The 72,089-nt window shown below is 37.7% G+C and overlaps 1 protein-coding gene across 3 annotated transcripts; it reads right to left on the bottom strand.

Annotated features, from left to right (window-relative positions):
* Positions 1-22,044: 22,044 nt before the first annotated feature.
* On the bottom strand, positions 22,045-57,822 carry VRK1 (VRK serine/threonine kinase 1). Of its 3 annotated transcripts, none has more exons than XM_027673934.1 (13): positions 57,712-57,822; positions 50,322-50,483; positions 48,775-48,830; positions 44,424-44,493; positions 43,944-44,031; positions 42,428-42,536; positions 42,196-42,288; positions 41,090-41,222; positions 39,707-39,827; positions 38,755-38,813; positions 37,759-37,937; positions 33,400-33,493; positions 22,045-23,366 (listed from the first exon to the last, which is right to left on the bottom strand). In XM_027673934.1, the coding sequence occupies exons 2-13, from the start codon at positions 50,476-50,478 to the stop codon at positions 23,284-23,286; spliced, it is 1,242 nt and encodes a 413-aa protein (XP_027529735.1). In that variant the 5' UTR covers positions 50,479-50,483; positions 57,712-57,822; the 3' UTR covers positions 22,045-23,283. The 3 variants fall into 3 exon arrangements, with proteins under 3 accessions (XP_027529735.1, XP_027529736.1, XP_027529737.1); XM_027673935.1 differs by having other exon boundaries at positions 57,708-57,813; XM_027673936.1 differs by lacking the exon at positions 22,045-23,366 and adding an exon at positions 32,158-32,271.
* Between the last annotated feature and the right edge of the window lie 14,267 nt (positions 57,823-72,089).

The following is a 72,089-nucleotide window of genomic DNA, read 5'->3' as shown; positions in this document are numbered from 1 at the left end:
GGCTGTGTGTCCCTGCTGGAATGCCTTACACTAGAGCACAAGCTTCTTAAAACAAACCTTTGTGCCAAATCATTTTATTAGTTGCAGTAATATCTGGTATTTCTATATCACCTGCCATTTAAGAGCTTCACAGACCCATCACAGAAAAAACTCTTTCCATTTTGCCACCAGATATACATCTTCATAAGCTCCAGGGAAGTTACAGACTCAGCTCAATCCATGACAGAACAGCAATACGGAAAACAGATCTCCCAGATGTAAGGAATTTTTCCAGTATGATACTCTTCTGGATATCCTGAACTTGCTTCCCAAACCTCAATCGAAATGATGCATAAAACCAGAACTGACCTTGAAAGCCTTTATGTTTGGATTTGAAATAGAAAAGAATCAGTGGATGCTACTACACTGCTAGGAACGAGACAAATCAGAGACTCCATTCTAGAAAACAGAGCCTATCAGATTGGCCTGAGGCCTCAGATTCAAACCCTTACCCACTTAAATCACTCCCGCTGAGGTATTTTTCTTCATGCCAAGGCAAGCAGTCTGTGTCCTTACCTCTCATCCAGCATGTCCCCAGCCGTACATCCCAGCCTCTAAATAGCAGTGCCAATCACCAGCCTCAACTCTCCCATTCAAGCAATAAAGTCACAGGCCTCTTGGATCAGGGAACAACCCCTATGGCTGGAGCTGACAACCTTGAATTCGTCGCTTTCACGGCAATAAACGAGTTATGCAAGTACATAAATTTCAATTACTCACTGCTTTTGGAAGAGATTTCTGGATTGTATTATCTGCGGTTGTATCCTTGGCAGTGGGGCCACCCAGGCATTTTTCAAACAAGAGCGACACCTGGGTTGTGGCATTCACTCGAATGGGCTGGTTTATACTTGCAACCCTTAACTGTCCCACAGAAATATGTTTCACAGATGGGATGGTCATTGAAACAAACTGGGAACTGAACACGATGATAGCAGTTTTATGCATTGGCAACTTGTCTGTTTTAATTTTAGACTTTCTTGATGGCTGTGTTGGCCCTTGACAGCCATGGCCCCTGGATATCGCAGAACAGGATTTTTTTGGTTTTTTAGAAAGCACCATTTATATTTATTATATCAAAGCCTTTTACAATGCAGTTGCTGCTGCTATTTATGGAGAAAAATTATGACAACAAGCCTAATTGTCAGTCTGCACCCATGAACTCTAATCTGCTTTAGTATATAGTCATTGTTTGCATTAGGCCTGTCCCAGAGCAAACATACAAGGGGCAATCCATGTTGAGTGGAACAGAGTATGGGGACATGCCCCAAAGGGACACAGAGACTCACAAGTTTCAGGGTGTTACACCCTTCTGACATGAGCACCTCTCACCCTAAGGAGACAATATCTTCCTCTGGGTCACAGGAAGCACATCAGGTTCTGGGAATTGTCCAGGTCTCTTGAGAAGTCACATTAATGGCCAAGAGAAATGTTGTAGGGAGAAGTAGATATAGGAAGCATGCCCAAACAGGTTTGTATGCAGATCTGAGGGCAGCTTCAAGAGTATAGGACCTGGTGGACCCCCAAAGAGAAACATTAATACTAGATGCGGGAGGCCAAGTTCTTGTGGGGATTCAGTCTGCTCATCGTGTACTAAAAAAACCAATACTAATCAAAGCCTCAGTGACCTAATTGGACTCAAATAAATGAAGCTACAGAAGCCAGAGAATTTTGAAACCAAGGAGGCTGTGGATCCCTTCTCAAAGGAATGAGCAGAGAGGAAAGCGTGAGAAATGACAGCAGGAGTGTGCATGGAGGACCTCAAAGTGTGTATAGATTAACATATTTTGAATACATTTGGATACCAAAATATACTGAGCAAATGCAGTTTGGTTTTGATTATTGAACATTCCTTTATGTTGCGGAGTATAATGGAAGCTTTCTTCCTGTTCGAGTAGGGAATACAGACATGGGTTAAGGTAAGCACTATAAACAGCTAATGAAAAAGAAGGTGGAAAAGACCAACATTCTGAAATGAAAATGTTTTGCTTTTGCTGAGCGATTTTAAAACATGTCTGGAAAGTAGATCCTAGCCTCTTTCCACCTGATATTTTAGTTTTTCCATTTTTGCAGTCAATGGTAATTGTGTAAAGCTTACACTGAGGTGAGAAAAGGCTCAAGAAATGCTCAACAGGTTCCTAATGGATATGTCTCCTAGTGATACTGCTGCATTCGCTCCATCTCCATTCTTTAACATGGATGCAGCTTCCTGGAAGATGTGGGTAAGGAAAAGTCCAGTCTGCATAGCTGACTTTTCCAGGAGATTTGCCAGTCTTGAAGTTGAAATTGAAGTTAAAAAATTTATGTTGTACAAGGGAGGAGAACAGTCAACTATAGTGCAGGGTATTGTGGATCTCTAAAGAAGGAGCAGGCCTGTGGGGCGATGCTCTGCCTTGTCCATCGCCTGTACCGTACCTGTCTGCCACTGGATCTCACACACACTCTGCCCAGTGTCAGCGCAGCACTGCACAACAGGCAGCAAGGGGAGAGAGGAGCATAGCAAAGGACTCCACAAACTAGACAGTGCCACATTTGAGCCCCAAAGTTCAGCAATACTCAGGGAGCTACAGCATTCCTTATTACAGCAAGAAGCCTTGTTACAACAGTAGTCTCATACAGACCAAGTCCAGGGAACAGGAAAAATGGTATGAAGTGATTTTCCCACCACCTCCAGCCAAGCTTAAAATTCTGTTTAAATGGGAATTGAGTCCTGAGCCTTTAGATAGAAACCTCTTTGAGCTGAAAGTGAACCAGAAGCAGTTCTAGGGTTGTCTCTTTTTTTAGTTTGGATGTGTTACTAACACAGTATAACGCTACAGTCAGCTACACATCATCCCAACTGTAAAAATTAAGAAGAGCTGTTGAATGTCAAGTGATGAAGCACAAAGTGTCAAAACTTCAAAAGTCCTGTTTTTCTGGCAATATTTACTTATTCACATGACACATTAACATATGTAATAAGTACATAAAAGAACAAATGTCATATGGAGAAGTTAATGTGTACCCATAATGTAGTGAACAGTATTAGAAAAACCTTAGATTGTTTTACTTTCTTGATTTATATACCTGAAAGATAATGCCTATGCTACAATAGCACTTTTCTCTCCTGTGACTGTAGAACACTTTGCACTATCAGGGTTCATGACTGTTTTTCCTCTTTTCTGCCTCAACACACCTTACGAAGGAGAGTTTCCTTTTTACTGAATTTCTAAAGGAGTTATGGGGAAGACGAAAAAAAATTGATGTAGAACTATAAAGAGCTGTTCGGTAGGAAGTTATTTTGATCATTTTTAGCTCTAACTTTGCCAGAAAAGGCTCATCCCATCAGTCCTTAACTTATATAAGCCCTGCATATTATTAAACTATGAGGCTGACACAGGATTATTGTGTAAGATTATGACCAGATCTTGAAAGTTCATTTTGACTCAGCTCCTCAACTGGCATATGCTTAACTACTTTACTTGCTTCCAAATTGTGTCTAATGTCCATTGAATGTGTCATATGGCAAACATCAGCCAGTTCTGCGAAAGCTGTTTCTAAACATGTTTTGGTTAGACTGTTTTTAAGGCAAGTTCATTTCCTCTGCCAAATTTAAAGTATAGACAGCCTGACATGTATGCTGCATTTCAGCTTCACAGTCAACGGTCTTCATTCATTATTTGGGTGTGAAAATAAAGTGTAACAAATGAAACACTGCTAAAGCCTTCCCTACATCTGAAACTAGTAATCAATGTCTCTGATGAGAATATTGTGGGTTTAGTGCATATGCAAAGAAAATAGAAACACAAAGGCAAATGATGGAAATGTATGAGCCAGGTAAAAATAAAAAAAAAAAATTCAAAATTGCAGTACATTTTAAGCTGGTACATCCTAGACCTAAACTCTCCTCTTCTCCAAAAGAATAAAGATTTTATATATATTCAGCTATTAAGTTACAACAGATACATTTACTATTTTAGACATTTAAAGAGTGCGGAGAGCCATGGATAAATAAATCTCCTAATTTTTAAACTAGCAGAACAGTAGCAAATATGCTGACTATGTGCTATTCATTAAATAAACTAATACATTTGACAGCTGAACTGAGGCTCTCACTGTTACCTCCAAACTTGAACTTCGACTTGACCTAATCCCATATCAAATGATAACAGTTTACCATCTGTCCTTGGTCAGCCCAATGGAAGTCTTCAAAGGATAGATTTAATAGCATATAGTTTGGCCTTGACATACAGACTGTATCTGTTCTTACTTAAAGAACAATAAAACCTTGTATTTCTTTTTTTTTCCTCTTTCTTCTTTTTTTTTAACAGATGGAGGGCTGGTGTCTTATTCCATTCTGTCACCCCATCTGGACGCCTTAAATGTGATACTAAGGGAAGCATGGGGTGAGCCCACCAAAAGCTCGGTTCAAGTTGAGATACAGTGAGAAAGGAAAGAAAGTAGACTGATATCTATATTGCATCATGGCAAAATAAAGGCATTTAAGGCTGCCATAGGGGAATGTGGAGAAGGAATCAGCTATCAATGGCAGAACAAAACATTGCAGCATTGGAGTGCACTGTAAGCTCTCAGAGAAGTACAGATGCTTCATCAGCTGAAAATAAACTTTTTTGTCAGCCAATTTATGTGTCACGTTGTAAAGCAGTAAACCACAAGCCTAAACATCACAGGAATCACTTTCTGCTTACTGTTCCTCCTGAGACTTCACCACAGGAAAAGCTTCTTTGGGGAGTTCAGAGAGTGTGTTTTACTCTCACTGCAAAATTAACTGTTTGTCTCTTTTCTGTATGATCTCTTCGTTATAATCAAGAGTTAAAAAGGTTTTTTTGTGAAACACTCTAACACTTTAATACAGCAACAGCAATTTTTTAGCTCAGAGTAGTAGATTTAGCTGACATTCTTAAAGGGCTGAAGGCCCACTAAATCTGAGCAACTATCTGTTTAACACAGGGCAAAGGATTGAACACAGTAATTCCTAAAGGAGAATATATTTTCCTTACTATGAAAATGTAGCAGAGTACAGCCTGATTACAAATACCCAGCAGTGCCTGCTGACTCCTTCGTCTGCAAATGTTTTGCAGAGGCAACCAAGGATGAGGTCTCCTCTTTTCACAATTCTGAAGTAACTAACATATTCAGCAGTGCTATAAAATAATAAATAGCAAATGGATTTATTTTTCGTGGTTATTCAGAGTTTACGCTGGTCATTTACATATGTGGACTTCAAAGTTCCATTGAATTGCAGAACAGTGAAGCAAAACCTCATCAGTGGTGGGACACTTCCATGTCAAAGTGATGTCCCTGTTTGTAGAAGCAAGAGCTTCAGTCCCCAGTTACCTCTAACCTAATACTTTCAACCTAGTGTGTCCTGACATTAGGAAATCTGGGGGAAGAAATTAAGGATGGCAAGATAACACAAAGGCAAATTTATCAACAGATATTGTGAATTTATCTCTATCCCTTCCTGGTGCCTGTATCCCTCTATAGATATGAAAAAACAATATAAATCCCTTTCCTCCTAGCAAAGGATGTTGGGTTGCTCACCATAGACAAAACTTTGTCATAACGTTGTCATGTTAATCAAAGCTTTGACAGACCATGTCAAGCCCAGTGACCAAAGCATTGTAAAAGTATGGACAGGTTTCTGTTCAATGAATCTTTGCATAGACCCCTATAAGCCTATTTAAGAATATTATTTACCAAAATAAAAGAAGAAAATAAAATTGATCCAGTCCAAATATATTTTTATGTTTTCTGTGACAATAATAAACCCCTTCTATTTTGTTTGGATTGAAAAGAATTATTGGGATAGCTTTTTTTTTTTCAAATGAAAGGAAAAAAACCCAGAGAAAATGAAAATTTAAATCCTTACAAAACTGCTGATACTAACTTTCCCTTTCACCTCTGACTTTTATTCACAAATTGCAATGCTTAGGTAGATCACTTGGAACAGAACAGCCCTATTTTCAGTCTCCCAGAACAGCACCCCAGCCCTGAAGCAATAAAGTTATTTGAGGTACGAATATCTCCTATTGACACTGTTCCACTTTGGGAAATAAGCATTTCTTAGATCAAAGACAGAATCTTGAATGGATATCTTAAACACAAAACTGTGCAATTACTTTGTATAAAATATATCTATCTTGAAAGCTTCAGTTTCAAAATGCACTCTGGCTGGGGAGAGTACTCTTTGGACATACAGGAAGGGCTTGTTTTAAATCCCTGTTGTCAGTTCCTCTGTTAGGGACTACAGGATAGTGCTTCCATGAAGAACAGCTCCAAGGAGGCAATTTTTTAGGAAATAATAAATGAGCATGCATCTGAGTATATGCTGCAACTTCTGTGCAGTCAAGAACTGGGAAAGGAGGAACTGAGTGAGAAAATGTCTGTCCTCTACCAGCACCTTGCACACTCAGCATGAGGTAGATCAGCCAGCACCTAAACACCCAAATCTCCAATCCCTGCCTGAACCATGTGGGAGTGGTACCTGCCAGCATTATTACAAAGTGGAAAACTTCAGAAATTGTTTTGTTCATTGGTACAGGGTGTTCATACCTCGTTTCTTCCAATGGATGTTCCTCCCATTCACAAGTGAGACTGTCCGCTTTGAGATAAAACTTGCAATGATGCTTGGAGCAGCACCGACCTGGAGGCGGAAAGGAAGCATTTTAAAGCCCTTTACCAAAGACCTCGGTAGGTTTCAGAGGCTCAGTCTGCATCTCTTCCAAAGGAGTCAGGCTGGGGGATGTGTTTGAAGGCTCCAATAAGGTAGAGATTCTGTTTCCTTAATGATCTGTCCTTTCTCATCTGCAGAGGAAAAGCAAGTCAAGTGTGTCCTTATACACTACTTTAGTAAAATGGATGTACAGCACACACTTCATTACAACCACCATGGGAATTAAAAGTAACTTGAGCAAACGGCCCCAGCTCCATGTAATTATCTTTTGAAGACACTCGAAGATAAAAGGGAAAGAACCACCAAACTATCTCAAGAACAGCAGAGTTTGCAGAGGGGTGGGTGAGCAGCTAAAGATGACCACGGGCTCAGCAGTTCCCCCGTGAGCCTGGGTCCCTGCAGTGTCCTGGGCCGATGACTCGGACAGTGGGTCCTATGAGACAAGGAGTGTGCAGGGCTCCACAGTGAAGGAAAAGCCCTTCCATTGATGTGTGCAGGACAAGGCTGGAAGGCGTCGGGCAGTGTGTCTGAGCAATGCTGCCCTCCCATGGCACGTTGCTGAGCCCACTCACTTCTGAATCGACACCCCTCAAGTACTTCAAGAGGCTCCTTCCTAACCCTGCCTAAAGGGCAAAAGCAGGGGGTGTGATGAGCCATCCATTACTCTTCCAGGGCCAATGCCTCGAAACTGTATTCCCAGATGATTAATCCAGCTGGCAGTGCCCATACTCAGCCCAGCCCCTCATCAGAGCCCACAGCCCTTCCCAGCCTTCATGTCCCTTTTCTTCATCAGTCTCCTGGCTCTGTAGCTCATTCCTCTATTAACTATTTCAGAGGTAATGCAGCAAAGAAGCAAGAAGTTGAGAAGTGTGAGAGCATAAATATTCTTTTAAAAACAAACCTCCAAAAATGACAAGTGAGCTGTGAGAGGCTCCTGGCAACATCCAGGGGGACTGCAGCCTGACCCCAGGCCTTGGGCCAACCCAACACTGAGCTATCTTCTTTCTTCTGGAACAGTGAGAACTCCCTTACTTAAAGGTTGGCTTTGTTTTGAAAACAGTTTTTAGCTCCTTTCTTACCCACTTAGTAGCAAAGTTCCTCTTCTTTGTTGTCACAAAGTGGCTGAAAATGGCTGTGGTTGTAAGTGGCTGTAAATCCTGGCTGTAAGCCCTGAATATGTGTGAAGATTTTTTAAATAAACAGACCACTTGTCCGAAATGGGGCACAGAGGGCTCAAAGGCCGGCAAGTAGTTCAGCTACAACAGAGGCACCCACGGCTGAAATGTCTTTTATGTGGACAAAAGCCCACAGCTACATTTTTGTGAATGTTCTTTGTGGAGTAGGAGGCTTGAACTGGGTACAGCTCGTAGGTTTACAAGAAGCTGCAGAACATGAAAGTATAAGGAAAAAGAAATTATAAATTGAAGAGATTTAGCATGGCAGGAGAAAACGGCAATCTTTTGACTCTGCTCAGATTCAGTTGCGCCCTGGATGAAAACTGCATATTTTGTGCACTTAGTGTAGTTGGCTCCATAAGGCAATCAGAGACATAGAGACACATTTAGCTAAAGGGGAATACTACTTTACCTTCAAATCCCTCAAATCCCTGTGAAATCACTTCTCCAGCACAGAAATAGGTCTGCCTTAAGCCACGCCAGCCAGCTTTCCAAATCCACTGTGGTCAGATCTCTGCAGCTCTGAGGCAAACCAGTAGCTTTTATGTTATATAAAAGTTACCGACTTTGTGTTTACCACATGCCTTCTCAGATGCTTCTCGAATCTGGATTGTTTCCAGTGTACGTACATAGTTTATATATGTTTATAACTTTATAAAGTTTTAAAAGCTTTGGCAGTTTCTCAGCCAGAGCTGTGGTGTAGGTCTAGTGGGTGTTTATGGGGCCTAAGCTGGAAAGTTTCAAGTCCCTTAATGGACATGTAGGTGGAGCTGAGTGGAAGCTGTATCACACATGAAGAGGATTTTTTCTGTGTATTAAAAAAAATTTTCCCTTGAACAACAAATTCCTGACTGTTTCACTGTAATCATTCAGATCACTCCTCCTCCTGGGACCTGCAGAACCCCATAGCTGTCTGAATGAGCATAGTCTGTCATCTCCCAGTGGCACCCCAGGCCTCACAACCCCCTGGCCTTCCCGCAGCCTACACTGCTTTGCACATGATGTGCCCTGGCAGCCAGGAGGGACAATCGTGTCCTGGCACAGCATCACCAGCTGATCAAGGGAAGTGATTGTCCCTCTCTGCTCTGCACTGGTGTGGCCTCACCTTGAATATTGCATGTAGTTTTGGAAAGAAAAGATATTAAAATATTAGACAACATCCAAAGAAGGGCAACAAAGATTGTGAAGGGCCCTGTGGAGAAGCCATAAGAGATGTGGCTGAGGTCACTTCAACCTGGAGGAGACTGAGGTGAGACCTCATTGCAGTCTGCAACTTCCTTGTGAGGGGAAGAGGAGGGGCCCGCACTGATATCTTCTGTGTGGTGACCCGTGACAGGACCAGAGGTAATGGCCTGAGATTGTGTCAGGGGAGCTTTAGGTTGGATATTAGAAACAGGTTCTTCACCCAGAGGGTGGTTGGGCACTGGAACAGGCTCCCCAGGGAAGTGGTCACAGCACCAAACCTGACAGACTTCAAGAAGCCTTTGGATGATACTCTCAGGCACATGGTGTGATACTTGAGGATTCTCCTGTGCATGGTCAGGACTTGGACTCGATGATACTTGTAGGTCCCTTCCATCTCAGCATTGTGATTCTGTGATTCTGTGATTCTGACAGGCCTGAGCTGCAGGCCTGGCCCACCCTCCAGCATGCCTTGTGTGCCATGCCATAGTCTTCCTTCTGCCAGGCAGGAGGGCCCTTTGCATGACTTAACCTTGGCCTTGCTGTGCACAAATCGTGGCAGAGCCCACTGGGGAGTGGGAGAATAGAGTATCAGCAAGTCAGCAACTACTCTTAGATGAAGAATTCATCCTTACTTTAGTCTTTTGTCCCGCATTTCATGCCCAAACTTCCCCGGGATTCTCCTCATGGGTCTTCCTGCTCCCACCTTTGCTCTGTTCTCAAACAAAACTGTAGGCAGTGATACAGTACATTCTGTGAGTACCTGGCACTTGAATCTTGGGAGTCTATTTCTGTAAAAACTCACCTTACATGATTGCACAGTAGACCTTATACAGGCTACCACATACAGTAATATTGTGGTCCTACTGGTTTTACCCCCCTACTTCGACATGATCTTGAAACCTGATAAATAACTTTTGATGTTAGGCTACAGCTGGCTTCCAGCAAGCACTGGAGATTTTGCATATAAAGCTGTTAAAACACAAGGTAACATGAAGGGTCAACTTCTTTCCACACTGCTGTAGCAAGCAGTGAGAAAATAAAGACAGAACACATTTCTGTAATGAGCTAATTACACTTAATACAAAAGAGCATGGAATGTCTACTTGGAGAGGCTGTATTCAACACTGATGGATCTAGGAATGCTGGACACTATAGTTTGCATTCCTTACACTACCTGAGTGCCTGTTTCAAACCATTTCCTAACAATCTAATTTCCCCCTTGAAATTTCAGAAGATGGAGGCTTCAGTTTTGGCTCCTCTCACTACCCTCAGAAAGTGAAGCACAGCTATTTTTACTAGCATTACAAAACACCTTACATTTAAACCAAACTTGTAAAAACAACAGAAGACTTTTACTGCTTTTATACACCATGTTGTGCATTGTTATTTCCCTTTTTGAGGAAATACTCTTTATAAATATATATTTAGAATTCTTCTCACAAACTGATGAACTAATTGCAATCATGGCACTAGTAGAAAACTGTCAAATTGCAAATAATTACTTCAAAAGGTAAATATACCTGGTCTTTTACTAATTATGTACTAGAAGCTTCCTATAAAATAGTATTTACCATTTTGAAAAGACCAGATCCTCAAAATGCAAAGAAAAGTTATACCTGATCCTGTACCTACTTATACAAAGTAGAAGGTTTAGGAATGTAAAGAGAGAGATCGCACAAGATGTTGCAAATAACTGGGCAATCAGAATTTGCTTTTGCATAGGATTCTTTGTTTATAAAGTGCACAGAACTTCTCAGAAGCAATCTATAAGTTTTGCCCACTTTTTTAAAGAGAGGTGAATCAGGCTAGAAAATGAATCCAGTCTCGGCAACAGAAACAGGCACTGAACCCAGCAGCATGCTGACTCCCAGCACCCTGCTGTAAGCATTAGGAAGTTTCCCTCAGATAAAAAGGCAGAAATGTGCAAAATTCTGGCCTCTATAACACCTACAGAGTACTAGCATTATAATTAAGTTGATGACATAACCTATTCAGTCAGACATCTCGTGTCCACACAGGTAATTATATTTTAACTGTTAAAGGGCTTTGGGAAATTGGCAGCCATGCGAACGCTTGGTTGGTGCAGCACACACATTTGCCATCTTAAGGTGATTAATGTAATTCCCAGCCCAGGAGAGGCCAGATGATTAGTTCAGTGCAACCCCTCATATTTAAAAGCAACTAACCAAAAGAAATAACCCAGAACATACTCACACTACTCTTCATCTGTGGCATATAAGGGAGTTTAGAGAAGAACCTGTATAGTTTCTGCTGCAGATAGATAGCTCCTTAGATTTGACTGAACGGACTGAGGCTGCTGTACTTCATGAGGCCTTAACATTGTACCTAAATAATTTAGCAGGGAAATGAATCAAGAACAAACACTTTTCAGGACTTGTATGAAGGACTAGGAGATGAAATGACATGAGCTGGCTGGTGATTTTATATGCAGCTTAGTACCTGATTTAGCATATCATGCTGAGCTAGCTGAACAGTGTTTCTGGTCACCTGTTTCTCTTTCTTTAAAGAGAAAAGGGTACCTAGTTCCTAGATATGAGCTCCTCCTACTGATGCTCAGTGCTTGTAGAATAGCTTGGGATCTTCAGAAGAAAGATGTACAAAAACATTATTGATCTCAAATGTTTTGTATACTCTGTTGCTGCACTGAATGAAACAATCAAATATAGAACATGTTTCTGCAAAGCCAGTATGTAGAAAATTCTCTATTGTCTCTTTCTACTTTATCAAGCATCCCATGGAATTCTTTAGAGGCCCTAGTCAATACTGTTTAAAACATCAAGACTCATTTTACACTCTACACTCTTTGTAATTTCTCTTTCTCTCAAACAAGTAATATACTACTGGGAAGAATACCTTCCCTTCATAATTACAACACACAAATCTTTTGACATGCACATTTCAGGTGAGTACTTAAAATTTTGAAGGCTCTCATTATCCTTCCAACACAAAGAGACTTGCCTGGGGACCACTGGTTTTACATGGAAGGATGTGTATTTTGTTTAATGTTACAGTGAAAGATAATGTCATAACCACTTCATAGACTTACTGGTAACCCATTTCATGAAAAATCAAATCCACCTATTGTATATGCATAGCTTTATGATAATACAGGGTTGCCTAGGAGAAAACTGGTTCCAGCTTGTGTCTTCCAAACATTCAGCTTCCACTGCATATCTCCTGGAGTCACAGGGCTAGCATGTGCACCTTGATAGCCCTGAAAATTGTTCTAAATCAGTTCATCATATTCCAACCCAACACTTCTTCTGACTACAAAGTCAATAGCTTGAAATGGACATTCTAGAGTTAACCCTGCAGCCTGCTAAATTGGTGACAAGAGCAGCAGAATGTGGCACAGGACCCAGCCTGAGGGACAACGCCTGGTGATGCCTGAGGCTCTACTACCAGAAGCAATGTGGGAGGCAATTGTAGGCTTTTTTTCCTTCTTTTGGCCTGTAAAAGTTTGTTTTCCATAACTGACTTTCACATTCCACTTAATATGAGTATTTCTCAAGTGGAAAATATCAGTGATGAGGCACAATGATGCCGCTTGATCAGATATTTGGCTAATTCTCCACTGTTTAAAGGCAGATGGGAATTTCTGAGAAAAGTGGGTGGAACTCTTGGAACAGGGCAGGTATTTAGATCTGCCCAACAGCTACTTTTGGCCAGTATCTGAATCATTTACACCCAGCCCAGTAAGAGATGATATTAAAGTATTAAATTATAGAGTTACTTCTTAGTTAAAAAAGGGCTTTAAAGTTTACTTCAGGAAACAAATGAAGAAAAATCCCAAGTGCTGTTTTAACAAAGGGTTGGACGCTCAGCTGGTTTAACCAGCTCACTGCAGGCTGGCACAGCAAAGGGGGCAGGAACACATAACCAGGGAGCAGCAAAAGAAAATGGGACTGTGCTATTGACCTCATGTGCCCATTGGATTGGCTTAGTTTTAATGGGAATCTACTCTCTGACTGATATCATGCCTATCTGCAGAAACATGTGAGACAGGAATCAACCGAATGAGTCTCATTCTTCAAGTATAAGACTTGACAGGTCTGAATGTGGGTTTTAAATGCCTGAGCAAGGAAGGAAAGATATTCTGGTGATGAAAACTTTTTGCAGAACAAAAATATTCCAACCTGAATCCACACATTGTAAAGCATTAAGGACATCTTTTTATCTTTGGAAATTATTTTACAGTTAACTGACTAACAACTCTGAAAATAAAGCCTCTTTTAATTCTCTCTCCTTGGATTTGCAATGGGAAGGATTTAAAGAACTATATTTGATCCATTAGGTTGAGGTACTCACAGTACTGCACATTGTTTTAGTGTACTAAATTTAGTTGACTTCTGTCTCTTTCAATTACCCTTCTAAAAAGGATAGGTGAAAAATAATGTCTCTCTTTATATAATTTGGTTTGCTGTTGATTAATTCTCTTCTAATGCTTGCTTTTGTTTTATAGGACAAACAGCTTAAGGGGAGGAAGCTCTTTTTTTGAGTTTGAGCTTGTAGAGTCTTCCCTTTCATATTTATATCTCGTCAATATAATGTCAGGATTGTTGATAAGGACAAAACAGTCAGAGAATGGACTGAGTCTTAACTTCGGTAAAATAGGCCAAACTGGAAGAAATCCTGAAGGTAAAAATAAATGTCTCCACATGCTATCCTCATCATTAATACGAAGCAAAACTCAATACAAGTTTTACATAATTAATCCACTGACTTGTCCTTTTTTGCCACAGCAAAGAACTGTAGAGGAATAGCATGCCCTAATTCTTAAAAGAACTCTGCTCTGTATCAGAGGTACTCAGACATTTCAGAAATAGTTCAATTCCATTTGGTATCACTTATGTGTATGCCCTCTGTCAGCTATGTACAACTCTTAACACCACTCAGCCTCTCAAAAGGAGGTAGAAACTAGGCATGAATTCTGGGGCAGGTCTTGAACTCAGCTGCTGCTTTGCAAAGGATGCAGCAGTGAGAGGCAAAGGGTTTCTCACTGTGATGTCCTACAACCATCAAATGGTAATCAAAACTTTGATGAGGAGGAAGCAAAAAAAGATTAATGTATTTTAGTGATCCGTTTTAATTTCCAAAATAGTAATTGCTGAACTTGACTGCTCTCAAAAACCTTGTTCTGAAAACAGAACTAAGCAGCAATGACTTGTCCTGAATTTCTACAGAGTCTGAATGATCAAAGATCTGTTGAAGTTTTATTCACCCACTTTGTTTCAGTGTTTAGACTGGGCTGATACTCCACAAAGACAAAAAAAATCCCAGGCCTCCAGAAAGGAGGGAATTGCTTCATTCAGAGAGACACTAATTCTTTCCAACCTTCTTTTCTAACCTTTCTTGTTGGAAAAGTTATAAAAGTCTCACTACTTTGGATAGTGCTTCATTAATTACCAGGATTAATCTACCACTAAAATTTAATGCAGAAAATCAGCAGTCATCATGTAATTTCATTGATTCCTTCAGAGAAACGTGAAGAAAGAAATACAGATCCCGTAGTAAGACCTGGAAGAACTTATGACAGGATTAAAAAACTTTCTAGTGCATCCTATGACAGTGCTGGTGACAGTAAATTGGGTAGTAAACGAGTATCAAAGGCAGAGGTGATGATTAGGAATTGGGCCTTTCTGGAGACAAGTGTCTGTGGAGCAGATATTCTAAAATCCCTCTTTCCCATCCACCCACCAAATGTTCCCTACCCTTTCTCCTGACAAATGCCTCCTCTAGACATTGGGATGTCACCAGGAACAGGGGAAGAAAGATCACATCTGCACCGCAGCTGGTACAAACATAGTTAATTGGCAATGCTCACAAAATCTATTCTAAGGTATGTAGTTATGCAGGTCTGATAGTCTTTTGTGGGCTGATATCTTAACTAACTCGCCAGCAGATCATATACTAGAAACATGTCCCTGCTTGTGATACAACAGCAGGCATGTTCTTGCCCATTACTGGAATGCACCTACTAGGGCAGAGTATGAAATTTAGCAGTTCGGACAAAGATATCATCTTCAGGTTGTAACAGAAGAGACAAAAGAATCAAAATCTCTTAGTAGACGTTCATTGTCTTTATTTATGAACAATCTATTCAGTGAATGTTGTTCTGCAGTGAAAGCTCCTCTTTTTGAATGGGCAGCCATTCCTAAGACAGAAAATGGTGCCATTCCCTTTGCCACCACAGGTTCAGATCCATGTTTGACTGGTGTTCTACCAAAATGATCAGCTGTTGGGCACTTCTATAAAGAAATCTTGCAGGTAGAAATAAAACATGCAATTTTAAGCTGGATATCCAGCATTTGCTGCTGACCTATATGGGCTATCCATGCGTTCAGGAAGGTTTCCTTAGAATAAAAAAGCTCCCAGTGGAATGTGATATGATATACAAAATGCTTTGTCCGTCTTTCAATCTAGATACTTAAGAATTCAAGAGGTAATTAGGGGCTTATAATCAATGCTGTGTCTCCCTTGGGGAATATTAATACATTAAGAAACTCAAGCACTCCTGAGAAACCATACCAAGATTATACATATACACAGAAAACTATCACGCCTATGAAGTAAAAGAATACTCTGGTGGCTAAACATCATAGAACTGGATAAAACTTTTTTCCAGAAGAAATTGCTTCCTCAGTACATTTCATTCCCAGTTTGATGGTCTTTCAGAAAAATTAATGGGATTATTGAAGGCAACATGATAATGTGGAAACACAGTGAGCTGTAGGCTTCTCTGATGAGTTGTCAGATGTTTCTGTAGAAGTACAGGGAAAATTAATAGAAGAGGAAGAACAATGTCTGTAGAAGCTATAAATATCTGAGGAGATGGTACAGTGGAAAAAAAGGAATCAAAGGTGAGAGTTTAGGGGAGAGCGGAAAGGAAATCCTTGTCTACTATTTGTGTCCCCTTGAAAGCTGCATGTAATATAACAGCCCCTGCCAAGCTGTGAAACCCAGTTGACCTACAGTGATTTAGTGGGTCCCCCAGTACCTGTGCAGGTACTCAGACTTCTGGTTCCAGGGCTTTGAACATTGCAAGTGTGACTCTTATTAGAAGAGTGCAGCAAATAACATTGTCTGCGCTGGAAGGGGGAAGACATCAGAAGAACAGGACTGAAAGAGACAGATGAAGGAAAGACCCAAGGCAGATGGCTCTGTCTTGCTTTTGCCAAGCATATATGATGAAGAGGAAGCAGCAAGGCAATGACTGCTGTAGGAAAGGACCACACCTTGAATCATCAGCCTTGGGCAAGAAGCAGAGAGCCAGTCCAGAACAGCAATCTCTTTTCCTCAGCTATAAGCACAAGGGTCTGTTGTGCCCTGGCCTACTCCAGTGTCTGCCAGAGCCCCAGGTCTGCTATGGTTCCCCTCATTTTCAGTGCTTTTCAGAGCAACAGGAATTTCAAGGCTAACAATTAGTCTAATGAGGCTAAACAATTAGTCTAATAACTACTTGTTGAATAATAAAAAAATCCCCTGAAATGCAGAAGGAAGATGCATTTTGCCGTGAAGTAAGCAAAATAACTAATAAAAGGAAATTCATTTTACCACAGGTACTCAACTTTCCACATTCTAGTACACCAGGTATTACACAGAGGGGTAAGAAGACAACCACCTCTTGAAAGAGCTTATAACAAAGACAGTATGCAAAAAACTGTGAAGAATACATCAAAAAACACAAATGCATTTCAATATATTTATTTCTCACTCCTGCGGTGCCTCATTCACTTGGTCACTGTACCCTTAGTTAATCAAGGAATGTCAAGTTCAAGCCCAAGTTCCATGGTTTAGCTTAACAGTTACTGTGTTATAGTGTGCAATTAATTTCACTTATAAATTTCTCATTCCTTGTTAGGGCCTCTCTTGCAATTTTACTTCTAATTCAAATCTTTAAGGATAATTCAGCAGCGTGCTTAACAGCCAAAAATATCGTTATCCTCCTTGCAGGCAAAGGGTACACTTTTAGAAAACATAAATTTGATTTTCAGAGATACTGGTTACCCACAGTTCTTACTGGCTTCCAACAATATTTTGGGAACTACTACCTCTGAAAGGTCAGGCTTTCCATACAAACGAGTGGAATCCATCCCCAAAACAGAATAGTTTCCATGCAGAGAAACCAAGTATTCTGGAAAGGTTTAGAGAAAACCTTTGGCTGTGCTTTTACCAGAAATGGATGACAAATCTTGAAACTGTTTTTAGGAGGACTTTGATATGAGGAAGGGAAACAAGCAATCTGTGAGACAACTCACTGCTACACATGAACCAGCTCATATATAAAAATAATAAAGGCAAAAATTGTTGCCAGTCTCCAAAGAGGTTTATCAGGTGATACCTGGTCTGGATAAGAGATGAATTTCAAATTCTGTCTCCTTCCACATTTGACCACACTGATTAAAAAACTGCAAAGACTAGAAATTACTGATGATCAGCTGTCAGTGATAGAAGGAATCAGTAAGATCTTTTCAGCATCACCTTGTCTTCTAAATATGGTGCTGTTTACTATCTACTTTCTGCTATGGTTATCGCCAAGCATTATTAGAAGTGAGTTAAGGATTGCACATTTGCACATTCCAAAGGAAACAGCTCCACAATGAGAGATTAGTGAGAATGTAAGAATAAAGGCATTATTATTTTTTTTATAGATATATCTGTTTTCAGATAGGAATTCCTTGTCAAAGGAATTCAGTTTATTACTTACACTATTTTTTGTTCAGGTTTAGAAGCAGATAGACAAAATTAGCTGGAGGATTACTTACATTCAAGTAGATCCAGTGTTCCACTCCTCTCCCGTCAGAAAGAGAAAGGAAAGTACCTTCAGGTTTTCAAGACACAGATCGTGTATTTCTTGTGGTATGAAGCAATTTCTTTTAACATTAAGCTGCGCTATTCACCAATTCCCAGAACTGCATGTTAGAGTTTGCATTCTGAACAAAGCTAAGTACCTTCCCTTCCAGGGCTCTTTTGTCTTTTAAATGCATCCTCCTTGGTTGTATTTCATGTTATTGTGTTCTCACTGCCTCTGTATAAATGAACATATTAATCCTTAATTTTCTGTGTTTCTTGCTTCATTTGCCAAGGAAGTATTTTTCTTCGCTCAGAAGCTTCAGATGCAGATTACCACTGTGCCAGCTTCTTCCTGTCTGGAGTGGTCTGGCAAAAGGAATTAGTTCAGGAAAGTTCATAAAAATTTATATTTTCTTGTCACTTCTACTGTACTTCACAGCTGTCTCATTGTGTTCTCATCAGTTTCTTTTGAGTATACTTATGAAAGCCCATCACAGCAGCTAAGGTCTGCAGGGTTGGAAAGCTGACCTTCCAAGACAAGGGGTAAAAATACAGGAGGGAATCTTTCTCCCATCAAATGACAGTTCCTCCACAACTCTTTTACCCTTTCGGGTACCCCTGAGAGAACGCAAAACCTCAATATTGACTTGTTGCAGCAATCACAGTGGTAAAGAAAAAGCTGTCAGGATTCACTTGTCAGCAGCTTAGGCAGCTGTGGAATTTGAGTTCCATTTGACAACACTTCAGGTATTTGTACGCAGTAGAACTAATGCAAGGACATTAAAATCTGGCATGGAAGACTACATGAGCAGAGTATGCTCCAGTCTGGAAGAAGATAGGTTTTGGTTGGGATAAGAGACACAGACAACGAGAAAGTACAAGTGAAATACACTTGTGACTTCATATTTAAAAACATGGTACATCCACACAGAGAAAACTAGTCCATTTGTAGCACCCAGTTAGAGCTGTCGCATTTTTCTAAACTCCAGAATGGTGCTATAGAGGTATCATCCACAGAGGTTTAGGCCTAAAATGAAGCAGAGAATTCATGGAATCACATTTCTAAATCTTCAGCTGCTGAATCTTGAAAGCACCAGTGAAGAAAACTGAAATGGATGTGAGTTAGCATACAGTTGCATAAAGCTGTCCATGAGATTCCCAAATAGAACTCCAGGACTTTCCAAAGAAGTTGATAACACTACATCTTGCTTTCTCTCTGCCTATGAGATAGGACATCAGGAAAATCAGTCCTGAGGCAGACAGAACAGATTCCTTTTCCCTCTGAGCACCACATCATTGCAAAGAGCCCAGCACCCCCAAAACATCATGGGACACAAAGGAATTGGCACTTATTGCCACAGAGATTTTACAGTTTGATGTTACAGTGCAGCTATAAGGAACTCATGTTCAATGAGCACCAGCTGTGTGTCTCGTTTTACAATGGAACTGTTACATTCTGTAAACTCTAATTTAGATGTCCCACTATATATTCTAGTAAAAGAATAAATATACTGGTTATTCAGACACTATCTGGGGTTTGCCTCACACCTCCGACAATGAAGCTACTGATACTCACCTATCATCACCTATACAGGGCACTGCAAACTACACTTGAAACATCTCATCAGCAACTGGTAGACTGTCCATTAAAGCTGTAGCAGTATTAATATCTGATGTCTTCACAACAGTAAAGATTTTTTTTAAAGCAGGAAAGTCAGAAAAAGACATTATTAGTCACACTATGAACCAAAGGCTGTTAATCTCCTGTCTACACCTTAAGAAAGAAAAGAGGAGAAAAATCTAATTTAAACAAATGCTACTAGTGATAAAAAATTCAGACTGATGCTACATTAAATTACTTGGGAGGCTGAGGTATCCAGCCACGGTCTTCAGTAAAAAAAGAAAATTATAGGGTCTATCAATTAGAGAAGCAGTGCTCTGAGCCTATGTGCTGGCATGCTTACAGTTTTTTTAATGTCTGGCAGGATGTTTTACAAACTAAACTCAGCAAGATGACAATTCCACCAGAAGGTGCTTCAGATGGTTTTGCTAATAATTTTGATCAGCTGAAATGGAGAAAAACATCACTTTGTTTATTTGGCTTTTCCAGAACCTGTCAAATCTGAGCAGAACCATTAATTGCCCCCTTCTGCATCTCCCCCTGCCATCTCTCCCACCTTCTTCCAGAAAAGACACATTTCGATTTATTAATTTTTTCTACAAGTATTCTGCATAATCAGCCTTTGTTCCCAAAACAAATCTTGGTCATTCTTCGTGACTTCTTTTGGTAGAAGGAAGTGCCATTTCTCGAGAATATTCATTGGAGGCTGGTACTGCTACTGCTGCAAAGATGTAAGTGCTAACCACCATATATTGGCTTTTGTTTTAATAGGCTTTTAACCAACTTTGTTAATGGACTGAATGCAATTTAGATATGGAACTTGGCTAAAATGTAGCTTCAATTGGCTATTAAAATTTAAGAGCCAACTAAGATAGCTAATTACAAAAAAGCTCCAGTGATAATGCTAAGCAGAATTAGTAATAGCAAATGACAGTCTGTCTAGTCTTATTCCCAAAGGGAAAGAAACTCTTAACTGAGAAGTCAACCAGACAACGTGCAGAAAACCTAATTGCATTACTGGTATTATGGGATCCCAAATCTGGCAGCTCACTGGGACAAAACAGTGAGAAAAGTCTGTCAAACTATTCAGGAAAGCAACTGACCCCCTTCTTAATGCTAACTGCAAAAAATACTGGGAATTATGCTATTATTTTATATTAACTTATTGGGAAATAATCCTGTAAAAATTATCAAATCAGCACCACCTAGAAAATATCTTATACCCATCCTGAATTTGATTCTCTCACCAGATATTTTAAATTAGGGGAAAAATATAAACAATCTGTCTGCAAAATGTTCAAGCACTAAAAGAAGAATTCTGAGCTTCATTATCAATATCCTCATTACACCATCAGCTGAAGTGCCGACTAGTTCTCCTGTGAAGATTTATCATGTATGGTGGCCACTTTGAAACGTAGGTAGCGGAGTCTTTAACATTCCCTACTCAAGTGTCTCCCTGCTGTGCCTGTAAATGTCAGTCCAGTTTTTTCACGGCTGCGCGCACAGATTAGAAACAGCAGGAGAGCTTGGGAGTATGACTACAATACTAGTAAGGACACTTGTCTTCATGGCACTGCTCAAGTGATTCTTGGAATGCAGGACCCTGCTGTTTTCTAATATTTACACACAACTGGAGTCATCAAGAGCAGTAAATGCAGTCTAAAGGCAGCTTTGCCTCTTTTGTGTTAGGGGCTTTACTTTCAAACAGGGATGTCAACAAAATCCTACTACATCCTCCACCTCTCATAAAGTGGTGTATTTCCCCATCAGTGCTCTGCAAAGCAGCAAAAACATGTGTGTGCAAGCACACACTGTATGCCATACATACGGCAGCACTGCGGGTGTTATCACAGCCTTCCCCGGCTCCTCCTGACCGTCCCACGCTTCAACCACCACAGCAGTTACAGCAGTCACTTGCCTGTGAACACTGTAGTTTTGCAGTGTCTTGTGAGCAGAGACAAGCCCTAAAACAACATTCACCTAGAATGGAAAGGACCTTTTTTCTTCACAGAACACTTGCCAGGACATCTTTTTCCAGGACATTTTTGGGGTGGAAGGAGGTAGTGGTGGCTCATGAAATTTGCACCTCAAAACATTCTTTTCAGATATCCTGAAACGTCTGTGTTTGTTGCATTTGGCTGTGGTAGTGTCAAAATAAAACATGCTCCTTGAAAACGTGGAAAGTAAAGAAAGGAAGTTTACTGGTAAATAGGTTACTAAAAAAATAAAATGTCAAACAACTGAAGTACAAAAGAAGACATTAACTTTGAGTATGTGACAAGCAAGAGAATATAATATGCCTTCCTGACAATAGCTATTCAGAATAGTGTAACATACTTTCTGAACAAAATGATTAAACAAAGTCATTAAAATGATAGTTTGATTCGACGAGTTTTAAATATGCGAGAGGCTTTAGCAGCCCTACGTCTACATCTGAAACAAAGAGAATGCTTAAAAGTTGTCAGCTACACTTTGCTAATACCCCAGGAAAATGAGTTTGTGTAGCAGTCAACAGAAATGAGAAAGGACCTTTTAAATATGGTATTCCAGTTTTATTTCAAAAAAATTGTTTCCCTTGTTTCAAAACATATTCATTCAACATTTCATGCTAAAACATACTTACTCTAGTGAGTAGCTACCCAGACATTATACAATCAAGCAAGCTGGACATCCACACAAATACAATGTTCATTGGCTCATACGGATTCCTTTTGGTTTATCAAACTTTCACAAAGTAGTCTCCCTGATAAGAATGATGCTCATGCCTTAATTATGTGCATTTTGCAGTATCTAAATGAAAAGTAGTGGTATTTCACACTGAAATTCAACACTATTTTTTGACTTACAACTCTGAAGACTCAAAGCTAAGCAAGGAAGTACTTTCACAAAAGATTTGGAAGATTATACGCTCCTCAACTATTAAAAAAGGTAAACCATTATGTTGTTATGAGAAGCAGATGTGAGTCAATATTTCATTGGAACTAGACACTGTGTAAAGTTCTTCACAGTTACAACTTTTCTAGCCTTTTCACTAATATAAAAAGAAAACCTGAGGGGGCTGTTGAGAATAGGCATTGGTGTTTGGTTGGTTCTTTTCTTTGCCCTGGGCCCTGTGTCTGGTCTATTTCTTTCCAGAGAAACTCTGAATAATTAGAAAAGTGATACAAACACAAATAGTATGCAAAAAAATAGCTAAAATTCACTACCTGTCTTCCAAAGAATTGTTCAAATGCTTTTTATACAAACTAGAATGGAAGGATGTGATGTCTGTTTTATGTTCTGTTTTTTATTCAAACACTTGAGAAACATTTAAAAGATATTTCTGCCATTTCACACTTCATCTCAGTGTACATCTAAGTGACCTCCAGTAAGACTTTACTCAAAACTAGGAGAAATCAGATGCAACACTGCTGTTCCCTATATAGTACCCGTAATGAAACTATTAAATAAGGCTTTATCTCTACATTATAAAGCAGAAAAAAAGCACTTTCTTTTAGTTTGCCTTTAAGACAACAATTCATTATATGAAGAATAAAAATGCATCCCCACTTCAAAAGTTGGCAAAATTTTGCATTAGTATTTAAGTATACATAAATTATGCAAATATTTTAATAAAACATTTATTCTTCAAAACCAGGTACAAACAGCAGTCCATGTTTTTACAGGATTCATCATTTAAAAAGGAAAGAAAAAGATTCCAGTGCTACAAAAAAAAAAAAAAAAAACAAAACAGAAATGAGCCACAGAGCAACTTAATTTGTCGCTCCATCTATTATTTACTTCTGGACTCTCTTTCTGGTTGCTGTGCTTTTCTTGGATTTTGGTGAGGTCATCTTCCGGGTTCTGGTAGCTACTGCATCTACAATTCAAACAAAACAAAAATACAGACCTTTTGTTAAATAAAATGGCAAAAACAGATCACAAGAAAATACTTTTAGCCTTTAAGAGGATAGATCAACTCATATCATTCATTGAACTTTGAGCGGGGGGATGGGGAACAAAACATGGACATAGAAGAATCTACAGCTATTATCTTCTCCTAAAAAACATGTTGCACACTTCAACTTCTCCAAGAGTAGCATTACGTGGAGTTGAGCCACTTTTTTTAGCTCACCTTCACCAAAAGAATCAGATCCTTCTCAAAATCTAAACCCCTTCTTGCTCGTCATGTGCCAACTTTTAGTTCTATAATGCCTTCCAGTACGAAGTCATTTTTGGTGCTCTTTGGACCTTGTGCTAAGGTGATCCAGCTCATAACCTGGTATGGTTTAACCCCAGACAGCAACTACCTACCATGCAGAGTTCATTCACTCACTCCCCCTCCCCTCCCTCCCAGTGGGATGGGGAGGAGAATCGGAAAAAGGAAAAAAACTCATGGATTGAAATAGGAAGGGTTTAATAATTCAAATAAAGTAAAATGCAATAATAATAAAAGTAAAAAGAGAGGCATTACCACACACACAAAAACCCCCCAATCTATGAATGATACACAATACAGTTGCTCACTACCCACTGATCGATGCCCAGCTCAGCCCCCAGCAGCTATCGGACCTCACAGCCAACTCCCCCAGTTTATATACTGGGCATGACGTTCTGTGGTGTGGAATATCCCTTTGGCCAGTTCAGATCAGCTGTCCTGGCTGTGCTCCCTCCCAGCTTCTTGTGCAGCTCCTCACTGGCAGAGCATGGGAAACTGAGAAGTCCTTGACTTAAGGTAAGCACTGCTCAGCAACAACTAAAACATCTGTGTTATCAACATTATTCTCATACTAAATCCAAAACACAGCTCTGTAACAGCTATAAGGAAGAAAATTATCTCAGTTGTAACCAGGGCACTTAGAAAGAAATTTGTTTGGTTTGGTAGTTTAGTGAGGTGTGGCATCTTCAAGCATTCTGAATGGAGCTTATACAAGGGGAGGTGGAAGGCACACAGGCGAAAAAAAGGAAGATTTTTGTTTGGCAATGTCAAGCTGTTAAATCTGCTCAGCTATCAGTGTAACTTTACCTACAGATTCAAGCTACTACTTGACAATATTTTTTTAGCAAAGGTAATGAATAATGACATCTAAGTAAGACTCCTAGTAAACCTGGCAAGCAGGTTGTTCAAAGAGACCATACCTAAAAGCAATAACAAAAACGTGCCTGCTCTTTGATTCTTTCCTGCCCACTAGCAGGGAAAAGGAAGAAAACAAAACACCACAGCTCATTTCTGTGAATCACGTTTAACTGTAGTCACTTTGACAAAAAATATTACACACAATAAAAATTCCTACCTTTTTACAAATACAGTAACAATGAAATGTTTTTCATCTCCTAGTCATGTTTTGGGGTTTTTTTAACACTTTTTTTAAATCCTAAATTCTTTCTTGAAGATAGCATGCCTAACTACTTCAGTTCTTGCTTGTAAAACTACCTGTAATTTCACCATTCCTTTCAACTGTACAGGCAAAAGAGAAAGGTAGAATTGAGCTTCATAGAAGTCCTTAAGACAGAAGCTGTTTGCTTAAGACAACAGCCTTTGAACAGTATGAGTCACTGATCATTCAACCTCAATGAGTAAACTTGGGGAAAGCAAGGAGGCAGAGAACAATGCAAACCAAACCAATTTCTATGAAACCCAGCAGTACCGTGTATAGTTTTGGGCTCTACCCTTCAAGAAAGCTCTGAGAAAAATGGAGAACAAAATGGTTTCCAGCTTTTTAACAAAAACAAACAAACAAAAAATTTAACTAGTTTATCTGAAGAAGGTAAAAAAAAGTGGAAGAGAGATGTGATGTGCAAAGGACTGCTGCACAAAATTAGAGCTATTTAACTATTTTCATGTCCATAGTGTCTAGGACAACTACTAAGCTTAAGGCAAATTCGTATTAGGTACTATAAACATCTAGAGAAAATAATCTGCCTTATCAAATCCTTTGTAGTAGTAAGGAGAGTTAAGTATTACAAGTAGTATTGACCAGGGATGTTTTAGAATTTTAATCATAGAGGTTTTAAGATAAAATTTTGGTATGTGTCAAGATTAACACCAATATAAATTGATTAGACTGGTGCACAGATGTCTCATCTCATCTTCTAATGCTCCATACACCATTTTAGAAACATGCATAAGTCTTACGACTAAGAGAAATACAACTGTGTTCGAGTGAAAAAAATGAAAGCTTCTATAAAATGACAGAGGTTCCTCTGGTAAAACCAGAGTCCTAAATTTCCCACTTAACTGCCTTCTTTAATAGAAAGGAAGACAGTGGGAGATTCTGAACATGAAAACACGGATACCAAGCAGATGAAATAGGTATGATTTAGGTGTTAATGGTGACTTTTTAGGTACATTATAGGTCAGAATATCTGAAAACAGAACCACGCAGACTTTAGGCAAACATCAGGTAAGTGAAAAATATCTAGTAGCAGGTATGCTGGAGGTTAGCAACTGCATCACTTGCATATGCTGAATTTACACCTGACAAAGGGTGAGTACATGCTGGTCTCTGGCTAATGCCTGAAGAGTTCCAGCAATTGTCTGTGCGAGCTCTTAAATTAGACTTATAATAATCATCATTAAACAACAGAGCTAACATCTTTGGCCCTGAAAAAAGCCCAAGTGGTTGAGTACACTGCTCAGACACTGCAAGGTTTCCTTTCTCAAAAAAACCTCTAAACCTAATGTCTGTGCACACGTGCATAACCTTACACACACATTTTGCTATATGTTTAACTCTTTAAGAAACAAAGGTCGGTAAATCTGGAGTGGTGGGAGATGTGGTGGAGAATTCTCAAGTGATTTCTGGAAGAGATGTTCTCAGACTAGACTCCACACACTTGAAGCTTAATCATCATTTCTGTATCGACACCCAGTGTGCCACAGCGGGACAGTCTTATGACAGGACTGACATTTCTTTAATACTGGCAACTTCATGCCAAATACGATGAATTGCCACAGTTAACCTAAAAAGAGAAGAAGTAGGAATGAGAGGGCCACTGACCTAACACAGCTGTCCCTAGTCTACTAGATGTGACCTTGCATATGCTACTATATCAGATCTCAGTGCAATAAATCAATCCCAAGAATAATTTTGTTACTAATTTAAGGAATTAAATATGGACTCATGATTTCCAAAGCAGATAAATTTAGGACTGCCAGTTACTCAAAATTCTTCCACTGACCACAAGATCCCTTTTCTCTTGCAAAATGTGCTTCAGTTATATATTTCAGCTGTCTTTGTTCATATCAAATAACCAAGTCATCTTGCTAGATGGCTCTCTAGGAGATCTTTTCCTTCAACTACCCCTTAGAAGGCTTCTACAATCATGAAACTGAAAAGGGAAACAAGAGAATGGAATTGCTATTTACATATGGAAGGACTAAGGAAAAAAATATTTCCAGTATTGGAAGCTGAAAGACTACACTCAGTAACCAGCTGCAAACATCAAATGGGAATTTGAGCCAGGCTGCAGCATTTAAGGAGAGTTAAACACCACCATTCTCAAAGCAGTTTGAGCAGTTTGAATATGGTGCCAATGAAGAGCTACTTTTCCTTCAAGAAGATGAGATAAGGAAGAGAATGAAGTCTTCTGACAAGCTCTTTCCCAACTCAGCCAGGGAATCCCTGCATAACTGAGAAAAACTTGTAACATTTCTCAAACAACACTTTTTCAGGACTCTGAAGGCTGCTGAAGAAATTGCAAGGGTGACAAATAGTAGTTTTGGTTACCCAGTGTGTTCTTTTTTCTCAGCAGTTCTTTTTCTACAAAAAATTCAGAAATATGACTCAGGAAAAAAGAACAAAGGGACTGGAAGAAAGCAAACATGGATTTGAATTCCAAGGAATACATGATTGTAGGGTGGGAATGAGAGAGAAGAAAGTCTGTAAATTTATGGGATGGGTCTTGGCTTTAGGTACTCTGTTCTTACAAGTCCTCTCTTTCCTGCAACAAATGAAGCAAATACATTTCATATTCTCATACGGAAAAACATCAGAAGACAACTGTGTATTATTTGATGACTTTATGCCTGTGTATTTCTTACAGATAACATCAAATCTATGAGTGTTCTTTTAAAAATTTGAATATAAAATTGTTCCAGATGAAATTGAAACTGGTTTACTTCTATTTGAAAAAATTGCTTTACTGAAGACATTCCAAAACACAATTGTACACACATAATATAAATAAGTAGTTCCATGCAGAATGTGTCTAAAACTAGTCCTCCTCTTTTTGCAGGAGGAAAAAAGTTTAATTCAAATATATTACTTGCAATCTTGAAAAAGGTTAGTTCCCTGTAAAGTTCTGAGTCACTGCAGTACAATTTTTCTTTCCTGGAGAAAAATTTGACTTGCAAATTATATATCTGAGTTTGAATTGCAATACTTGTTCAGCACACTGCAATACATCTTCAGGTCACAGGAAAACGACACAAAAAGTAGACATCACTTTTTTTCTTAAATGACTTAGTTCTACATGTAAAGTCATTATACAAAACCTTAGTCATGGAAAATATTCTTCAGAAGGTGTTTTGTTTTAATTTAATACTTTTTACAGCAGCAAACACAACAAAGTCCCATGAAATGTAACAAGGAACTTCAATTATTTACATTTTAAATGTGTTTATGTGCTCGAAATGGTCTGAAGATATTAAACAGAAATAAGTTTAAAATATAATGGTAGACTAAGTACAAAACTGTGTTCCAAGCAGACACAGGAGCACACAGGAACACTCCCATATTTTACATCTTGGACATTAATTTTGTCTCTTTATTAAGATAAGTGGAACATGTTCAAGATGCTTCTCACTGAATTTGTCACTTGCAAATTGCCAAGAAAAACTATTATTCAGGAAGAACCACAACGATAAGTTAAATCTAAACCAAATATATTTTCTTTCCTAACCGTAATATTTAAGAATCTTTATACTTAAAAGCACCCCCTACCTTACCTTTTCTAATTTAAATAGCTTTTAAAGATTCTCAAACAATCTTGGGGCAGGCCATAAAAAGACAGATCAAATATTGTGTTTGAATATACTTAATGAAAAATACAGAAGTGAGTTTGTCAATATTTCAGGCAACCAAAAGCAGTATTTCTCTGCTTTAAAACCCAAATGTTCCTGTTAATTTCTAGGTACAACATCACAGCACGTGTTTTTAACCAGATCATGTAACTCTTCTACTAGAACATTTAACTTGCAACATTTCTGACACAGGTAAGGGAAGGCTAAGAACGGGACAGATCTTTCAGTGACTAGACACAGAGATGGATACCCAGTCTTAAGACTAATACCTACTTACTCCTGGAGTCTGTTACAGATACTAGTTAATACCAAATCCTTCACAAGAAGGAACAGATGAATAACACAATTAGAACTATGGTGCAGTACAGATTTTGCAGAAAAAAAGGTTTTTTAGGGTATAAGATTATGAAGTTAAAAAAAATCTACCTAGAATGTGGGCACTGGTATGGTAGAAAGACAAGTATCAACTGGCACTATAAACAAGCTCAAAAAACAACATGATTTGCTTTGTCCTAAAGCTTGACAACAAGGTCAGTAATTGCCTAAGTATAAAAATTCGCCAAAGTGAAGATTTAGTCCAACATTAAGTGATAAATCTTGCTTTAATAAAGAAAAAAAGATTTAAGACAATAACCCAGATACTGATTTATGCAAAGCCATGCAATGTAAGTAAACATAAAGCTAAGTACCTATTAATTGAGAAATACTATTAAATCTTCATTGGGAATGCCTTCTAACCAATCCATCAGTATGACTGTTTTCATATTGGAACTGTTCACTTAGTTCTTTATTTATACTGCAGGAGTAACCAAAAATCCCAGTTAAGGCCTTAAAGTGGTAGATACTATCCAGCAATACAGACATGCAGAATTCCTAGCCCTAGTAGTATTGACTATTCAAAAGTACATTTAAAAAAACAGTACTTTTATTGCCATATCTACTTCAGCATTTCTCTTTTTACTGTCCTAATTAATAAACCCCAAAACTGTCCTAAAAACTCACAACAGAAAATGAAAAAGGCTATTCTAAAAAAATTCTGTATTGCTATAATCCAATCTACATTTACCCCAAGATCAAAAAAAAAATCTGCCAGAGGTAGATGTTTTATTTCTTTTGTAGCTTTGAACCTAGGATTATTCAAAAATTTTCATAAAACTCTTGTTTTTCCAGCATTTATGTGATTTTTCACTGAATATGCCTATACTATCTGCCTATTCCAAGAAACTAATCAAAAATAAGCATATTAGTCCTATTAATATTATGCACGACACCCCTGCATGAGCATTGGTGGATACACACAGTGTATGACAAAATTTGGTGTTTTGCTTTAACAGTACCATCACTTATAAGCCTGTGTATTTTCTGTGTATTTTACTACCGTACATGAAGGCAGCTAATACTGAAAATGGAGCTGTAACAGAGTGGTAAAAAAACTTCTTGTCTTCTGACAGAATTTTTCCTAGTGAAGACACATCGGCTAATATAATACTTCAACATCATCCATATTACTTACTAAAGGATACCCTGTAAAACTTCACCTTTCAGGAAAGCCCATGGGTTGCAGTTATCACAGGAAAAAAAAAATAGAAAAAGCTGATAACATATTAATATAAATAAAAAACAATTTAAGAATTCCACCAAATTTTGTGCAACTTATTTTGAAGTACAGCAGAACTTGTTTCTCAAGGGCTTTCTGAATTTGTGTTTCTTTTAAAAAGAAGAGTGACTTGACAGCTGTAGAAACACTGGTGGCTGACACGACTGGAAGAGAAGGACTTTAATGACCTCCTCTGATGTGGCCACTCTTATGCTGAGAACAACAAGGGAGAGCTGATGGCAGAAGCAAGAATTTCTACATGTCTGTCCTTTCTCACTGCCATTCTTTCTTCCTCCTCCACCAAGTCTGGTGGCTCCCCAGCCCCAGTAGTAGCAGATTTAATCACTGACAGAGTCCCTGTAGCCACTGAGCATCCTGGAGTACTCCAAGTCCTGCACAACTGAACAGGATCTTTTGGGGACAACTAATCTTTTGGACTGGATTAGAAAAACTGCATAGTCAGATATAGTTAATGCTGATGAGATGAACAGCAAGAGGCTGCACAGCTCCTCTTGCCACTCCTTGAGATGTTTTTTGAATATCTGAAGAGTAATCCCTATCCCACCATATTTATCCCCCTTAGAAACCAATAAAATAGAATTTCAAGAACTTCTAAAATGTTCCTGTATGATTAAACTTTAAATTCTACAACTAAGAAGTACCAAGTAAATACCTGTTTTACTGAAATTCAAGATTTTTTTTAGTCACAGGACTAATCACATAATGGAGAAACAAGTCCATGGTAACAAAAAACTAGTCAGTTGTAAGTATTTCTATAATGATCAGCTGTTTTCAAATTATCAGTAGCATCAAAATCAGAAGATTATGAAACAGTTGCCCTTTCCTTTAACACAAGTTTATGAATCATGTAATAGGTGGTAAAGTTTTTAATTCCAAATTTGGAGAGAACCGAATGGATAAATATATGTATCACATTTCACCTGAAATCATTTGATATACTCCCCCCACTTGGTATTCATTAAATTGAGTAATACAAAAAGGTGAAATTAGAACCATTTCACCTCTAACTCTATTGAATTGGCAAGAAGAGGCTTTTTTAATTGAAGCTTATGTTGAAAATATATACAGCCTCCCCAGTACCTTTACTTACTCTGGAAAAAACTCAGCATTTACAAAAAGCTGATGCTACCACTTGGATTGAGATTCCTCAAGTTCTTTTTCATCTCTGAGAATTGCAATCTACAATCTCAGGAAAAAAGTATGTAATATATTATATAGAATGAAAGAATGTTCTGCACACGTGTATTAAATCACAAACAGAAAACAGTCAGCTGCATTAAATATTTTGTTAAAAGGTCTTGAATAACATCTAAAATGTTATTCAAAAAAACCTATAAATGTCAGCATAATATAATTGTATTGCCTTGAAAGAAAATATAATCCAATTAATACTTTTTCAGCCACTGACAGACTAGAAAATTCATAATAAATTGAAGTCAACAATTCAAAAGACAAGTAATAGTCACTGGTTTTAATGATTAGAATTCTATAATATGAACAGCTGAAAATAAACAAAGCAGTGTCACCTCGTGAAATAACATGAGCTTCATTCCTTATATTTTGTACCATACAGTTGGAGTAAATATACTATGGTAAATCCATACCTTACCAATATTACTACTGTGCTTGAAAGGTTACAGCTTCCCATCCTGCCATATTCCTTCACCATACCCTTTTTAAACTAGCAGACTTGTTTCAGGGTAGATTTCAGCTACTGCTTTATTATTTTTAGACTACTTGACCACAGACAACATCTAGTATTTTACTTGAAAGTATGAATCAAAAATTCTTTAGGAAAAATATCTTTGCAATTACTTGAAACCAGTTCACATCTACATGAAGGCATTAGAAAGTTAGATCCAGAAACCTGTTTGACTGGACACTCACCACCACCTTACCCTACACAGATCTATTGAAGATTTCTGATCTTGGATTTTCAATAATCCTACTTTGACTTTTTCCAGACAACACTGAAACTATGCCAAATTATGTTGAAATAATAGCTTCAACATTTTCTATCCTTATAGCTGATCCTTTCCTCGACTTCAAACACGCTTGCTTTTGGAAGCTGCTGCTGCTAGCCCTTGGCTTTAACACGCTGTGATGAGGAATCCTGAAGAGTCAGCATTTTCTAACAGTGAACTGGACAAGATGAAATGACAGAAATGAGAATGGAGCAGAGAATGAACAATGGCAAAAGAACACGGTTCAGTGACCAATTTTTATCACCAAGCAATTCTACCAGCTTTAGGCAGCATGTAACTGGAGCATAATCCTTTCTCACACAGAAAGTTTAAATATTTCAACATTATTAGAGTTAATCTAGAAAGAAATTATGAAAGATCAAAAGCACTTGAACTGTTACAGGTAAATGGTTCTACCGGGTATTTTGTGGCCATGTGACTGGGTATTGGTAAGCTAAGGTTGGCTACAGAGGTAGTCTCTGTGGGAAGACACCAGCTGCTGTCCTGTGTTCGACACAGCCCTTTCCAGCTGGCTCCAAAACAAACACACTGTAGGCCAAAGCTGAGCCAAATTTGTTTGTGGTACCTCTGTGAAAACATTTAAGAAAGGGAAAAAACCCACTTGACAGGCAGACAGGGAGTAGCTGTTCAGGGAGGAGAGTGAGAAACAGCAGAGGGAACACCAAAGTCAGAAGAGGAGGTGGTACTCCACTGCACCAGAAGAGATATTGCCTGCAGCTCATGAATGATCCAGGATGGAGCCCCTGCAACTCATGGGAGAGCCCACACTGGAGAAAATGGGTATTTCCTGAAGAAACAGGGCCACTTTCTTTTTTTTCCCCTGAAGGACTGCAGCCCAAAAGAGAGACCTCACACTGTAGCAGGGAGAAAATATAAGGAGGAAGGAGCAGCAGAGAGAAAACGCTCTGCAGCAACCACAGCACACTTCCCCTCTATGTCCCCTGCACTGAACAGGGAGAGTGGTAGATGAGTTTAGAGTAAAGTAGTTAAGTTAAGCCTGGGGGAAGGAAAGGTGTTTTCCTAATGTTTGGCTTTGTTATTACCCAAATTTATTTTAATTTGTGATATATTAAATTTATTTTCCCCAAGTTGAGTCTGTTTTGCCCACAACAGTAAACAGTTATAAATTTTCCCATCTTTGTTTCAACTCATGAGTTTTCTCATTCTATTTTCTCCTTTTGTCCCACTGAGGAGGGGAGTGAGTGGCTATGTGGGAATCTGGCCCTTAGCCAAGGTATCCTGCCACACCAGTACATGTGACTGTCAGAACGATCTCTTGACTTACTAGAAGAAGTAGCTTTCTTTTTTTCTGGACTTCCTGTATCTTCCATATCTACCTCAGTGCTCTCACTGGCTGCAGCTGCTGCCTTTCTTCTTTTCTGAAGAAAAAAAAATAAGAAAAAAAGTAATTGAACTCAAGAGCAGGAAAGACCATACCAAGTAGAAAATATCTTATCTTCACAAGATATTCCCTAATTTTAAGCATTATTTCTTCATATATTATAAAATGTCTCCAGTCATAGAGAAAATTTTTCTGTATATTAACACAAGAATTCTAGTACTAAGCAACACACAATTTAAAAGGACAGTTCCCCTATCTGCAGATCACTTTAGGCGTTGAAATTTTAATGTATGAAAACATGAGTCTTTATGATCAAAACCTGGTTTTTTTAATTTACATTGAATCACTGTTACAAAGGAGCAAACTGAAAAATCTTAAAGAACACATGAAAACATTTTACATCAAGTTCATAATGCCTGCTTTTTTAAAAGCAATTACATCTCATTAAATTCAAGTTTATCTGGATTTGGCTTCTTAAGGCTTTCTTTGCACAGCTTAAAAGTAGCTCATACCCACTGACAGTACATTTTTTTTTTCCTAATAGCAACTGTGCAGTCTGTTCCAAAGAGAGGTACTTGGGAATCTGAACTCTATTCAAGATACATTATCTTAAAACCTCTAAATGGACAGAACTCTTATTATCTGTGTATTACAATTAATCTTGCTGTTGCAAAGTATTTTTAAAGTGGTTATTGAAAATTATTGTTTTAAAGCCATGATTTTTGCAAAGGATGAGTTGACCTGTATCAGACACAGATGAAAAGTGATGAACACAGAAGAGTTTACCTTTTCTTTTTTTTTTAGTTTTTTTTCTTAATTGTGTAAGACTAGAGCTTTACTAATACAGCTTTAAAAGTGGCTACAACTTCACACAGCTCACGAGAGAAGGGGAGAGTGCATTACATCTTTCCTTTCCAAAGTGTTGCTTCATGATTACCATCTAAACCCTGCTGGGCTGAACAGATTGGTTCGATAATTACATACAATAACTGCAGTGGGCAGGTAACCCTCAGCTGGCACAGGGCAGCTCCCCTGTGAGAACTTCCATATGCAAACTGCACTGATGGAGTGCATTAGGTACATCTTTCCTGCCGGTGCACAGGCCTGATTACCGCCAGCCAAGACTCCAAGGTTAGCATGTCAGCAGATTTGTGATGCATTAGGCAGGAATAAACACAGACACTTTTGTTCATTCTGACCAAAATTAAGGAGGACTATTTCAGCACTGCACTGCTTTTATACGAGAGATAATGCATTCCTCCCAATTGTACTAGGAAACATTTTAAACGCTCATCAGAAAAACAGATATTCAATACATGCTACACAAAAGCAAAATACATTTATCTTGTTTCCAAGCTTATTTAATAAAAAGTGGTTTCTTAATCTTGATGCAGGTGAATTACATAGCAGTAGAAATCAGGCAGCACTCATCTGACAAAAGCAGCACCTGCACATCGGAACCATTAGAAGGAACCAAAAATCAGTAAGACCTATATTTTTCCAGGTTACTTTACTCTCAATATTTCCCAGCAACTCTTCAGCACTGAACAACGGCAAGATGTGCTCCTTGCACTAAATAATTTAGTCAAGAGCTCAAAATACTTCCTTCAACTCCCAGTACTGCTAGCTTCTTGTTTTGCTAGAACTATTATAGAATACCACACACAAACCAACATGCATTTACAGAAGAAAACAAAACAAAACAAAACAAACAAACAAACAAACAAAAAAACAAAACAAAAAAAAAACCCTTGAGCAGAACAGAACGGTGGACTGTTTTTCATTTACTTTCACATCTGGGAAAACTTGAGTCATGATATAGAAAATAAAATGCTAACTTTTAATAAAGCAGACATCTGTGTATTTTACCCAGATAACATACTGAGATTGCAGAACAACCATCCTTATATGCAACATATAATGCCCACCATGGTTCAATTATCTATACAAGCTGAAAGCACAGGAGACTCCTAAATTCTAAGAATGTATTTACACAGAAGCTAGAAATATTGTCTCCTAGCTATGAAACAGCACAACTTCAGAACACCAAATATAACTGATTTAAGAAAATATGGTAGATTGCACCAAAGAAGTGAAGAGTGGGCGTGTTAAGATCTGTCGTGACTAAAAGGTCAGTAGAACCAAAATGTCACAGATATTCTGTATTAGAGGTCACAATCTTCTCAAAGATAGATGCCAGACTCCATTTTTCTTTTCCAAAGCAGACATTAAGCAAATCAAAAGAAATCCAGCATGTGCTAGAAGATTACTGGCTCTCAGAAGCAAGACACTACTGATCAATGGTAAATTATCTTTATGGAAAGCAGATTTTAACAAAGTTTGGAATCTGGAGCTTATTTTAAAACTCTAAGTCATCAGGTTGAGCTCCCCATCACAGCTGAAAATATACATAATTTTAATTAACATTTTACGTTCTTTCTTTCTTCCTCCGTGTTTTTAAGTGTCCAGCTGTTCTCAACTTGCACAAACTGTCTTCCTGTTCTATTAGACTCTCCTTAATGTCTGATAGCCTCTGGAAGAAAATCGAGTAGCATGAGTTCCCAAAGATATATTCTGGAAGGGAAGACCCTCTTTTCATTCATTCTTGAAGAAAAGTGAAAAATTCAGCCCAGAAAGGACTGACACAATCTATTCTTCTACCCTAGCCTATACCACTGCTGTTACAAGGCCTACAAAATCCTACATAGAAGGAAGAGTCATATGTTCCAGTGTTTGGTCAAAAGCAAGAAGGTATGCCAACCTGATGTCCATCAATCTTATTCTGTCTGGTCACTCCAGCAGTTGCTGGCAAGAAGTAGCATGAAGTCCACTGAACCAGGAAGCAGACCGCTGAAAACACTTACTCAAACAGGCCAGTAATACTCATTGTTTTATCCGAGTGCTTGAACTTATTTGTGACAATTGAGCAAGCTGACCATGCATATGGTTCCTCAGAGTAAGAAAAAAACAACAAAAAAAACCCCAATGTAAAAACGAGCTCCTATTTGATGCCAGTAGGTAAGAACCTATGAAAAAGTATTATTCCACCCTTTGGGAATGGTCTTGATTGATACTGGCTAAAGAAATAAGATTTTTGAAGTTTTATTCCATTGAAAATGTGCACCAGACATCTCTGCTGGACAAGGACAATAAAGGTCACAGATGTTGGCTCTGCAGCAGGCCAACTTATTCAGCAAAGAAACCAGCCAACCATTAAAAACAGATTATCTTTTTTCCCCAAAATACAGGTCTCAAGCCATGTCAAACCATGGGGGGAACAGAAGAACTTATGCTAATGAACTCTCCTTTGGGACAGACCTTTACATGCAGTTCAGTAGAAAATACTTGTATAGAGACCACAGCTGTATAATTTTAGCCAAAATACTATTTACTGGGCAAAAAGAAGTAAGAAAAGCTGGACATACATCCTCAGACTTTAGAATCCTACAGCTTTTTTTCTTTTCTGCTCTTTCCCCATCTTTAACACACTGCTGATTGTGTCAGTAAGCAGGCAACATTCTCGTACTATTACCCTGTATTCTCAGTTCCCTGGTTCATACTAAAGGAACCAAGAAACTACCCACCTGCTATTAACAAATGTAAATAAAGAACTAATAAATGCAGTTTGAAGTACGAAATAATATTTATTGTCCCATTATCTGACCAGATTATTGTTAGAAGCCATTTTAACATACACTTTCCCTAAAGCTTAAAAACTTCCTAATGCCGTATTCAAATGGGAATTCAAATCCAGAGTTTAAGGCTTCTTAAATACAAAGAATAAAATACCCATGGCCTAGGAACATAGTTAAGACTCAAAAATAACATATTAGATCATGGTAAATTCAATATGTGAATTCCAAAATCCAGTACTTGGCATAAAATTGTATACTTAAAACTAAGCTTTGAACTAGTCACAGAAAGGAAACTAATATGAAACAAATACTAGACCAATTTTACCTTACATGTACTTTGATCCATCTGGAGTTTATTTTAAAGAAATAAGTAAATTAGCCAAATGTTCATCTATTCAAATGTCATTATATTTTGATATACAAATGTTGTTGCCCAAGGTACTATCTATTATGAAAGTACACCTACAAATTTCATTCTGCTTAAAGTTTTAATATCAATTAGTGAAGTTGAGTTAGAGAAATAATGCGCGTGACTAGGACTTAAACATTTCATTATTTAATTCTTTCCTACTGGATGAAGTCACGGCACCTACTTCCAACACCACTCTAACTTTTACTTAGCTCAACAAAATGCAATAAAAGCTGACAAGAATTTTTAGAGTAAAACCTTTTGTATGGGATTTGTTTGAAAGTCTCCATTCTCTGACAAGCCGAAGTCAAGTACTCCATCATCTTTTTGCCCGATGGCTTTGAGACCTTGCAGAAGTATTTCTCGGAAATGCTGATAAACAGGTTTCTCTTCATAGCTCAGTAGCTTCACCTTTTCCATATATTTGGCTATTTCATCTAAAGAAATGGCACCTCCAATTAATTTCTATTTGAAAACATTTTGATCATTTGCTTTTACCACAAAAGAGACAGAAATTATGCAAGCACTTACTTATGCTATTTTTGAAATGTTTATTTATAAACTCCTAATAATTGTGTCTTTACTACAACATGTTTTAGAAAAAAATTATGCCAAGGTTCATTACCCAGTGATGACAGCATCACTGTTTTTCACCTGTTCATTGCAATGAAGAGTCAGTCATAAAAAAGTATAATAGGCCAATCTTCACCAATGAATGCTTGTTTACATGGTATTTCTTACATCTATACATAAAAATGTGGAAAAGTAAATTCAATGTTATCTCAGAACTTAATCAGTTCAAGGCTGAAACATATATTAAATAATACATGAAACATTAGACCACTCTAAAAACAGGCAAGTCACACTTGACAGAGAAAACTCTTCTGATCACCAGGAATAGCTGGAAATAACTAAATATTAGGATAGAGTTAGGGTTTGGTTTTTTTAATGTACTCAGCAAATCACCAATGCCAAATAGGAACAATCTATACTTCAAGTTTGCACTACTTTTTAATTTTCGCTCTAAAATTCAGTTGTGAAAAATCAATTTACACATTCCATGTTTGCGATTAATACTGTCCTCAGCTAGAAGCAATGCAGTGTCTGCAGTTCATACAACTACACCCAAAAGGAAGAGCCTAAACTTCTCTTAAGCAACATTCTAACTCATGCCACTGTTGTTCCTGACTGAAAGGAAGAAGAAAAATAGGTACAAACTTCAGTAAACAAGTATTTAAAAATAACTCCTCTTACCTGGTTTATTTTTCTCAGGAAAGCATTTGTCCATTAAAATGGAAATATTATCTCTACATCTGAAAAACAAAATTATTCAAAACTACTGTTTCTTTTGAATTTTTAATCTTGCCCTGTTCTGATAAACTTTCTAAGTACCCAGCTTGGGCCACTGTAAGACGCAGGAAAGACTACTACATAAGTCTTTGGTATGACGTAGTATGGACATTTTTAGGTGTGCAGTACATTTGAGAACCTGACAAATGACAGATGGGCTACCTGAAATACAGTAAGTTTTTGTTCAACAGTTTTTGATTCTTATAAAAGTAAGCAAGTAGAAGACTGAAGAAAAAGAACCGGTCCATTTTAAACCCTTACATACCAATGCTAAGGAAGCCAAATGACAAATACTTGTTAATGAGACTGAAACTGCTGTGCTGGGACAGTTCCCTTCATATTAAATACCTGACATGAGAAGGTTGTTTGGGGCTGAGGGGAAGATGAAGGAATGTTAACAGTGAGGCTGGGGGACAAAATGAAAAATAATTTAAAAATCCCACAGTAACAGTGCTCTAGGTGGAATGATGCTAAAAGACATTTAGGATTCCCCTTTAGCTTCCATCTCTGCCACTGACTTCAGCGTATGGTGCTATAAAGGCTACTCATACTCCACACTTGTAAAGCAGGACTAATGGTTACATGCATTCTGTTAAGAGTGATTTTTGGTGGCAGTATTCTAAAGTGACAATACTGTGGTGGAAAAATAAGCATCTCACACATGCAAAAGAAGACAGTAGAACAGTACAAGTGAAGTGTAATTACAAGTCAAGGATACAGGAGACATGATGAAGGGAAATTGGAGGGTATACAAAATAGCCTACTCACCAAAAGGGAACATACCTAAAGTATAAAGCATTTCTACAGTAAGACATTTTCATTTTCAAAAGTGAAAGAAAACAAGTAGTTTTCTCACCTGATTTTTGAGTCTCTGACAAAATTTGGATCTTTCAAATTATCTTCCCAAGGTAGATGGCCACTAAGCCAATGAATCATGCAGTAACCCAAGATCTCCAGATCACCACGTCTCGATGGTGCTAAATACATATCCACACATAAAAAAACCAACCATTACATCAACTAATAAAGCACACACAGTTTAACAACAGTAAAAATTTGTAAATATGCTAAGACAATAGAAAGTCAATGCTAAAAATGTAACACTACTGTATCTGTTACTTATTTCTTTATTTTAGCATAAAAGTTAGGAAGGAAAAAATATTATTCCTACATCTAGAAGGATAACTTCATTTTCAAGTCCTTTATCAATCTCTTTCTTCTATTCAAAAACATGACATGCTGCACTTATCCCAATTTGGGAAGCTTTTTAAGTAGTCAAATTGTGGAAAAAAATAGAACAAGTTAGCAAAGTGATTGACTTTCTGTTCAAAACAGTTTTTGCTTCCCTTCTTCTATAAAAAGGTAATAGTGCTGAACCCCCACCTCCTGAAAAAAATATTCTACAATGCTGAATTATTTTATGTGGCCTGAAAACTGAACAGAGGACAGTAAGAGATCAGATCTCTAAGCCTTCACAAGAAAAAACACCCAAAAATAAAAAAACCCAAAACAACCCACATGTACATTGACCACAGAATACACCAGAAGTATAAGGCAAATCAAGTCATCTTTGCTCATGTTCAGCTTTAAGCATAGATGCAACAGTTCATCCTAAAATAAATAATCATTTTCAACAACTTTCATTTTTGCGGAACACACCTTTATGCTAATAAAGCAAAATTTAAGAATTAAGAAAATGAAATTAGTGTTCACTATAAATCCTCAACATTCAATCAGACATAGACCTGTACTTTCCATGTTCAACCTTTTCTCACTTCTTACCTTTTGATGTTCAGTGACAATAGGTATGATTAATTAAGTGAAGTTTTGTTAAAAAAAATTCTAACTATTGACTTAAAAACAAGAATATTTCCACAATGAAAACAGAAACTATTTTTCTTCTGAAAACAGGCCCTATCTTTTATCAAGACCTCATAAGCACTATTCCACTTCTACTTAGTTAGTAAAAAGCAATACGTTAAACATCTTAACAGTCTTTATAAATTAAGGAACTCTAGTTAAGAAAGTTACATTAAAAATACAGTAAGTAAAAGTTAGTGAATTGGAAAAAAAAAGGCCAGCATAATCCATAGGGAAGAAAAGAAAAATAAGAAAAACATCTTTATAGATTCAGAAACCTGGTTTGTTTATTTGCTGCACTGAGTTTTTAAAAGTCTTTTGTATTTATAAAAAAAGGATATACAAATGCCTATCGCTGAGAAGAGTTTCACATCCTTACCCACACCCTTATGTGCATCAATACTGGTATATTCAATAGTTCCATCATGACACCTTTTTGGATCTTCTTTATATACTTTGTGAACTCCTTCAGGGCAGTATCGGTAGGCAAGTCCGTAATCCACCAAGTACACCTAGTAATTTCCACAAAGAATTCCAAGGTTAAAGAACCATAAATACAAAAAATATGCAAATAATAAATGCAACTCCCTATCATTCTCATAACTTCTTAAAAAGTATTAAAAATGGTGATTCTTCAACTTTAAATGATTATCAGTGATTCTGTGATTTGAAAACAATATGCCAGATAAGTTCTATTATTTTTTCATATAGCAGTCTGATCTGGAAGCCATTTCTTGTTGATGCAGAAGCCAAGTAAAGTAAAATAGTCAGTTATTACCAGTAAAATTAAATTAAAAAAAAAAAAACAAGCAAAAAAGGAAAAAATGTCCGTAAAGTTATAAATGCACTTACTGTGCTACCCTCTATAAAGTCAGCTGTCTCATTTGAACAATACTACATACTACTACTCACTAACACCACAGTTACTCTAAGAGAACTGAAATTATTTTACATCTTTCACAAGCTAAAACATTTGGGCAAGAACACATACATAATTCTGAAACTCTAATACGCATTGTTTGAATAGCAAAGAGAGTTAAAAATGCAGAAAAATGAAAGACTTCCATAAATCAAGTGGAACAATAAACACTTTAAAGACCAATTTTTCCAAGTAACAGAACACTTATCTGATGGATTTCTTGAACAAAGGAATGAGGTAACAATGCAGACAGGCAAACATAATTTACCAGGGTGCTATATAATTTTAGGCTTCCACCTGCAAATACCTATTTGTGAGTCAATTTTTTTTTAATCTCGAGAATTTCTCTAGAATATTATTTAGGCCAAACAGTCAATTGATAACTGTCCAGTAAAATGCATTAAAAAATCATAGAATATTAACTAGATATAAATGTCAAGCAGAAATAATGTTACCATATACATTCTTAAAAATGAGCTTCTGCTAGATTTCACAGGTTCAAAGCACTTTCATGTGTTGTCAAATAGAAGGTTTAAAACATGAGGAATAAAATGCATCAGAAATACCTGATTAGGGTTCTTGTAACTCAGAAGGAGGTTTGCGGCCTTGATGTCTCCATGCACATATTCATGCTCATGGATGTATTCCAGAATATCAAGCTAACAAAACAAAAGTCATGTAAATGCAGTACCCAGGTCCTCCCAGCAGAGGACCTGGACTCAGCACAAAAGTGGGACTGAACTGAGACTTGCACAGGGAAGACAGACTGCGAAAATATAATGTAATTTTTAAACTTACTATTCTCAGGCCTAATTGTAGTACAGTTTTACGGGAAAATTGCTTTGCATTCTCTTCATACATCTTCTGAAGATCCCTGCCAAATCGGTCCATTATCATAAATCGATAACTGAATTCAAGGGCAGAAAAAAAAAAAACACCAAACAGCAAAGTTACTGAATTGCACTTAGCAAAGTATTTTATCTGTGTGTTAACTGTACAAATTACTGATTCTCTCAAAAGTAATTGTGGGAAATACTTGACTATTTTTTTAATGCTGAACATCAATTCTTACCCTTTTTTACATCAGCTAGTCAAAAGCTTGTCCATCAAGAGAACTGCTCTTTATTCTAGTTATGCAACACAGTAACAAATACTCACAGAAGAAAACATCCTATTGTAACTCACTAAACCAAGCATCAATTACTTACAAAAATACATTCCTTACTTTATAAATCACTTAAGTGACTCAACATAGTTACTTAAAATGTTCATTTACTGAAATCTATTGCAAACTTTTTAACCTATTATTAACCATAAAAACCTCCAGCTGCCAAAAGTGTTCTGATATTCACTGCAATAGTCAAACTGGTGTAAGAACTGTAAAAATTCATAGTGGTTATATTAAAGAAATTCACACATTAAACACTGAATGCAAAGACACATTTATTTGCGAGATAAAAACAAAAAATTGCTGTATTCATTTTTACCTCACAAAATTAATGTTGTTTTTACATTAATTAGTTTTACAGTTGAGGACCTACTGAAACACTGATATTTCTGATATACTAAGGAATACATACTGACTGCCCTATGCAGTGATCCACACAGAGAAGCCTGACCTACTCTAAATTGCCAGAGAAGTACTAAAACTCCTTTGCAGCACAGATGTTTAGAGAAAGCCCACTAGGAAACAAGTGCTATTACATAAACAGGCATTAACATTAAAGACCAAGTAACAAAAACCCTTCATGACAGGGAACAATACTAAAAACTATCCCTAGAGTTAAAACAAATTTAACGTGAGACGAGCAATTATTCTAGCTCACAGATTAAGCAAAAAAAAAAGCAACAAACCTATCCCTAGGGAAAATAAAATAGATTTGAGAGAGCACTAAGTCCCTAATATTTGTGAGTGAAAATACTTTAAGTGGACACAAGAAAAACTTTAAAGGTAGTCATATTATTCAAGGACTTGCACATTAGAAGTTGACTTTGTTTTAATTAAAATATAAAAAGCTTCTAAACCACATATACATATAAAGCATCACTGTAGTACAACAATGCTTGCAACAAATGAAAACTAAACTAGAAAGAATATAATAGACACAAATAGGAGTAAAAAACAGAATACAGATAAAATGTATCTATTCATATAATCCCTAAACACACCCTGCCATGAACATGAAACTTTGTAGCAAAAGCGAACAACACAAAGGCCAGTGGGAAATACACCTTATAAAGTAAATTAGGTTAAAAGGGATAGTGGTTGTGGATTAAATAAATTCCAATATATGTCAACAAAAGATATATTCACCTGTTTCCATTTTTTTCATGCAAGCCAGAACCCCAATATCTTGGTACACCTAAATATTTCAGTTTATGGGACTTAGTCCACTTCTGAACTGAAAACACAAATAAAGTAAAGTTCATGAATTTGCATCAGTAGACCTACATAAAAAGGGAGTAGTCACATTGCTTACAGTTTCTGCATACCTGTGAGCTGCTTATTTTGTGGAAACATGTACGCAAAGTATACTGGAAAGTTAACAACATATTCATTGTAGGGACAAAGATGTAACTCAAGTTTCAATTTAGACAACACCATCGACAGAACTATATAGAACTTCTTACCAAAAATCTCTAATTTACTATATGTCTGAATTAGATGTCAATAATTTAAAAATAATTTTGAAAATTACCTAAAGAGATTCCCTTAAAGTTTGACCTTACTCCTATGGGCTCTATTTTCCTAAATGCTTGTAGTTCATTAAAAATATTTTAATAGACTGCTTACTTTCATCTGGCTTAGCAGCTCGCATGTAGAACTTTAACTCAGTAAAAAGAGGTCCATTCTGGCTGGGTTCCTTTAAGACAATTTAAAATTGGTTAAAAACTGCTGTGTTAGTGTCTAATAATTATTAAAAGCTCACAAAACATAACATTCACTCTATAAAAACATATTCTCCCTCAAATGCTCTACCCAGTGCTGATAAACTCAACTGAATATCTCCTTTTTATAAAAGAAGTTTAGCTCTAAAAAGTTATTTTTATTATAAATTGCTTAACAGTAAGGGTATCAAAGAATACTGTCCCATAATGAAAGACTAAAGAATAACAAATTAACTGAAATGTATAGAAATATTACCAATAATTGGCAAAGTTTAGCAGAGAACATTAAACAACACTCATTATCTCAGATTTTCCAGATTAAAGCTGGATTGCATCAATTGCAGTAGCCATTAGTGATCTTAAAATAACACCTGTAACGACTTGATGAAAAAAATCTTAACAAAAGTTAAATTGTTGCTGAACATAAGGCATTTTGTTCCCTTCACACGTTAGTTGACAGAGACAAAAATTACAGAGGATTTCAAAATTTGTCTTAAACTAAATTATAAGAACTATACCTGTTTTGACTTCAGAGCCTATCTTGTATTTAACAGAACATAAGGTATTTCAGTTCCATTTTCAAGGGACAAATCTATGGGAACCACATTAACAAGTAAAGTTCAAGGGAGAAATTTGTATGAAAACACCAAAGCTTTGAAATACTGCAAAAATAGCAAATGGGCAAGTACTTTGACACTACATTTCCACAACTTGGTACAGAAAAAAATGGTGATTTCAACTCTTGTAATTTTTTGAGTGATTGATTTTGAGATGAGCTTAAGCAATATATTTTAGTCTAGTTACTCACATAAGTCCACATTCATTCTATCTCAGTGAAAATACCTGTTTTGGAACAGGTACACTTAAGAAATAACAACACGTATGCAGTTACTGGCAAAGAAACCCAGAAATAATACAATCACATGATATTAAGAGAAGTTTTAAGATACACGTCAATTTTTAACAGTTTTAATTTTAACTTTTAACTTTTAAATGCAGATGCAATGATCCAGAAAATTGCTAAGGGGCAGACTATAGCACGCAGCTAATAGAGGTTTACTGCTGTCTGACATTAAGGTAGCAATGTAAAGAGATCAAAGACGCCGATGACCGTGGGCTGCAGCACACACTGATGTCTGGGAGCAGGGGCAAAGTCAGGCAGACAGGTCAGAATGAGAGCAGAGATCAGACTGGGCACCACTCCCAAGCCTGGACCCTTGATTACAAACCTACCACCTATCTCCACCTCACTGTCTACTATATTGATAAACAATGGAGCCGAGACAACAGTTTTCTGGCCCCTCTTTGTGGGACCAACAGTCAGACTTCAGCCAGGAACAAGAAAAAAAATAACAAAACCGAAACCAGCTTGACTAACTGATCAACACACACACAGATTTTTATTTATACACAATGGACAACAAAATAGCAATACAGAGATTACATAAGCAGACCAAAAGCGACAAATAGCTAAATTCCTACACTGCAGTTATCTCAAGCAGACGTTATTTGACCCATTCACTTGTTTCTGTGCAGCATAATCCATTAATACTCTATTTTAATTAGAATATAAATTATCTTATATATAATTTTTATTCAGATTACACAGGTTTGAATGTTATTTTGTCACTAAAATACAGTGAAAAACTGTGTTAAAAATTCTTACAATATTTATCTATAAATAAATTATGCCACAAAAAATTATGTCGCAGTGCTGAAAAAGAGATATATCTTTCTCTAGTCAGAGCAAATGCTGAATATCTGCTACCTTTTCATACTTGAGGGAATGGATAAATGATTTAACCACAAAATAGTTCTTCAGGTTGACTACGAAGGTGTTTTCCCACAATAACATTAATTCTACATACAGACAAATAAATGCATAAGATATGCTAAAAAAGCTCATACAATTATGTCCATTATTTGCTACACTAGTTCCCAAACTTCTACAGATTTATGCCCAGGATCATTCTAAACACATGACTTACACAATTGAAATTAATGCCTTATTCAAAAAGATATCGTAATGAAAGCAATTATGGAGTACATGTCGACACCCAACAAATTTCAAGTAGTACTTTAAGAATTCTGATCTTTTTCAGTCAGAAATTTAATGAAGTGTAATTAAACTCTGCATCCACTCCTGAACAATGACATCTGAAAGGTCCACATGTTAAAAAGCATTTCTTTTTTTAATAAAAGCTGTGATTCATTTCATACTGTTGAGACATCAATACTATGAGGATATGTCAAAGACTAAGCCAATTTCCATCCTGCTTTAATAGCTTAATTTGAAGAACATTACTATAGAAGCACATATTTTGTTAAACACTAATAATTGTTCAAAGCTGCTAACCACTTTGCTTAGCTGATGGATCAACTAGCAACCACCCAGGCATCAGAAAATGGGCTCTTATCCGTAGTTGTGTTATACTAGACTGTAGAGACATAATATGTTATGGGTCATTTGTGAGGCTAGCTCAAAGACTGGGGCTACTCTTTATTGCCATAAAGACAAAATTATAAAAGATAAATTAGAAGTGAGTAGCCATCTGGGATATTAGCAATGGAAGTATTTACAAAATGCTGCAGCAAAGTGAATCTAGCATAAAGGCAACCCAAAAAGTTGGGGCAACTCCTATATTCAGAGGCTAACGTGGAGAAGAGAAGCAGATGGACAGGTTTCAAACTCAGGGAAAGAGGGGGATAGCAATTACACACAGCATAAATTAATGCATATCTGATGATTTTCCAAGCAAGTCAAACCAAATTCTTCCATCAAGGTTAAATGGCGCTCTGCTTCCTGATCAGTCCAAACTCAACAGGAGCCAGCAATTAGTAGCCACTGCCTCTTACAGGCAAGCCACTGCTGATGGTCTCACTGTCTGTTATCTGCCTCTGAAACAGGCCACAGTTCCTGCATGATGGACACCCCTGCCCTCAACAGCACAGGCTGAACATACTGAAGCTGCCAGCTGCAGGCTGGGGTTCCTGGTCTGCGCAGAATTCCTGTCCACAACACCTAAGGCAGCAGCAGCAGGCTGATGTTGAAAGTGTGGCAGTCTGACATTTGCATGGTAAGCATGGTGCTTTCTTCAGCAAGGGACAACATTTCGGGTCATCACAAACTGCACCTTGGGGCGTCTGAACAGTTTTAAAACCAGTACTCTAGAATTTCCCTTTAGTCAGCAGAGGTAAATATCAAGATTAAAGGCACATATTAACTAAAATGTATTTTATTCTAATTTAACCTGATCTTTTAGTTTCAGGAACAAATGTTAAAAGTATTAACGTATTTAAAATGTGGCCAGCTACTTCAGCAAAGCATTTCAGTATCATCATATAGTTTAATAAATAAAATGTTAGAACAGTGCAGTTCTGAACTATGCTGAAAAACTAATCTTTTACACTGTCAAGTTGTCTTGTACAGGTTTCTGGTATTTGTTTTTGTCCCAGGAACAGAAGCGCCACCAAGATAATCAAGGGTCTGGATCTACTATGGCTATTCCCATATTCCCTGTTTTTTTTACTAAGACTTTACCAGGAATCATATACAATAGTAGGATCTATACCAAATACTCTGGAAAAATATAAGAAAAATACTTTTTACCTTAGGAAGAGAAAGAGCTAAACCAAATGAAATAAGTCTTTTTTTAAGACTAAAAACATAAGAAAATTTCAAGCTATAAAAAGAATCCGCTGATTTGCCACAGAGGGCTAAAAATGAGCTATCAACAATTCTTTTTCTTCTCTCTAATCATTAGGTTAAAAAAATTATGTGTCAATGCTATTTTAATTCAATAGAAATTAGAACAGGTATGTGGTTTATGATAAAACATTTAAAGGACTTTGTATCTGTGGAGACCTTGGGAATCAAGGTTTTGCTTTTTCTATTCCCAAGCCATCTGTCAGTTTACCAACATCCAGTGGTAAGCAACAGTTCACACAGACTCACTGCTGAATCACAGAAATTCTCCAAAAGCTAGACAGATTTCATTCCTTTGGTGATATCTGGGCTGTTTATAGGAAGCAAATGAAACAGAATATGATCCATTTCATGAATCTTTCTCAACTACACTGATGTTCCACTATGAAGTTCGTCATACACAGGAGTCCCAATTCTCACCTGCATTCCTCTGTATCACCACACTTTTATTTTAAACAGCAATTGCATTATTTTCAGAAGATGTTTTGAATTACACATGCTATTCTAGAACAAATATTTTCAGGTTGTGAAGATTCAAATGCTCTCTTACCACTTTTGCAACATAAGGGGCATCACTGCCAACCGACTTTGAAGAATTAACATCAGCTGTTAAAAAAGAAGCTTTCATTAGTAGGAGGAGAGCAAACTGTCACAAAGCACACACTTATTTGCTATGCAGCATGGACAAACACATGACAAAGTAATTAAGTACTGACATGAACACAGACCAGTACCTTAGCATTGGTAAGAGAACTACTCTATATGGCAAGGCTACTGTATATGGGTATGGTCTTGCATTCTACCTTCTGTTTGAGGAGAATAGGCAGTTTACTAAATAAAGGAATTATTTTTTACTATCCAGTAACTTTTCCCTAGTCAATATTATTTCTTTTGTTTTCTAGGACTCTGATAAACATAATGCATTTGTGAACACAAAGATGAAAAATAAATTCTCTCTACTGAGTTGCCATGTCATGTATCCAGAAGTGACTTTCTGTTGGCAATAAGCTGTTGATATTCGTGACAGAAGATACAGGTATGAAGGACATCAAGTTAGGCAAGCACGAAGTACAAGAACAGTCAGGGTCACAGCCTTGTGCAAATGATGGGGAAGCAGAGAGCATGCTTTGGCTTCCACAAAGCAGGAATTCGTAACATGAAGAACTACACAATTTGAATGAGTTGGAACTCCAGTAAATTTAGTAGCTCATTGAGCAAGGCTGAGTAAGTAATTGAAAGCTTCTCTGGCAAGAAGCCACACGCTGGTCCTGTTTTTCTTCTTAACCCATTTATGCTGCAGTCTGTTCATTTTAAAAGCAGGACAGATTTTTTGTTGTTGTTTTCCAACTCGGTATGAATTCAGTGCAACTTTTTCACCAAGATGAGGAAGACCATATTATAGCAATCACATTAACTTTCATCCGTTCAAAAATGTTTGAAAAATGACTGGGGCAATCAAGGAGATAGTCTCAAGACCTCTCTTATCTGTGCATCTGTTCAAGAGATACTAAGTAGGGAACACTATTCACTTTAAGAAATTTCCCTTGTATTCAGTAACAGCATTGCAAAACAAGAACTGTACTGACGGTTTAAACTATTAAGTCCAAAATTTTGATTTGTTTTGAACATTAGTTACATTAAAAAAAAGTATATGACATGTCAGAAGTTCACAAGGCAATGAAAAAATCAAAGTAACCCCAAAATCAAAACCAGCCCAAATACTGGCTGATCAGTAGCCTCCACAGAACATACTCAGACAGCTTCAGGTCAGAATTTGTCATTATAAAGACAATCATGCAAAAATCCAACATTTCAGTCAGACCAAAAATCAAATTTAAATAAATACCAAACTACCTTTTCCATGGCTAAAAAGTAATAAAGATTTTGGTTTAAAAAAAGAAGGAACTACCACTGGAAAATTACTTTTTCTTTAGTCCTGTCATCTTCTTCTAACACCATGATCCAAGCTAAGGTTCTAGTAAAGATCACATGAAGACACTTTGTATTTTTAATTTAGAGTCAACATTTCATTGTTTTGAATAAGGATAAACATCTCACTCTCCATTTTAAAGCATTATCAAAGATAACTACACTTACCAAGGTATAGGCGTCCAAAGCCTCCCTGCCCTATAGGGACACCTAATTTCCATTCTTTTCTTGATGTATCTGCTAGAACCTCCCCGAGAGCAAACACTTCAGCAAGTTTCCTTTTTGCAGGGACTCTTTTTCCAGCAGTCTTCTTATTATATGGCATTTTCCCTGGAGAGAGAGAAAAGGGAAGGAAAAATTAAAAAAAAGCATAGGTTACATGCTGATCCTATTTGTTTTATGTAGAAATCTGTTAGAAGCATGAAAAAGTATAGGTTGTTTAAGTTATAATATGTTACTACAAAGATACCTTACAAGAAATGCAGTAAGCAGTTTCATTGGCATGAATTCTAAGTGAAAAAAAACAAATTTTTCCAGGCATCACAAAAAAATTTGACAGCGAAAATCTTCACAAAAGAAACCTATTAGAAGACCTTGTGTAATACATGCTAAAAAAATATCAGAATCTAGCATATTCAATCAATCACAACCAATCACACGTGGTAAAAACTTGAAAAAAAGTAAACTAATGAAATAAATCTCAGTTTTCTTGGAGTTAAACTTGAATATTGAAAAATTCCAAGTCTTCAGTAATAATGTAAGGAACTCCTCTTAGCTGTAAAAAAAACACAAAAAAAAAATTAAAAAAAGCTATCCAAACAGTTAATTATTTTTTTCTCCTATATAACTGCAAGCAACAAGAATCAAGGTCTGCTTATTGTTTACAGGGCAGCATTGAGTGGGTCATCAAAAAACTAGTACATAACTACCTATGTGGAGATCTTAAGAATAAAAGTATAACTGTTTCCTTCCCCCAACCTCAGGTGTCAGATAAGTAGTATTTCCAGATATAACCTAACAGCCTACTGGAACACGCATCTTTCTGCAGAACAGAATCATAGAATCTTGGAACAGTTTGAATTCGAGGGAAGCTTTTAAATGTCATCTAGTCCTTCTGCAATGAGCAGGGACATCTTCAACCAGATCAAGTTGTTCAGAGCCCTATCCAATCCGAACTTGAATGTTTTCATGCATCTACCACCCCTCTGGGCAACCTGTTCCACTGTTTCACCAGCCTCATTGTAAAAATTTCTCTCTCCTATCAAATCTAAAACTACCCTTTTTCAGTTGAAAACCATTACCCCTTGTCCTGTCACAATAGGCCCTGCTAAAAAGTTTGTTCCCATCTTCTTATAGGCCCCCTTCAAGTACTAAAAGGCTGCAACAAGGTCTTCCCAGAGCCTTCTCTTTCCCAGGCTTAATAATCCCAACTCTCTCAGCCTATCCTAATAGAAGTGTTCAATCCCTCTAATCATCTTTGTGGGTGTCCTCTGGACTCGCTCCAATAGGTGCATGTCCTTCCTGTGCTGAGGAGCCTAGACCTGGATGCAGCAGTCCAGGAAGGGTCTCACCAAAACAGAGCAGAAGGGCAGAATTCCCTCTCTGGACCTGCTGGCCATGCTGTTTTTGATACAGCACAGGATACAATTGGCTTTCTGAGCTACTTGACCGCTCATGTCCAGCTTTTCATCCACCATCACCCCAAAGTCCTTCTCAGCAGAAGGCTTTATTTTGAGCAAATAAACCTTGTGAGTTTTTACCAGTCAGATTTTGCTGCAGCAAAAGAACTTACTGAATATGTAGCCATGACATGGCAAAGAGTGCGCTGGGTGTCTCTACGTGAATTGTTTTATAAAGAAGTGATCTTTCCCTCTATCTTATGCAGATAAAAATCATGTAGAGTCACAGTTATTTTCTAAAAGATACCATTCTGACTGGTGGGATTTTATGATTTTGCTGGAAGCAGAAAGAAATATTAATACACAACTCAGGAAGTTTCTGGATAGCAAAATACCTATTTCCTATTAGTCTAGCTCCTCAATACAATAACCTTAATATCAGTTATTTAACATCAGTTTTCCTCTTCCAGTTCTAATGTTCCTTTAGAACTTATTTTAATTTCCCAAAAAGAAAACTGCATAACTATAACAGCTGTTCCAAAAGCACTCGCCCTTCTATAAGACTCTTCTGACTGGGTAGTATCTTCAGGAAATTTTCTTCCTCAAATAATGTCTGTCATCCAACTAACATCTGAAGAGGGTAGCCCATAAACATTTCTCTACTTATTAAATGCAAGAATAACCGTCAAGTTTCCTGAAAATGTTATTCCGTCCCCTAATACTCAAGTCTGCAACTGTGATTGACCAAACCCCTAGAGATGAAGTGTGACAGAATAAAGCCCAACAGTGGATAAAATACTACGTGGAGATGGAAAATGGTGATATGCCCAAGGAGCTCTGGCAATAATGCACTTGAGCTCATCACAAAGGGGGCTGATGGGTGGCCTTTGTTTTAGGAAAACAGTTGAGTGGAGCTTAAAATTGTTAAGTGGATCAAATGGAGGTGTAAAAGTCTTCCAGAGTTAGCCTGGCCAGTGTGGGGGGGAGTAAATAGGAGGCTCAGTCCAACATATGCACACAAAAACTAAATAACTAGCAAAAGAACTTTGAAGAGAACAATGGGCTTGAGCTGGTTGCAATCCACATATTCCTTCCCTGCGACTGGGGACATCGGAATCATGAGAGTGAACATATTATAGAGACCAGGATTGAGAATCACATCAGTATTGTGACTGAACTGTGTATTGCCATTGCTGTAATTTGTCAAGTGTAACTTAAAATTGTATTGTTTTTAGTATATTTTGTATTAGTCTCCTAAATCGGAAATCCCATATTGCACCAACTATCTTCAAATAAGTAAATTTGACATTAAATAGTGCATCCTTCATACATGGAAGAACTAAAAGAATCTGGTCAGACAGTAGTGGACTCTGGCAGAAAGCAGTCTGCAGACACCAGTCATTCAATACAGAAACAAATTCAGAAAAGAAGGTGCATCATTCTATGCTGAAGTTCTGTTTTTTCAGAGTCATTATTAATCTGGGAAGTATCTTTGTGTCATAGAACCACATCTGAATAACTACTCTGGTTAAAAGAGTAACTTCGACAAAATAAAATTAAAAATTCACATCACAGGAAGAGACTGGTATTTATCAACACCTACATTGCACAAGCTTCCTCATTATCACAAAATAGGATGTTTAAATTCTGCATTACCTTTCCATATTTCCACTTCTGCACAGTAACATTCTTCCCTACAATCAAGACACATTTTACACTTACATTTCAAGACTAACTTCACAGCTTTATCCACAGTCTTCAAGAAACTTCTCCCTACATTCCTTCATCTCTTTTTTATCTTCAAGCTGATACATACTCTACTGTCTTAGAGGAAGATCCTTTCTCCAGATTTTCTACAGAGAAAAATGAGACTTTCAAGCACAACGTGCAATTCCAACCAGCTCAGATAAGACCATACCAATGAGAAAACAATGGTGTCAAAGTGCCAGAAGGAACAGAGTGGCAGAAATGGCTACACGTTGATATCACTTATAAGAGCAGGCTAAAAAGATCACTGCAGACCTTTAACCAGCTTCTCAGGACATCCACATCAGGAAATGGATTAAAATAAAGGACTAAAATCATTAGAAGTGGTAATGGAATAATAAACCAGAAGTCTGGAGCCCCAAGGCTGACTCAGATAAGGAGAAAAAGTGCAAAAATCAGTAGTGTTGCCTAATGACTCACATGTGGGAAAAGATCACACTCACTGTAATCTAAAGGATACCAAAGCGTATCCAAAATGAGCACACTGTCCTCAAGCTAAGAGGCAATTTATTGCCAATATCTTGTCGATATAAGAGACATGAAGAGGGCTTGAAGGACTGCACCCCTTGACCTCTGAGTTACTACAAATATTTCTGTCTAGACTTGGACAGGTGCACTTAGGTGCTTGAATGCTGGACAGATTGCTGCCCATAATAGAAGATTTCATGGCCTCTTTTACAATAAGGTTGGTAGGCCCCTGAAACAAACCTACTGATATGCTTCACATCTCTGACAGTCACAGCGAGACTCTTGATAGCAGCCTCACTTAAAGGGGAATTAAGTTTACTTAAAATAGCTCCTCAAGGGTATGAAAGGAAGAGCTGGTACCTCCCTCTTCCATACACACCCCTCATTTTGTTCAACATGGTCAATAATTGTATGCCCAAAGGTATTTATTTTTTTTAAAAATCCATTAATGACAACTTCCCTTTATACATAAATGCAAAAATTCAAAATGGACATAAGTTTGAACGTCCCCAGCTGGGAACCCTGCCCTTAACAAATACACTAGATACACAGACATGGTTTCTTGGCTGTCTATATTCACACCCATCTGTTAGGATGGCACTGTGCCTACTTACAAGTTGGTCAAGCTATCAGTAGGCCATAGGTGCCAAACAGTGATCGCTTGCAATGGGCAGCATGCACAATACTGAGGACTCTTTTGCAAAAAAAGCTGTTATCCAAGGATACATTTTAGCAATGGCTGCGCATGCTTTCACATTTCTGTGGATAAATGCATTCATGTATCCTCTACTGCTTGAAACCAAAGACACCTGGAAACTGCAAAAATTTTCTATGTGAAAATACAGAGCTAGGAAAAAAAATATAAAAATCATGAAAAAAGATAATGACATTTTAGTGCAAATTCTGTAATTCTATGTGCTTTTCAATTCACAATGCAGCAGACACCGGGGGTTTGTCAGGAAACTTATGAACCCACAAACATGACACAGAGCTGCCTACCATAGATTGCACAACTGGAATAAAGTCATCTACTTCTCCCTAAAATCACCTTTAAAAATTTACCACCGCCACTCCTCCAAGCAAAGAAAAAAACATCTTAAACTAAAACATCTCAATTACTTCTTCCCATCAATAAACAGAAATATCTTCTATCCCACAGGTATTGTGAAGCTTGATTCATTAGTGTCTGCAATCATGGTAAAGTCCTTGGAAACAGTGCCATGGATGTCAAGTACTGTGCTATCATTCAAGTATCAGACCTGCCCCTACTTAGCTAAGGTGCCTGACAAGAACAATTTTCAAGGTATGTGATTGTAAACAGCAGCATTTTATGTGGCTACAATGTGCTCAAAACAAAGATTTTGCTACTAAGAAGTGTGAATAACAGAAGTCTATTTGTGTAAACTCTCTCCAAAAGCCTCTTACTACTACAAAGGTTCTTATTCTCCTCCCTAATAAAACATCTTGGAAGAAACAGAATACACTGTACTTGAGATAGCACTATTGATACAAAATTGTCTGCATATCAGTGGTGTTATCTTTACAAATGCTGTCTGCAATGGCTGCTACTTGAGAGATACTTGAACTCTTTGAATAAATATGAATAGCCACTTCTCAATTCTTGCTGGCATCCATTATCAATAAAACTCTGAAAAGAATATAAAACAAATTTATTTTGAAAGAAGTGTTTCTGCTGTGTGTCAAGTCAGACTGGTTTCTTCCTCATCCTCCTCTTTTATTCTCTGGAAACTGTCATTTTTACAGTTGTTTATCTTAGTAGAACCTATTTTCATTCTCAGCCCAGAGAAGGCATGCTGGGGACTTGTGCTCCTCTTCAAGAGTAGGTAGTCCCACAGTAAGGCCTTGAAATCTATGCGTCATTAACACTGTTCATCAATCATAGCAAGAAATTTAAGCCCGCTTTGAAAAAAAAAATAAATTAAGACAAGGAGAAAACAAAACCAAATTTTTGCTCAAGGAGTGGGAAAGAAAGAACACAACAGTTTAAGGTTTCTGAATACTGTAGAACTGTTTCACAGGAGGGACCACACAAAACAATAACTGAAGTGTCAGTGGCTTGTCACACCAAGTGAGGTAGACAGTGAAAAAGACTTTCTTGCATAAATCAGGTATTCTGTGACTGGTCTATCACTGTGTTTCTCCTGTGAAAACCTCTATAATCTAATTTCCTTATGATTAAGACACCTGACAATTAATGGCACTTACGGAAGAAGAGGCACTAGGGTTCTATGCCCAAGAAATAAAAAAAAAAAGTCTCTTTAGACAAAATGAATAAATGCCACTGGTGGACCACTATCACTGAGAAGCATTTCATCACATCAGCACCATACTGGACCAAATAAACACCTTTTTTCCTTTCTTTTTCTAAACAAACCAAGATGGCTTAGAATTCCAAAATGCAGCTTGTTCAGAGGTAGGAAACAGTAATTTACAAGAGGAATTACTGTGATACTAATTTTAAATTGTCTTCTCAAAAATACTTTACCTTCTTCTGAACACTATTTAAGGTTATTCTCAAAATCCTGAACGTTTCTCAGTTATTGCAATAAAAACCACTGAGCCTTGTAAGGTACCAACTCATCTGTCACTCCAATCACCTCACCACCAAACCAACTGCAAATACCTAACACATGTGAGTGAGACACTTAAAGGCTTTTTGATCATTTGGCCCACTGCATAAAAATCAATAGCTCTGAAATTCATTAGGAATCTTACCTCACTTGGGGATTATCCCCAAGAATTAAATGGACACCTTATTCCTACAGAGGAAGACACATGCCTTTTGACACAGTAATAGTTACAGGAACTTCACAACAGCTTTGGTATTTTTGTTAGTGATAAAAAGGGCCTATGGATTCCCTATGAATTAACAAAAGCTTTTATTTTTATTTTATTAGTTCTTGAGTACAAATCGAGAAACAAAGAGAACAACAGGGTTCACCCTGCCTGTGACTGCTTCAGTCTTAAACAAGGAAGGCAAATGGCGAGAAAATAGGAAGTGAAAAGAAACCACGACCACTGACAGACAGAAACCAGCTTAGCCCAATTCTTACACAACAGGCCTGTCCTGATCCTAAAATCGCAGATTTTTGTTATTTGTAGGCCTGTATCTAAAAAAATAAATAAACAATTTATGTTCAAAGCACAACTCAGGAACGCCTCCCAGCCAAGGTGATGCCTCACCGGGATGATTCTGAAGGTGACGAACCTTTAAGTGTCACTGAGCACAGCTTGTGCTCAGCCTTCCCCACCTCGCCTTAGGGCTAAAAAAAACAAACAAACAGGAAGGAAAGCAACTTAGACCGGTGCGACCGCAGGCAGGTTTAGAGCCCACAGCCCAGGCAGGCGGGGAAGGGGCAGCAGGAGACCCCAAGGGTGAAATCGAGGGAGCTCTGCCCCACCTGCCCCCCTTCTCTCCCTCCCTGCCGGCCCACGGAGATCCTCCGGCGCCACGGGCTGGGACGGGGGAGGGAAAGGAAGGCGCCTTCCCTACCCCAGGAGGCAGGCGAGGAGTAGGAACAGGGTGCGGCTCCGGCGGCACCACCGGCCTCCTCAGCCAGGGACGCGGGAAGACCCGCCAGCAGGGCGGGGGACGCTCGGCAGGGCAAAGTGGAAGCGAAACAGCGCCCCAAAACTCGCCTCTTAAAAAAAAAAAAAAAACAACAACAAAACAAACAACCTACACCGCAGAAGCAGCCGCTGGTCTCAAGTATCTCCCGCGCGCCGAGCCCGGCGCCGCTCCCTCCTCCCGGTCCGAAATTCCCGCACTGCGCGAGGTCCCGCCGGCCCGCCCGGCCCACCACCACCTCCCAGCATCGACCGCCACCATTGGTCCGCCCCGAGGGGCCGCCAGCCCTCGCCCCGCCCTGGACGCGATACCTGCTGGGAAGTGTAGTCCGAAACCGCCCTTTCCATGGCCGCTCGAAGATATCATGGACTACACTTCCCCGCAGGAACAGCGCCCGCGATGGGCCAAGAGCTGAGGTCTTTTAGAAGCAGAATTATTTGAGTTGAAAAAGTCCAACCGTCGATCCAGAACCACCACCATGTTCACCACTGAACCATGTCCCCAAGTGCCACATCCACACATTCACTGAACACTCCCAGGGATGATGACTCGGTCACTGCCCTGCCCAGCCTGTTCCAGTGCTTCACAACCCTCTCAGTGGAAATTTTTTTGAAAGTTATAAGGAAACCCGGTGTTTTAATTCACAATGATTTTAAGAAGGACTTTGTCCAGCTGATACCACAGAATCACAGAATCAATTGACTTGGAAAAGACGTCGGATCATCAAGTCTAAGCTATGACTGAACACCACCACGTCGACTAGAACTTAGCACTAAGTGTCATGTCCAGTCTTTCCTTAAACACCTTCAGCAACAATGACTCCACCACCTTGGAGTAGAGTCACCACTCCAAGGTGGTGGAGTCACTTACTGTGTCACAATAACCCCTGTCCAGGAGACAGGTCAAAACACAGGCCACTGGGGTTCCAAGGACCAAAGTCATGAAGTGATTCTCCATCACGTGTGTCTGATGCCCTGGCCAAACCCAACCCCTCCAGCCACCCCAGTCCCAGTCAAATCATGGAATCTTGCTTCTTGGAGCAGGGCTGACCTATTTGTCACCTGGTATCACTACACAGAATCATAGAATCATTCAAGTTGGAAAAGACCTTTAAAATCATCCAGTTCCAACATTAAACACTGCCAGGTTCACCACTACAGGTGCCACATCTACACCTCCTTCTTTTATTGTCAGGTACAAATGTCTTCACACCCATACTTCCTTCTGCCAAGCTGTGAAGTGGGAGACAGGCATAGAAGATTAAAGGCATGCAAAAACAGGGAATTTAGGGGATAAGGCAGAAAAATGAAAGGACAGTGGTTTTGTTTTGTTAATTTCCTGGGTGTTTTAAACCTTTAAAACGGTATTGTGTTTTCATAGCCACCACCTTCACATGCTGCAACTTTAGAAGTACTAAATACCTTAAAACAAAGAACTATAATTCCATAGTATGTTCATCATGACAGTACTTATATAGATTTCCTTAAAAAACCTCGTCTAAATTAAGAATAATAGAAATGTATGTAGAAATACCAGGTAGTCCTGCAGATGTTCAAGAATTGAACTGTTCTGAATGTTCCAGGGTATTATTGCTCATAGGAAAGACCAAAAGTGTGTTTGAAAGAAGTAAACACTACCACATGTGGTAGTGTTTCACTTGAAGCACCATCCTCTTTAGTATTGAATTACTGGGATCATGAAACCATTCTAAGATTCAGATAGAGAAAATAAAATGAGAAATTTACTAAATATTACATTTCTATACATTAATCCCATTTAAATTTAATAGAATGTAGGCTTCAAGTTCCAAAAAAAATTATTAGAACACCAGTGAAAAGTTGAGCTTCAGGATGTCATTCTGCAAACAGTCTTAACAATGAGGCCATGGAGATCTAAGTAAATTCTGCTATTCCATGTAAAAGTTTGGTCAAAAAAAGAATATTTTTCTTGCAGGAAGATAAAACATGGGCCTTGTTCTGCCTCTGATTTTTCTTTATGAGCCAGAATAATCAGTTCAGATTTAAGGAAAAGGAACAGTTTCAATATATCAGTCCTACTTCTTGTTAAAAAAGTCATAAAATTCTGCCAATAAACTATCAGGGCAGAGACTTTCATGTGTTACATTTCCATACATGAAAGAGATGGGGCTTTTTTAGCCAATCTATATGCATTTGTGTTAATACAGCTACAGCTGGAAATTCTTGAAGTATTAACCAAACCTGGAGTGGCCACAACTTTTCTCACACGTTCCCTATATACTGTCAGTGGTTTGTCTAGATCATAGAAAAGCAAGTATTGACCAAACAATCATAGAATCATAGAATCTTTTAGGTTGGAAAAGATCTTTAAGATCATTGAGTCCATCTGTCAGCCTAACACTGTTAACCTAACACTGCCAGGTCCACCGCTAAACCATGTCCTTAAGTGCCACATCTACGAGTCTTTTAAATACCTCCAGAGACAGTGACTCCATGCTTCCCTGGGCAGCCTGTTCCAATGCTTGACAACCCTTTCACTGAAAAAAATTTCCTAATATTCAATCTAAACCTCCCCTGGCACAATTTAAGGCTGCTTCACCTTGCCCTGTTGCTTGTTACTTGGGAGAAGAGACCCCCCCACCTGTCTACATCTTCCTTTCAGGTAGTTGTAGAGAGCAATGAGGTCCCCCCTGAACCTCCTTTTCTCCAAACAAGCCCAGCTCCCTCAGCAGCCTCTCATCACTGTGCTCCAGGCCCTTCACCAGCTCTGTTATCTTTCTCTGGACACGCTCCAGCACCTCAATGTGTGTCTTACAGTGACAGACCCAAAACTGAACATGGGATTAGAGGTGCAGCCTCACCAGTGCCAAGTACAGGGGGATGATCAAAAGCATAGAATGGGTTTCTCAGCATCCTCCTTCACTGTAATAGGTAGTAAGAATATTCCTGGAATATGCTGACTGCAACTCTCAAACATGCTTTAAGAATTATTTTAAATTTGATAATCATGTTTGGTTCTTTACCAAAGAGAGGCCTTTGTATCTTTTACTTAAAAAGATCTCTAATCTTAAATGAAATGGGCAATCAAATCTATGTATGCACTACAGTTACAGTTGCTAAGAAGAATTCAAATGCTACTTTTAAGTAGTAGTAAATATGCAGTATATAGTGTACTACAGTATATAAGAAGTTGGAAACATAATTTAGCAATGGGTTACAAAGTATCACATCTTGAAAGTGGCTTGACAAGAACATCTGAAGAAATAGTGATCAAACTACAGTGTAAATTCTTCAAAATCAGCATGTCATAAAATTACCTAGAATGACCTTGAAAATTTTCAGAAAGTTTTCAGTTTTGTGAAACTCAATAATAAATGGAGAATAGCCATTTCATAAATGGTTATTCTTTCAGGATAGCTATATGTACTCATCAATTCCACAAGATATGCAATTTACATCCCCACTACTAGAAGAATATTAAGAATGTTCCTCAAAACACTCAAAATAGTAGAAAGAATATTTGAATCCTCCTACCTCACAATAAAAAAAGGAAAAAGAAGAAGTTTAAAAGTTTCAAATTATTTATCCTCACAATTTCATTCTACAGTAATAAGTCTGAGGCATGAATTGATTAAAATACTTTCTCAAAGTTTTCGGGGATTGTTAGACAAGGTCAGAAAAGTAGGTGAAATCTCTTGAGTTGTTTCAGTGCCTTCCCACAAGGTTTAGTAGAATGCAACACAGGAATGCATGAATGTGAGAGTTCCAGTAAAAACATCAGATAAAAAGTACCAAATATCTGCAGGTAGTGGGACAGTGTTTTATACTTCAGTTAGGCTTATTTCTGCTTTACCATAGTGCTTTTCAGGCTGTGATTCATGGGCTAAAGTTCTGCAATATATCAGAAGAGCATATTGGAGCAGAAGATGTGCACATATTTTTCACGTACAGATGCAAGTAAGCAAGGAACAATCAAGAAATGTAAAAGTAGTACATTTTGGTCTTGAAAATTAGAGCCATGAAACATCATAAGATTGTTGTTTATTTTTTTTATTAAAAAATATTAAATTACCTTTGGATTTCAAAAGTTATTAAATGATGCAGTAGTATTTTTACGTTATGTTCTTCACATTTCCTCTATTCCAAAGATTATAGAATTAAATGTCTCAGAACTCTAGGATGTGTTCCCGTTCTGCAGTCTTTTTTTTTGTTTGCAAAATAAGAGAAGCACTTATAAATTTCACAAACACCTTGCCATACTACACATAAGGCTTTAAAGAAAGCAAAAAGTAAAAAAAAAAAAAAATCAACAGACAATTCCAAAATGAATGGGGAGACTGTGCCACCACAGAGGCTTGATAAAAGAGTATATATGCCTACACTCAGCTGTCCTAACTGAGGTTTGAGGACCACAGATGGGAGAAGAGATTAAGGTTACTGTTCCTAAAAATCACCATGGTATTTGCTTCAAATTACAGTCTTCATGAAGTGCTAGATCAAAAAAATTTTGCTAAAAATCTTGTGGTCAGAGTTCATAAACAGTTTGAGAAGGAACAGTGGTATGATCACATTCCAAGAAGCAGTTCTTGACTCAGTAGCTTTGTGTTACCACCTGCCCACAGTGCACCTACTGTGGTGTACAAGGTATTTATGCTCCCCATCATATCTACATGTTATACTGCAGTGGGAATATGCTGACAGTAGGGAAAAAATTATTTTTTTCCTCCCATTCACATTTCACACTATTTTCCTCAGTAGAAAGAGGTATATAAATTAAATGAAGGCTGTGGGGGTTTTTCTCTAATGTGTTTTTATTAAACTTTAGAAGAGTAATGACTCTTCTCTGGGAATAGCAGTATGGCACTCCAGAGTTGTCTTGTTTATCCACTAATATACATTCCAAGAGAATTTAAAGTGATCTACCCAGTAACCTCAGAGCTTGTGCATCGTTTAGGAGAACAGTACAACATCCTATTGTGGCTGAGTGCTGTTAAAAGGTGGCTAGGAACAAAATTAGTTTTAGCAATCTTTCCAGATGTCTTTAGTGAGTTAGACTCATTTTTGTATTTTTTAGGTAGGAATTTAAATTTTTGCTTATTAATTCCTTGAAAATACAGGGACTCAGAAGCTGTTATTTCAAATACTCAATCCATTTGATAAGACAATTTATTTGCCCAGTACGGTTACTACACATCTGTCTAAAAAATTACACATGAGATAAGGTTGTCACCTAAGTTTTCTTCACCAAGGGAAGGTACAATATTGTTTTATGATAGGATCAGCTTCCTAAAGAACTTAATAAAGAATCATTTCAGCAAATAAATATTTACCCCTTATTAAAAATGAAGAATCAGAGACAGAGATGCTGAGTAAGATTTATTTAGCTTGAAGTCACAAAGGAAATTTTAACAAATGTCAAAGTAAGACCCAGATTTCTTGACTCCTAACTTTATATTATGCATTAAAAATTTATTAATTGAACAATTCAAAACATTTTAAATTCAAAATTAAAATGCTGAGGTAGGAAAGGCCTTTGTGAATCTTGCAGCTCTTTGAAAATATCCTCTATCCTCTGTATTCATTCCCCAAATTAAGTAGTTATATCATTAAAGGAAGGATTGGAATATGTGGTAGAAGAGATCCAATCTCTACAGAGTACCTAATAATTTAACTGGGAAAGGGGATGAAGCATTAGAAGAATTAATGAAAATGCTGTGGAGTGAGATCCATTGAAAGTTTCACTTTTTTCTGGCACTTTTGTGATGCTAACAGACATGTGATTTGAAGCTGTTAAAGGGAATAATTTTAAATAACTTGAAGCTTCTAAGGCTAGCGTTTGTTTGAAGTGCATTAAATTAATCCAAATTAAAGGACTTTCATGAGTTTCTAAAGCATTTGTATGTTTTCTTTGGTCAGGGTCCAAGCTCATATGCATGGACAGTTTTTTTCTACTTAAATGACTGAATTGTCTTGACTGTGAAGTGTCTTCACCCATCTTAGTTAGAGCTATATTTATAGGTAGGCATGCATTTTATCTGGGGGGCCCTGTCTATCCTACGCTGTAGATACACTCACATGCGCACAAACAACAGCACGTGGAATCTAACTAGAATGATGCAAAGAACTTCTGTTTATCATCAAACATTTCATATATCCCATTACATGTGAAAGAATTATTATCTGTCCTGTTGCAGTGCAATGCTTTTCCCTATAATGGAATTTTACTCTGCAAATTTATTTTGGTATTAAAAGGTTCCACTTTATAATGTCTATGGTTCAATCAGTGATCTAAAAGGCACTTAAATACTTTGAACAAGATACATAAAATGCTTTTATTGCAAAGCTTTGCTGTATCTACCAATTTTACCATTGATCTCTTTCCATGTAAGGCAGTTCTGGAAGTTGCCCATGCTGTATAAAATCACATGGTGGCTTTTGATCTCCAGCTGGTGATTAAAGCACATTATGGAGGTTTGAAATTTTCTTGTGGTTATTAGCATACCTCCAAACTCTACTCTGTTAAATATTAGTATTATCACTACACACTATTTAAATAAGAAACCAGAATTCTATAAACTTATTATTTGTTATCCTTTGTAGCTCAGAGGATATAGATCTCTTGAATGAAGTGAGCTTATATGTAGCTGTACACTTACTGATCAAATAGTGATTTCTTTAGGTGATCAGGCTGTAGCAAAATGCAAGAAAGAATGAGGTTATATTTTTTTAAAACCCTCTTTTGATGCAAACAGGCAGAGCTCTGTGCCTTGTACTCCCTATCTACAGTTCCATATTTCCTGCTGCTTAAAGACATCACTATCACTTCCAAGGTCACCAAGCTGCCACAGGTTTTCTACGGTGGATTTTTGAACAATGCAATATTAACTCTTTTGCTTGAAAACAGGAAAAATAACATCTTTCTACCCACTTTTCGAAAATGTATTTGTGTGATTGGAAAAATAAAGAATCACCATGTACTTGTTACTTTCTCTAGCAATCTCTTCATTTCCTTTCACAGAAAATAAATGAGAATGTGCATTGGATCTGGCTGAGAGGGAGTTCATTTCCCCATAGCAGCCCTCCTAATGCTGTCTCAACATTCCTCCTCTATCAAGGGGCTGGGGGTGGGCAGGATCCTGGGAGGGAACACAACTAGGCCAGCTGACCCAAATTAACCAAAGGGATATTTCATACCATATGATTCAACTTAGATATAAAAGCTAAAGAAAGGAGTAGAAAGTGGGGATATTTGTTATTTGCAATGTTTGCCTTCTGGAGCAGCCACTATGAGTGGCAAAGCCCTGCTTCTGGGAAGTGGATGAACATAGCCTGCTGCTGAGAAACAGAGAATAAAACTATTTTTTTTTCTCTTTGCTTGTGCATGCACAAACCTTTGCTTTTGCTTTAGTAAACTGCCTTATCCCAACCTATGAGTTGTTTTCCAGCTTGTTTTCTCTCCCCTGTCCAGCTGGGAAGGGGAGTTATAGAGCGGCTTGGTGGGCATCTGGCATCCAGCCAAGGTCAACTCACTACAGAATGTCAGCTTTATATATTTATCTTTCACTTTATTATATTACATTGCATCGAATTTATCTATTTTTGCCATCTATATCTTGCTAGGAAGCAAAGTTTACTGAATGTTACACAGATACAGAGGAAAGCATAACATTTGTTGAAAGATATTACAATCAGTAGGTACCAAATAAATTCTGAAGCTTTGTTAATTGCTCTACCCTGTCCCCTTACTCCCAAAAATAGAACAAATATGGGTAACCAGGTTTCTGACAAGTCAGCGGTTACAGTCTTTTAAAAGGGAATAAAATCTGGGTCGAGGGAAGAGTATTGGTCTGGAATAGATGTTGCAGTTGTAAGGAAGACATTAGAAAGGACAATAAAACTTGTGAAAGAGATGGGCAGGCAAAATATCAAGGTTAGAAGATATCAGCAGACCAGTGTAGAAACACAGATTTGAGTCTATTATACTGTCTGGCAAAACACCTTGAATTATTTGAATCTAGGATATAATAGTTTCTCATGTCTGCATTTATCTGTCAGTTTCATGAGAGAGAGCACTAAAAATTTATCATTTAGGTAACATTTTTATTTCTAAACAATATGCTAAATACTTAAGATCTTTTTTAAGGTTGGGCACAGCAGTTTTTGTCCAAGGAGCTTGTTGTTCAGAGAAGAATAACCAAAAAGTCAGTGAAAATAAGCACACATTGCATCCTTTTTTAATAGCAAAAAAATTAATCCATGTTAATATGAATAGGTATTTTGTGGATTAATTGTCTCGTACAAACTCTCTTTGAGGAAGTAGAAGGGGCAGAAATCATTGATTGCTTCCTTGGGAGGAGACATGATACAATGAAAATTACAAATAAACCACTGCGTTTCATTATAATCTATACTTTTCTGTCTTCTGGCAAGCTTTATTACGTAGAAATAGCTGTCTGGAGAAGGAAAAATACTTACAGAACTGCTGTTCTGTACTTGAGCATAGCATGGTATCCTTCCTGTCATGCTGCTGTACTGCATAGTTTTGGTGTTCATGACCATGCTAATCTACATAAAATTTACATGACATGTAACAAAATATATGATTTGCATAAGAACTGGTTTTCTGCAAGTCTCAAATGGCACTAAGAAGCTCTATAAAGAAGCTACCACTAGGTGTCTCATTGGTTTCAATGTACTCCAACCTAAGAGCAAGAAATGCTCAACAAAATTTAACAAAAATACAGTTAATTACCACTGACATTCCCTCCTTCGTTACACCAGCACACCCTGAATTTAATCACATGCATTATTGTAATCAAGCTGTCAATCAGATTTTGAAATATTTCAATTTTTGACATAATTACCGCAGAATCCCTACAGCCCGTCTAGAACATGGATGTGGCAAGATTGATATTGTGTTACAAAATGTGATCTGACAAAAAAAAAATTGGTGCTTCTATGCAAAAATTAAAGAAACACTGAACTGCTAATGCATTTACTCTGCAAATGTGTTGCATCAGGTAGATTGTCAAGAGTTAATATGACTGCCTGCCCATTCACTGTTCTTGTGCTTTAAATGCTTAAATATTGTCTGTATGATTTTTATTTTTGTTTAAAAATCTATAGCTTTAATTTTCTTAATTGGAACCAACTTTACAGAGAACATTTTTGCTTTTAAGCCTATAGCAAAAGATTTAGAGAAACAATCAGAGGAGAAAGGGGATGCCAAGGAGAGAGTTGGGCTCATGGTGAAATTCCTCTGAGACAACCCTATCTATGAAAAGCCACAAAACTGGTGGGCTGTTGGATTGGCATTTGCAAACAGGTCATTGATTAAGACATCCACAGTACATACTGATATATTTTTCAAAAATTTCATGTTCCTGCTTTTTGGTGTATGGTGGGGAAGGTATTTTTTGTTAACACTTCAAAACATAAGAGATGCATGTAGAGGTGGAAGGCTCTTTAGATGGCGATCCATCTGTCAGCAATTACAAGAGTTCCCCCTAACACATATGTTACAAACTTCAGCCTGGCTCAGGTGAGTGTTAGTCAGATACAGTCTCTCTCGCTTTTGGGACAGCAGTTTGTGTTTTAACCAAGAAGGTAATTTTTACCATCTGATGACTATTTCATGGCCTCTGTGAATGAGTTTGCAGACCTTAGCCTGATTTTATTGTAGACAGATGTCCCCCTTCACAAAAACAACTGTCACAATTGGCAATAGTTGTCACACATGCTGGCAGCAGCACAAGCTCAGGATGAAAGGGTGGGAGACAGGAGAGTATCTTCCTCGCTACAAGGAGGCAGGTGAAGATGGGGGATGTTTGCAATACAACCAACAGTGCTGCATTTTCAGTGTGCAGCACCATTAATGCAGGCATCTTCTATGTGACCAGTGCTCTTTGCTTTAAAGGACACTTGTTTGGATATCTGTAGGCAGGTATTCTACAATAATAACTTGATCCAAATGTGCATGGATAGCTTAGGACAATCTCTTGTCTGATAGTAAATTAGTAAATTCTTTCTTTCCAATGGCAGGTGAGGAAAACTGCAAACACAGTTTCCACTGGAAAGATATGCAAGGCTTTTTAAGAATTTGCAGAAACACACATGTAGCTTCACACACACAATCTCAGCACTTTTCCACTCTGGACTTCAGGAGACACACTGTAACTTCGCTCTTTCTCTCTATCTTCTTTCTGTCCTCAGGGTCTGATTTGCTTATTTTCCATATCACTGCCACTGGCCCTGTTATTCAGAGAACTACTGTTTTACTTGAGTATTATCTCACCTCCTAAGACCTCTGTTTTTAAGATCTGTTTTTTCAAGTCGAGTTGCTGTATTTTCATGCAGACATCTGCTGAAAGCATTGAATTAATTAATGTAGTAGTAGCAACTAGGAAAACATGATTAGTCAGTTTTGTCCTCTACCACAGTGAAATTACCAGGGCAAAGATAAATCATATAGAATCTGATGGGCTCTCTGTTTTACGATTTGTTCTTGGGGAATAGGTTAAATTTCTTCCTTTTTCTTCCATTCCTCCACCTCCTTCTTTCCCTTCACATACTTGAACCTGACTCCATCCACACGTTCAAAAGATGACCTTGCATATCTCATGGTGGAGGTGAGGAGTTCTGCATTCCCTGCAGACTGTCTGCTTTTTGACAGATGTCAAGCTTTGTCCCCTCCCAGCTGCCAATAGCGTTCAATTGAAGCATATTAGGAAGAAAGTGTTTACTATCTATTGTTGAAACAACTAATTTCTTCAGTAAAGACATGGCTTTGAAGATATTTAAATGGTATTAAACCTACATCAATGATATAAATAAAGAAGCAAGTTCAGCAGTTTTTATGACACCATATACTGACAGTATTCTAAACTGTCCACTAAACATTTTTCATTCTCCCTGGAATATCAACATACTGACTGCAATACTTCTATCGGTGCTCTTTTACTTGCTAATAATCAAATTGCAGACATCAACTATTTGCTCCAAAAAGTAAGCACAGCCATTTGAAACAATTTTGTAGCTATGTCAAATGGAATGTAAGTTTTCAATTGTTGAATTGTAGGGCTGCCACCTTGTAAATATATTATAATGTATATTGGTCTATTTTGGTGAACAGCTGAATAATAATGTGCTTTAAAAACAGTTTGAAATGCATCTTCTAAGATATAAAGCAGAGAGGATGACTAATATGAGAACATGGCATTTCACAGCAAACCTAATGAAAGCTTGTGAAAACTAGAGTATCTCATCACCTCACTGGCTACATTGGCTGCAATACAGTCAATACTATATTGACTGCTAGAAAGGCTATAAGTATAAAGTATTCCATCTCTCTGATGAAAGTAACTGAGCTGGGCCAAAACTGATGGGTAAAAGAGTACTTCTTCCAGTTTCATGAATTTTATATAACTTATTCTTGAATATTTCTTAGAATTGTGTCCCGTCTCCTTGACCAAAGTAAACTTTGCTTTTCCTTCATTTTCAAAGAGTCTTTTGAGAATGATCCTTAAAGTAAGAGCATAATTTTAATACATAATTTATCTGCAGGGGCCCAAAATAGAGCCTGCTTTGCCTGCATTTCTAGTTCAGAAAACTTGAGAGGGTACAACTACTTTTAAAAGGCTTAGATTGTCTGATCAGGTGTTTTACCCTTTTTATTAAGTTATTTCTTTAAAGTTGAAAACGTTTGATACGTGTTTGTAGTTTACTTGGCTCTGTATTGTTTGTGCATGAGACAGCCTTCCAAGCAGAGGGACAGTTCTGCCTGGCTCAGGCATGAAATCATCCATCCCATTTGCTTGACCCTCTATGCAAATAGAGCTGCACTAGCCCAAAGTGCACACTCTGTCTCTCTCTGCTGCTTGTATAGACTGTTATTCAAGAATTTGTTTGGGGGTGAAAAGTTCCTTCTCTGTAGTCAGCTATCATGGAGTGCCTATTCAACGTAGATGCTACATCGCTTCTAACTCTTAATCAAGACCCCATGGTGTGGTACTCGGCACAGAGAACCAGCAGACACTCCCCAGGCATCAAAAAACAAGCATAACTGCTCCATAAATTAAAAAAAAAAAGGCAAGTTTTATAAAACCAGCTAAAAACACGCTTTCTGCCACTTCAACACTGATATCTTTGTGCTGTGGTTTAAATTGAGCTCAAAATGTGATTGTTTACTGACCAATTTATGTGTCTTATGAAAGAGGAAAAGGTAGTGTTTAGGAATGCTCAGAATGAGGTTCAAAAAAATTTTCTCTTATAAAAAGAATCAGAAGGGGAAATCACGTTCATGGAAGTTTTTCACTTTTGTGCACAACTGGTCAGATAAGAAAACCTTTTCCTGAAAATGTTGTTTGTCACATCTCTGGAATTCCAGAGCATATGTTGGAAATATTAAATCTATTATATCATCCTAGAATCATAAATGTGGATGGAAGGAAGAGGTATGTACATGTAGGTGTGTGCCTTCCCAGAGATATCCTGAAAAACATTTGTACCTGGTGTTTCAAAAAAGCCAGAAGTTGTGAACAATTAATTTACCTAACCGGTATAATAGAGTGAGTAGAAGTATTTGAAGTTTTATTACTTATCAAGTTTCTAATTTATTATGTATAATAATCTTTAGTTACCAAATCCTCAAAAGATGGAAAGCATAAAAGACAGAATGGACATTTTCTTCATGGAAGGACATATTTAACTCACAGCCTCAAACCTGTTGGTTTATTTTTCCCCCCAATGGAAAGGTAAGCATAAGATAAGAGATGCAGATTATTAAAAAGCACCTAAAAAGTTCCTTATGAAACACCATTTTTAGATTAAGGGGTTTTTTTTCAAATTAACAACGTAGCATAATACAAATGGAACTGTCTGCCCTTATGTGCTCATTTTTGCCACGGTAACATAAGCCTGGATTGAATATGAATCATTAAAGGTGTGGTATAATAGTGTTTTATTCACCTTTGATTCATTGTGAATTTATATCTCACATCGATAATAAAGTGTAAAATCTTTCAGGATACTAATAAACAAAATAATCAGGACATTATAATAGGCCTTCTTCCTGCTGTATACTAATAAAGAAAATAACATCAAAAAAATCAAAACCATCACAAGAAATATACACACAGAAACATTCATAAAACCCATAGAAGAAAGAAAGAATTCTTTCAGTTCCAAGAAAGAACCAGAAGGGACATGTGCCCAGGAATAAAAGAAGCCTGGGGATTTAACAGATGAGTGACAGAGATGACAGCAGGTTGGAGTGGGCAGCTGAGGGGTTTGGTCTGGTGGCAAGGAGAAAAGAATTGCACCTGGTGTTCTGGCCACAAAAGTTGTTGGGAAATAGGTAAAGCAGAAAGAGGGCAGAGAGTCCAGACAGAAAAGGGCAAGGAGAACCAAACTGGAATTACTGGAGAGAAGACCTGGCCAACTGGAAAACCTTTTCAAATCAGCACTGATTAGAAAAGAAAATGACAAGCAGGGGCAGGAGAAGGAGGAAAAAGAAGACATATCTGTTGCAAAGATCTCCATTACTGTGTTAGTCAGCATTTTCCAGCTGAGGAAAGAGGGAAACTGGAGCAGACAAGGCAGCAGGTAGAAGGTACTTGCCAACTTCAAGTTCCCAGTTTGTTTAGCATGCTACACTTGGCACATACCAAGCTGACCATTTACAATGGTTCGGAATTTTACTTGTTCCCTTTTCACTGCATGAAATGATCCTGGGTCACTTGCAGCCAATATGTAGTTTAGAATGTTTGTATGATAAAGAGGAGTATCTGGAAAAATGAGAATTGTACAAGTAAAATTAGGGACGTATTGAGGAGCAGCTTTTTGCCTACTACCATGCAGCTCTGCCAATGCACTTCAGGCTTGACTTGCAATACCCTGCATAAAATTTCAGTACTGTCTCTCTTCAGAGCAGTGACTCAGTCATGCTGAACTATGCCACCTCTGTGGCAGAATATAGACTGTTGTGTCTGTTTTATAACCTTTATCACTCAGAATCCAACACTGTTATCACATAAAACAGAGCAACTCCAAAAGCATATTTATAATGCAGACAAATTGATATATTGTCATTCAATGAGTAGTTCAAATTTCAGGCTGGTACACAGAACTACATCTGAAATAAAGGGTTGCATTATTAACAAGCTGCATCGTTTTTTTCAAGATCCATGAGAGAGGACAGGAAAGGGTGAAGTTTGGTTTGTTTTTACTGCCATCATTACTAACCAAAACACATAGGACTGGACAGCTCAGGGACCTGAAGCATGGATAGTTTTATTTTTTAATCATAGGGTGGATTTGAACTATTGACCTGTATCAAGACTGGTAGGAAACCAATGGTTGCCAACTTATGTAAGCAACTGCAAATACTTTGGTTGTTTCAGTACAGTTCCTACAGAAAACAGGGTACAAGCAATAAAAAACAGCCCTATCAGTTTTGGAATGGTTGCAGACTCAATAGCAGCAAAGGGTTAGAGTTTATCTAAGCAGGGAACTATTC

Source organism: Neopelma chrysocephalum, unplaced genomic scaffold, assembly GCF_003984885.1.
Source record: "Neopelma chrysocephalum unplaced genomic scaffold, ASM398488v2 Primary Assembly neopelma1_24, whole genome shotgun sequence".
Classification (NCBI taxonomy): Eukaryota; Metazoa; Chordata; class Aves; order Passeriformes; family Pipridae; genus Neopelma; species Neopelma chrysocephalum.
This window is presented reverse-complemented; position numbering and strand designations above follow the sequence as displayed.

Coding starts and splice junctions, on each gene's coding strand:
- VRK1 (XM_027673934.1), bottom strand. CDS start 50,478: ATGCCATATAATAAGAAGACTGCTGGAAAAAGAGTCCCTGCAAAAAGG. Junction 44,494..48,774: donor CCCCTTATGTTGCAAAAGTG/GTAAGAGAGCAT, acceptor ATTGTCTTAAAG/GAACCCAGCCAGAATGGACC. Junction 42,537..43,943: donor CATGAAAAAAATGGAAACAG/GTGAATATATCT, acceptor CCTTGAATTCAG/TTATCGATTTATGATAATGG.